Source organism: Hibiscus syriacus, unplaced genomic scaffold (genome assembly GCF_006381635.1).
Source record: "Hibiscus syriacus cultivar Baekdansim isolate YM2019G1 unplaced genomic scaffold, ASM638163v2 tig00110584_pilon, whole genome shotgun sequence".
Lineage (NCBI taxonomy): Eukaryota > Viridiplantae > Streptophyta > Magnoliopsida > Malvales > Malvaceae > Hibiscus > Hibiscus syriacus.
Window position 1 is genome coordinate 257,162 of NW_024062792.1, and position 60,948 is coordinate 318,109.

At 34.2% G+C, this 60,948-nt stretch overlaps 2 protein-coding genes and 3 pseudogenes across 5 annotated transcripts in view; 2 read left to right on the plus strand and 3 right to left on the minus strand.

The window, feature by feature from the left end:
• LOC120133715 (putative lysine-specific demethylase JMJ16) overlaps positions 1–6,928 on the minus strand; it is a 14,372-nt gene extending 7,444 nt beyond the window's left edge. Inside the window, exons 1-3 of one of the 3 annotated variants that reach the window (XM_039150239.1) lie at positions 6,786–6,928; positions 4,757–5,088; positions 4,460–4,531 (exon numbers count right to left, since the gene is read on the minus strand). In XM_039150239.1, coding sequence (XP_039006170.1) covers positions 4,460–4,531; positions 4,757–5,080 — 396 coding nt within the window. In that variant the 5' untranslated portion in view covers positions 5,081–5,088; positions 6,786–6,928. Of the gene's footprint in view, positions 1–4,459; positions 4,532–4,756; positions 5,089–6,191; positions 6,357–6,423; positions 6,610–6,785 lie in introns of those variants that run through there. The other 2 variants (XM_039150238.1, XM_039150237.1) reach the window with 2 other exon arrangements.
• A 31,801-nt stretch (positions 6,929–38,729) lies between these two features.
• On the minus strand, positions 38,730–40,574 carry LOC120133655 (annotated as a pseudogene).
• Positions 40,575–50,691: 10,117 nt separating this feature from the next.
• LOC120133521 (RNA-binding protein 42-like) lies at positions 50,692–53,322 on the plus strand. 2 transcript variants are annotated; one of them, XM_039150089.1, is made up of 6 exons: positions 50,697–50,987; positions 51,431–51,608; positions 51,716–51,813; positions 52,710–52,806; positions 52,903–52,988; positions 53,094–53,322. In XM_039150089.1, the coding sequence occupies exons 1-6, from the start codon at positions 50,766–50,768 to the stop codon at positions 53,145–53,147; spliced, it is 735 nt and encodes a 244-aa protein (XP_039006020.1). In that variant the 5' UTR covers positions 50,697–50,765; the 3' UTR covers positions 53,148–53,322. The 2 variants fall into 2 exon arrangements, with proteins under 2 accessions (XP_039006021.1, XP_039006020.1); XM_039150090.1 differs by lacking the exons at positions 52,903–52,988; positions 53,094–53,322 and adding an exon at positions 51,900–51,944 and having other exon boundaries at positions 50,692–50,987; positions 52,710–52,732.
• A 1,171-nt stretch (positions 53,323–54,493) lies between these two features.
• LOC120133520 lies at positions 54,494–56,170 on the plus strand (annotated as a pseudogene).
• A 1,066-nt stretch (positions 56,171–57,236) lies between these two features.
• On the minus strand, positions 57,237–58,923 carry LOC120133656 (annotated as a pseudogene).
• Positions 58,924–60,948: the final 2,025 nt, after the last annotated feature.

Sequence of the window (60,948 nt, forward strand, 5' to 3'; positions counted from 1 at the left end):
TGCATTTTAAATCCTCAATACCTTGAACCCCTCTGCTTAGTAAAATTGTCTTGACAACCAACTTCTGGTGGATCACTTGCCAAAGAAAGACCTCCACTTTAGGAGGAACTAACCCCCTGCAAACAATCTCAGACCAAGAAACATCTGGCTCGGATAAGCTAGAAATTAATCTTATGCATGAATGAACTGAAAACACACCCTCCCCATTTCCTTTCCTAGCATAACAATCTTCACCCTTCAGCCCAAGACGAAAACTATCCAACATAAGCATTAGTTCCATCCATTGGTCAAATTCACTATCCATCAAATTCCTCCTCAGCTGAAAATCCCAAACCCACCTCCCATTACTAATACACCCAAAATCTGTAATAACCCCATCCTTATTAACCGACAAAGCAAATATCCTTGAAAATTTAGTCTTCAAAGGTTAGTTACAAATCCATCTATCATGCCAAAACCTAATTGAATCTCCCTTTCCCACCTGCAACAATAGATGATTTCGAAAACATAACCCAAATGTATCATTCAACCGATAATTATTTAGAACTCCTTTCCAAATCCAAGACGCACTAGGAGGCAAATTATTATCCAAAACAATAGATCTCCTATCAACATTATACTTGCAACAAATCATCTTCTTCCACCAAGAATCCTTCTCACTTCCAAACTTCCAAACCCATTTTCCCAAGAGAGCCATATTCCTCAGATTCAGGTCCGACATACCCAAACCCCCCAAATTCTTTATTTTTACAAACAGTCGACCAATTAACCCAGTGGATCCGACTCTTCTAAACCGAGGACCCCCACAAAAAGTTAGCCATTAAAGATTCCATCTTTTTCCGAACAACCACTGGCATTTTAAAAAGAGACATAGTAATTTGGAAGTGCATTCAAGACTGATTTTACTAAAACTGCCCTTCCCGCAAGGGATAAAGACCCTGTTTTCCACCCTGCAAGCTTCTAATAAAATTTATTCATAATTAGTTCCCACAGATGAATAGAATTTCGCCTTGCGCCCAAAAGTAACCCCAGATAGACATTCCTATCAATTACAATCAATACAATTTCCTTCACAATCGAAATAAACAAAAAGGAACAAGAGCCCGGGTTCCTAATCCAATCTAAAGCTTTGGAGCAATCACACTCCAATATCAATCTTCAGCTTGAAGCCCAATGTGACTCCAAGAACGATAAGGCTCTTTTTACTGCCAAAAATTCTGCCAAAATCGGAGGGCCAGAACCTATACTTTCTGAAAAGGTCCCAAGTACAACACCGTCTGAAATTCTTAAAATATCTCCAACTCCCCTTTTACTCTAGAATTTGTCCATTGCCCCATCAACATTCAACTTAAAAAAAACTCAGACGTGGAGGCTGCCATATCACAGAAGAAAATAAGTCTTTCTTACTAGTCGAACAAGACGCCTACCTGTAATGGATAGTAAACAAAATGATTGATCCAACTTACTTTTCTCGGAAATAATCTCATTCCTAAACTTCCAAACCGACCATAATATTACCCTAGGAACAAACATCCAAATCCTCGAACGAGACGCTAAATCCATCCAAACAAAAAAAAAGAGCAACAGTATCTTCCAGAGCCACACAGGACAAGTCCCACATCCAAGCGAAATTCATCCAAAGTCTCCAAACAACCGGGCAGGCCACAAACAAGTGGGAAACAGTTTCTGGGGCCGAACCACATAGAGGACAAAGGTTATCAACAATCCCCAGAACACCCAGTTTGATTAACTCTGTCTTTACTCCCAACTTCTTATGAAAGACTTGCCACACAAATGCTTCCACCCGAGGAGGAGCCACTCCAATCCAAACAAGCTTAGACGAAGGAAGAACGACTTCCTCTTTCTCATTTTTTTTATAAGAAAGGGAGACCTCTTTAAAATAAACCCTTCATAACCATCAAAACACTAAGGTATCTCGACAGATATTGGAAGGAGGAAAAGAGTGCCTCGAAATTTTATTACCAACCAAGAAAAAAATAGTACAAAATGTCCATTACAACAACATCTTACAGCAGAAATAAAACTCCTAGAAAAACCAAAAAACACAAGCTCATCCAATTCCTATCTTAGCTAATTCATCCGCCTCACAATTCACAACTCTATTGACATGCCTTACAATAACATTCCTATCTACTACCCAAGACTCAATTTCTTTCACTAACGAAATAAATAAAGCAGGACAAGAACCCGAAATCTTGATCCAATCTAAGGTTTTGCTGCAATCACTCTCCAAAATAAATCTTCCCCTTGAGCTCCAATTCAAATTCATGAAGAATAAAAAACCGGCTTTGATAGCCAACAGTTATGCCAAAATTGGAGGGCCCGAACCAACACTTTCAGAAAAGGTCCCCAACACCGTACCGTCTTCATCCCTTAGTAAACCACCTATTCCCCCTTTAGTCCAAGACTTATCCACTGCCCCATCAACATTTATCTTGAAGAAACCCTTAGAAGAGGGAACCAAGACAACGATATAGCGAGGAGTTTACTACAACACACTAATGAATCAGCTAGAGCAAGATTACCCACAAGACAGTCGAAAGGAATTGGGATAGCAGGAAATTTCGTAGAGAACCAAGAAACCAGTCTATACCTTGTTAAGAAAAACAACAGTGTGTTGTCTAACTTCCTTCCTTCAAAAATAATCTCATTTCTACACTTCCAGACCGACCATAAAATCACCCTTGGAATAAACAACCAAATTTTCGAGCGAGGCACCAACAACATTCAAACTGAACCTAGAGCAGCCGGACTTTCTGGAACAGCAAAAGGAACATCCCACATCTTCAAAAAAATGAACCATAATTTCCAAACTACCGAGCAAGACACAAACAAATGAGAAACCGTTTCCACAATCGAACCACACAGGGGAAGAGATTGTCTACGCAGGGACTCCACGTTTCACCAGCTCAACTTTAACTCCTACTTTCATGCGAAAAACCTACCAGACAAAAATTCCACCCGAGGAGGTGCCACCCCAAGCCAAACAAAGTTTAACCAAGCTAGATCCACATTCTCTTTCTCATTTAATAATTTTAAACAAGATCTAACGGAATAAGTGCCTTCTCCATTTTTTGTCCAAACAGAAGTATCCTCCAAAGAAACATCAACATAAAAATTGCAGAGAATAGGAGTCATCACCATTCCCACACCAAAGATAACCATCAGCTTCATTCGAACCATCAGAGACATTACAAAGAATAGAGTTTAATTCCACCCATTCCTCTAACTCCCAATCCGCGAGATTCCTCCTCATTTGAATATCCCAACACCAACCCGATTGACTAGAATTTCTGAAATCTGCTATTCTCCCCACTTTATTAACCGAAAACACATAGGACCCATCACCATTTCCGCACCAAAGATAACTATCAGTTTCATTCAAACCATTAGGAACATTACAAAGAATATAGTTTAATTCCACCCATTGCTCCAACTCCCAAGCCGCGAGATTCCTCCTTATTTTAATATCCCAACACCAACCCGATTGACTAGAATTCTTGAAATCTGCTATTCTCCCCCCTTTATTAACCAAAAGCGCATAAATCCTCTGGAAACGATCCTTTAAAGCAAATTACCTAACCAAGCATAATGCTAAAATAGGACAACCTCACGATTGCTCACTTTTAACCTTGTATTATTCCTAAAACAGTTTCCAAAATTATCATTAGCCATACCTTACCAATACACGCGTTCCTGGCATAGCCCCACCTTGCCACCTTTACATTAAACTCATCCTCGCATAAAGCTTATTGGATGAAATCAATGTCATACAATTTCTTCAGAATTCCGGTCAAGGACCTCTTAATCCACCCCCTTTCCTCCAAAGGAATGAAAATATTTAACTGACTCTTCGACTTCCTTTCATTTTTCATATTTCTCTTCTGAAAGGCCTCTGACAAACTACTATCATCAATCAAAGCATCCTTATACGATCTCCCATTGTAAAACCTATTTAACATCACCCTCTTATTTTCCTCACTCTTGGAAGAATCAGCGAACCTTCTCATCGTCCTTGCATTCTTTGCTTCAGCCTGACTCTCCTTATACTGAGGCTTCTAATACTTCGCCACCCTAACCGATATCCTTCTCCCATCAATCATCATATAATATTTGAAGACAATGGTTAGAAAGGGAGAATATTATAGCAATTATACAATCTGAATTGCATTGTCTAGCTCCTTCGTAGGAGCTTCAATTACCTGTTATTGTCACTTTAAGCTACATTACAATTAACCATCATTTAACCCAGCCAAAAAGCATAAGTACAAGGCATTTCCAAGTAATTCTTACATATATAATGTTGTTACTATAGAGGATATATATAATAACAGTATTGTAAAAATGACAATAGAGGAGCAGTGTTGCCTAAGGCAGATAATGAAATATTTAAAAAGTTTATGAAACTAGGAAAAACCAAAAGAAGTTGAAAAATAACCTTCAGGCAATCATTACACTCTGGACACCCACGGATAACGCCTTTAGGAAGATTATGCATCAATCTTTGATTCTGCAAACATAAATGGCATATATGAAACTACGAAGATGTAGAATTGTCATAAAGAGATGATAGCATGAGGTTTTGCTAAAATTTCCAATACCAGCATCCAAAACTATAAAACGATATAACTTTTTCAGAACACAAAGAAAAGAAAACAGAAGGTTCAACAAATATATTACAAGAAAAGAAAGCAGAAGTTTAAACAAATAAATTACAAGAAAAGAAGAAACTAACTTGGTCAAGCTTTCCACGATCAGGCTCATCATCTGGACTGCTATCATATATACCATAGTTTATCCAAGGTCTTCCCCTCATAGATCTGGTGATCTTTGAGCTTTCATTAATTCCCAATTCAGCTTCCTTAGAGGCAGAACTAGCATCAGAACTACTTGCAGTTGCATTGGCAGAACAATACTTTACATTATCACTCTCAAGTTTTACAGAATCTTGTGCCCCCCTTGTTAACGTAAAAGATGCATATGACTCAAAACCCGGCGGAACTGGGGGAAAATCATCGTTCTCTTCTTTAACACAAACCCTCATAAGTTCTGTCCCCATCTGTATTGCTACACAACAATGAATGACACGTCAAACACTGCATTCGTATCTGGAAAAGAAACAGTTGAATACAAAACAGGCCTAACTTAAAAATTAAAAAATCAATTCAGCAGCCCAATATCCAAACTAAAATTCTGAACTGCTAAAAAGAATTTTGATCTACACATAAATATAAAGCGGGTATTAAGAAAACAAATAGATGAAACATAATTCAAAAGCTTCATTCTATCAAACTATTCTATTGTCATGGACTCAGCATAAAATATGTCAACACTGCAATAGTCGTTACAATAAATTTTCAGGCTGTCCCCAGAAAATCACAATTCAGTAAGTTCAAGAAGACATGGCAGATGATAAGAATCCAGGATGACTATATTCCAGCATATTTGAGTATGATAATTGCATATGATCCTTGATAAGCCATTTCCTGACTATTCTCAGCTGATAGAGCAAGAGAGAGAGAGACCAAATAAGCTTTAGCCTTAATCCTGTATAAGTTTAAATCTCACTATGTTCTTAAGGATCAATGCTTAAAGTATGCTGCCAAGCCTAACACTTCAATGCACGAAAAATCATATTTCGTTTGACTCATGCATACAATGGTTCCACAAATCCTACAACGTGACATAGATGATAGAAAAAATCGAAACACAAATATAGTTTTGCATCTAAACACCTGGAGTTACCCAAAAACCAGTGATGCATTCAATAAAACTCCTGATCGTATTACTAATATAGCCCAATTAGATGAATCAACAAGACTAATGCCTTATCATTTTTTATATATTTGATTAAAACCAGGGAAGTGATGATGCAGTTGAAATCGAAGTGATTTGATTAATTGATTACTTTCAAAAACATGATCCCTCGAATGTGTAATGTTGCAATCAAACTTCTGAAAAATACTGCTTCTAGAAAGTTATATATAACACGAAAATAACAGATTGCAGGCCCTTCTTGGATCAGAAATTTTTTCTTCAACAAAAATCATCAATAACATCCAAAAATTCACATGCAATAAATAAGATTGAACATCAACTTCATCAACATATTTTTCAACTTCTTTTTTATATGGGATAAAATCAGGAGACTGGAACAAAATTTATGATACCTAAATGTCCAGCAAAATCCATGATCATCATGCGTTACTTTCTCAATTGATTAAAACATCTCAAACCCTAAAAGATCACAAACATTTGATTTGATAAAAAAATATAATAAAGCCCTTCAAATTCTGAGTTACTATTTTATAGTTATCATCACACACACAAAATGCAAGCAAAAAATCCCCAAAAATATATAGGAAAAAAACTAGATTAGTTAAAAAAAAAATTGGAGCTTACATGATCCAAAAGACATCTGTAATTTGGCATCACTTCAAAGCTCAAAAAACTCCTTTTGACTACACCAATTTTTTTCATAAAAAAAGCGAAAGAAAAAATCATGAATATATTTCTAAATTTGAAACCATAATAAAAATAAAAATTATAAAGTGGAAACAAAACACAAAGTTAAATCTGATTTTAAACAGATCTAAACCTAACTCTGACCCTAAAACATCACAGAGCAACAAACAGAAAAAAAAATCAAAATCAACAGAAAAAAAGAAGTTACTATTTTTATCATATAATACTATATTTTCTAGAATTCATTGTTTTACAAGGGAACCCCACAAATCCAAATATATGACCATCAAAACCCCTACCTTCAAAATAAAATCTGAAAAGAGAAGAATTCCATGAAAACGGAGTGAGATGATAAGGGTAAATACGGAAGATTAGTTAATTCACCAATCAATACAGGAAATAATAGATTTTAATAAAATCTCTTCTTACAATTAATTTGATTCAGGTTTTTGTTGGGTTTTTATGAAGCAATTGAAAGCATAAACGGTGTTTACTTTTTGAGAGGGGTAATTTGGGGAAATGGAAGGATAAGGTGGTTTATTTTCTTTTTTGGAAATAATATTAATTGATTGAATTTAACTGTGGGCTGCTTTTTAGGGTATATTACAATGTTTCTCAATGAACTTTACTCTCTCTTATTTTACTCACCCTACTTTTAATTTTTCTAATTTACTCATTTGAACTTCACAGATTGAATCATTTTGCTCACTTTGCTCTTAATTTTTTAACGGTGTTATGACATGGCATAAGCATCAAAACAACATGGTTCATCTCGACCCATTGAGTTAGAATCTGGTGGTTGTTTCACCAGAAAAAAATTTTAAAATCTGTGAATTTCGACTGAAATGTTTTGGCTCCCTCACTTTCAATCTCCAATTCGTAGACTTTTGAGCAATTTTCGACAAAATATATGTCGGGTTTGGACTCAAAGTGTCGAGGCAAAGCGACCCATGCCGAACGACTACTATCTATGATGGTCGAGGTGGTCGGTGGTGGCATTCGGTCACCTTCTGTTTTTATTTTATAGTTGAGTGAGCAAAATATGAGAGAGTAAAGTTTAGTGAGGAATAATATAATTTATCTTAATATTTTCATTTATTTTTATATTAAATAATAATAACAAAAATGACACGTGATCATAAAGTTAGAGAGATAACGGTAGAGCAAGCAAAATGATTCAATCTGTAAAGTATAATGAGCAAATTAGAAATTTTGAAAATACGATGAATAAAATAAGAAAAAAATAAAGCTTAATGAACAACGTCTAATTAAACCTCTTTTTTCTGTGTTCGCCGTATGGAATGAATAATAAAGGTTTCACGCAGTCTGGAATCAACTAATGTATGGACCGACCATTTCTATACGCTTCATTTATTTATTTATTAAATTTTAATTTTTAAAATATATTAAATGATTTCAATTTGTTATTTCTTTAAAGATTTTGAATTTGAGTAATTAGATGGCATATGTGTTCATCATGTTTTATTAAGTTAAAATAATTATAAAATAGTATTTATTTTAAATATTTTTAATTATTTAACAATAAATGTTTAACCACTCTTATTGTAGTTATTGGTATTTGAATCAAGACATCTGAGAATAATAAATATTTTTTTAATCACCGAAATTATTTGATTCGTGCGTGTGTATATTATTAATAGATAAAAAATATTAAATAAATATTATCTTATAATCAATTTAAAGTATTAAAAAATTAAAATTAAAATAATTAAACCTAATTTCATTAAATTAAGCAATGAGTCGCCTTTATTTGGTAAAGATAATTTTAACAAAATCTTTGACCCATAATACAATAAATCCAATAAGATATGACCGTGAAATGAAAAGTTGAAGCGACTAGATATGATTATAATTTTAACAAGGGTAAACTACTTGGATGATCATCCAACTATGGGGTTCATATTGAAATGATCATCATTTTAAAATTTGTGTCAATATGACCATTAAACTATATAAATGAGTTCAACATTGTCACTAGCAGTTAAAATCTATCGGAAGAGTGACATGACAGTTAATAAAATTTATAAATTACATATTTTTTTCTTCAATATTGTATATTTTATCAATTTAGTCCTAATTTTAATTTAATTTAAAAAATTAATCATTGGATGTGTCAATCAATATTGAGACTCATTTTAATAGTTAATTAAATTAAAAATATGACTAAATTGATATAATATATAAGTATTGAGGATTAAATATATAATTATACAAATTTATGTTAACTGCTACATCATCCCTCTGTTAAATTTTAACAGTTAGTAGTTCAGTGGTCATATTGATGTAAATTTTAAAATGGTGGTCATTTTAATACCAACCCAATAGTTGTGTGGTCATCCAAGTAGTTGACCCGTTTAACAATACTTTGACCCATAATCCATTAAATCACGGGTTGTGTAAAGTTAACACGGTATTGGTTGATTAGTTTAGGACTAAACACAGTCTTAATCCTAAAGTTTGTAAAAAAGAAAAAATAAATTATTTATACTTTTTCATCTTTTTTATTTTAAAATATTTATTATTTTAAGTTAAACAATTTAATAGAAAATTTGTCAGATTTGTTAAACTATTGTCAATTATTTATTTTTTGCTAATATTAATATCATATATTTAGTTATTCTATGTAAAAATATAAAAATATTAAATGAATATAAATATATAAATAGATATATTAAAATTTTAAAGAATATAAATATTGATTAAAAACAATTCATGTTAGCACAACAATTATTTACTTTTTTCATCATTTAATTTTACAATAAATAAATAAATCTTTTTAAGACCAAATTAATCATTAGTTTAAAACTGGGTGGGATATAGGTAGTAACATTTGACCCTAAAACTGAGTTTCAACTCGACTCAATTGAGTTGTTTTTTATTTTAAAAATTCATACTTCATGTCAGGTTTTAGAGTAAAATATTTAACGTGACCAAATTCATGATAATATTTTGGGATAATTAGAATAATATTTTTATATATATTATTTTTAATTATATTCTTATTTTATTTAATAAAAATAAAATTATATATATTTTGGTAAGGTTAGGTGTACGTGGATGAATTTAATTTTTGAATCATGTTTGAATGAGTCAAAGCTCATACTCAATCTGAAATAATATTATAATTATCACTTATATTTAAGAGATAATTACAATAATACACACACACACACATATATATATATATATATATATATATATATATATATATATATATATATATATATATTAATTTAAATTATATATTTGAGTCAAGTTGAGTGCATGTGGAGGAATTTAATTTTTGAATCAGGTTCGAGTAGACCAAAAACTGAACTTAATCCAACTCTCATGATCATCCCTAGTAATATCACGCTTCAAGATTGATATATTTTTTAAAGTATAACGTCATAATGTTAGATTGGATAATTATTTTAATTTTTGTTATTTTTTAAAACACTTTAATTCTTAAAGTTTCATTTTAATCAAAAATAAAATTTTGTTAAATGGAAACTATTAATTGATTAATTGTCAGTATTTTTGTTGACTACATAGATACATGTAGACTACAATATTGATGTGTCATATTCACATGTGAATAAGTGATGATATCATGTAAATAAAATTATATATTTTTTAAAATAATTATAAATTATTATTTTTATTAAATTAATTACAATTGATCATTTCCACAGTTGAATATAATTTTGTACACCAGGAGCTTGAATATTTTAAAAGGCAAATTATATTTTATTATAATACTGACACGAATTTGATCACAAGTTCGATCATGGATTTCTCAAATTCCATATTATTTATATTAGAATTTTTAAGTATATAAATATATCATTTAAACACATACTCATTAAATGGTTGAAGACAATATATGTATACGCTATTTCATTTTTCATTTTTAATGGCACAAGCATTTGATGTATCGCTAGAAACTCGTACAACATTAATGACCAATAAAATAGGTTTTATGAAAAACGTGACATACATAAAGATGACAAACGAGTCATTCGGATCGAGTTTGGGTCGGGTCATTTCATATCAGATTATTTCAGGTCTAGACTATATTCGGTTTAATTTTGTTTAGATCAGATCTTGTTTGGATCTAATTCTGGTGTACGATAAATCAGATCGGATCGGATATCAGGTCAGGTCAACTTTCAGGTCGGATAATTATCGGATCGATTGTTTTCAGATCGAATATTGGATTAGTTAGATTTCGGGTCGGGTCAATATCGGATCGGTTGATTTTCACTTCTCGTTTGCATGTATACTTTTTTAAAACACACTTGACTTCATTTTAAGCCTAGAATCGGTTAAACCATAACTTTGATACAATTAAATATAACACCTCAACCTGTATCCAACCCGGATACGAGTACAAGGTGTCACATTGACTTTTCAAATCGTTAATTTTTAAAAAGTAGTTGAAATTTAAACATTTATTTATATTAAAATGGTGGAATCCTTAAACGAAAACAGTTACAGAAATTCAAATTTAAATTGAAAATAAAAACTTAATAATTTACATAAATAAAATCAAGTATTTTTACAAAATCTGATCAGAGCATTTACGATTTAAACATCTAATTACATGCCAACAACATTTAGTACAACAAAATGACATACTGTTTAAATTGTTTCTGATCTGATCTTCAGTAGGGATATGATGTCTTCACTTGTCCTAACTTTGTTCTTCCGGCTTCTTTGAACTTACGTATGAAACACTCACACGCTAAGTCTTTGACTTAGTGTAACACCCCCAACCCGTATCTGACCCGAATACGAATCTAATGTGTCACATTGACTTTTTAAAGTACACAAATTTATAAAACCATAGTAAATTTAAAACTTTTATTAATACGAAACTATATTTACATACTAAATTCAAAACATTACACCTCGATCAGAGCGTACATGCTATATGACTCTCTTTACATGCCAACATATATATATTACATAAGCAGACATACTATATAAAGTGCTTCTGATCTAATCTTCAAATGATGATATGATGCCCTGCCGCTCCTAAGACCAAATTTCTTGCTTTTATGTACCTACGTGTAAATCACTTACACGCTAAGTCATAGACTTAGTGAGGCATAAATCTATAATAATGCATTTCCTACGTATATGAACATTTGAAATATTATTCATATAAAATCATCACTATCATTCACAATTTCATTTCATTCATATGATTCGCTATGAACAATATTAATACGATAACTTATAATACAATACACACATTTTTCATATTATTTATAGACCCATGTATATACTGAGAACTTAAGTTATTCTAGTGCTTAGAGATTGTGCACATCTGTTGTCACCACAGCTCGTATAAGTTCCACTGAGTGGCATATGAGATTTATCCCGAAGGACCTGTGAATATGTCCTGAAGGACCTATGTGTTGTCCCGAAGGACCTATGAAACCCACGACTCTTGGCATGGCAACTATATCTACAGCTCTCACATTACATAACATGGGCATTAATATTATGTTTCATATAACCATATACTTGTATCATTTCCCTTGTAATCACATATATCATTTCTTTCATCACATTTCCCATGTGCATATAACCATTAATCTCATATTATATAACATAAGTATTTAAGTACATTCACATGAATCATATAATGTAACATCCCAAAATACGGGATAGTGACCAAAATTGTAAAATTTTAGAATATGGAGATGAAAGTGTAATAGTTTAATAGTTTAATGATTTGTTCAGAAATATTTCCTAAAAGTTTATTGTAATTATCTAAAGAGTTAAAGGGCAAATTGGTCATTAGACTTGAAAATATAATTAAATGATATATATATATGGATAAGGATGGAGAGTTTCCAGAAAAATCTATTCTCTCTTTTCCTTCTTCATTTTCTCTTCACGTGTGAAGCCAAGCAAAAGGTAAGTTTTCTCTTGAGTTGATTATGTGCTGAAATTTAAGTTTAGTTTTGATTATTAGATGCTAAGTAAGATTAAGGAAGGATTAATTTGCTTTAAAACAACAAAATGAAGAGTTTATGAGGATTTAAAGATTAGGAGTTTTGGAATGAAATATTGAAATAAAGTGTGTATTGAGAATTAAAAGGTGAATTTGACTTGTAATCAAGTTAATTAAGGATAGGAAGTGTTAGAATAGGAATTTGAACATGTTGCAAAACTAGTAGAATTTTGTAATCATAGGAATGACTATATTTGAAGTTAAAGAAGTGATTATGGATAGAAATAAGTTTAAGTATGTGTATTAAAGTTAGGAGTATTAAGGGAGGTAAAATAGGAAGGTTAGAATTGAAAATTGATGATTTTCGAGCTTAGAATGCAATTCTGGGTAGAGGGAACCGATACCCTATGAATGGGAATCGATTCCCCTTCTTGAACGAAAAATTTCCAGAGTGTAAGGGGGTACCGATTCCCCTGGGGGGGGTATCGATTCCCCCCTAAATGAAAATTCAGAATTCGATTTATTAAACCGGTTTAAGTTAAACATCAAGTTAAAGTTTAGGCTTCTGATAGTTGTTTTGAAATGATATATTATTTAGATATTGAGCCTAAACAAGTTCCGGAATAATCAAAGGATTATAATCGAATCAAAGCAAGGCTAAGGTGAGTGCAATTAATTGTACTTATGTGATGATCAAACATTGGCTTGCGATGAGTCAATGATAGAGTTACTATGGTAAGAAGTAACTTATATAATGTTATGTGATTACTCTGTATGCATTACATAGAAATGGATGTTATGTTTATATGTTACATGATTTACATGCTTACATGAAAATGCAACATATGATATTAGATATGTGTTTACACATACATTTGGTATGTGATAAGAAGAGAATGAACATGTGATTATGAGATCAAGGATACACGTATATGTAATACGTGACTGAAAAGAAACGATATGTGTTTATAAGAGTAAGAATATGATAAGTAATGTGATCGGTCATAATGATAATGCCCTGTTATGTGATATGAGCTAGGGGTATAGTTGGCATGCCAAGGTCGAGGGTTACTATGTTCTTCGGGACATACGGATGTTACTATGTTCTTCGGGACATATGGACTGTTTACCTATGTTCTTCGGGACATATGACTGTTTACCTATGTTCTTCGGAACATATGGACTGTTTACCTAGGTTCTTCGGAATCTATGGACTGGTCCTTCGGGACATTGATCGAGCTGTTGTGACAGCATAGTGGTGCACACCTCAATGTACTCACATACCTTGTTTACTATGTACTGGGCATATGATTACCTATGTTGATTGTAACATATGGAAAATGTTTACCTAGGTTATTGGAATGATATGATGGTATTGGGATTTATTATATGTTGTGACAGCATAGTGGTGCACAACCTCAATGTACTCACATACCTTGAGTTCTCACTAGTGTCATGGGCTAATAAAGTGATTAAACAAGCATACTGAATGTGATATGTACGATGGTTTATAAGTGGTTTAAAATGTGTTACGTGACCTATGTGTTATGTGTGTTTCTTAATGATAATGATGGTATATGTTTATGTATGATTATAGTTATATGAATATTATATGTAATGTCAGATCAGAAAATATAGGTATTGTATATAGAGTGTAGTTGGCATGTAGTCTAAAGATAAAAATTGTATGAACTCTGATATATTTTGTAAACGTTTGAAATAATTTAAATGTTATCAAAGTTTTTAAATTACTCACTATTTTATACGAATAAATGTTTGAAAAGTCAATGTGACACTTCTCGTATCTGGGTCGGATACGGGTTGGGGGTGTTACATTTAATGGTATCAGAGCTACGGTTTAGCCGATTCTAGGCTAAAAATGAAGTCAAAAGTGCTTTAAAAAGTCTACATGCCAACATAAAGTGAAAAATTTTCTGATCTGATAGTGTAAGGAGTATACTGTCTTGTAAATAGAGTTAAATTGTTATGTTATATAAGATAAGTGAATACATGATGATGATTTATGAGATATATGTTTATGTGATAGATGATATGTGAACATATGCAAATGACATATGTTAAATTATATGAATTGGATGATCATATGCACATGTTATATGTGATAGAAGAAATGATATTAGTACATGAATATATGAGAGCTTCTAAAGTGAAGCACAAGGCAATAGACTGCAGGTAATAGCATTCACCTGCCCTGGCCAGGCAGGGAGAAGAGCAAAAAACCTCAGGGCGTGCCTGTACAAGATTAGAGAATGTTTCATGATATGGAATGATATTATGATATATTTTAATTTTATACTTCAATAATTCATAGAATGAATGTATTGAAAAGAGTTGAGAACACCCGAGTTCAAGGGTGAATATGAGAAATGTTCCATTGTTGCGGAAAATTGATCAAATGGTAGGAAGATAATGTTAGAAGATTGTCATTTCTCCAAAGTGGAGAAGTTAAATTGAGTAGTTTCGTTACTATGTGGTCAAGCTAAAGTATGGTGAACAAATGTCACCATAAGAATGTTAAAAGATCAAGTGATGTGGTTATTTTGTAGAAGAGTTCAAGAATAAGTACATGATGATTAGTTCATAAAACAAATAAGCTCGAATATATGAGCTTGAAGCAAGGGAATTATACGTGCATGTGTATGAGTATAAGTTTAATAAGTTAAACAGATTTATTGTTGAGTTGATTTTGATTAGAAAGGATAAGTAAGAACATGTGATTGGTTGTTTAGGGCTTGCGCCTTAAATTAAAAGAGTGTTACTGGTTTCGAAATTTTTCTTATTTAAAGAAATTATTAATCGCGTTAAAGTTTTATAAAGAGCTCAGAATGAAGAGATTGGAGAACAAAATCTCATATGATTAAGAGAATTAGTGCTTTATATAGTTAAGCACCATTAAAGAAAGATAGAGATTCGATTTTCAACTTTAAACCCGATATGAATTAGTTGTATTCTCTGTCAGAGAATCGAATTAGATGAGAGTCAGTCAGACTAAAGCAGTAGGGTATGATATTGGAAGATTAATCAATGAGTTAATTGATAATAAGTCAAGGTTAAGACAACCTTTGTGAATTGGGTTAAAAGCCCTGTTAGAAGTTATGTAAATCGAAGCAGAAAAAGTATTTGAAATGGATTAGATGAGTATTGAAATCTGGTGATTGTGAAACAAGTGGAGAAAACATAAGTATAAGAATGATAAAGAATAAGGTTTTGTGCAAGTAAAGTTGACTATCAAAGTCATGAAAATGTGATAAGGAGTGATAGTTAAGGATAAATATGTGATATAAAATAGCATGAGAGTATGAAGGACATATGGTTTAGTTATGTATAAGACAAAGGTAAATGGAATGGTTGAATTCGAACCAAAGGAATTATTATGGACAAATGAGAATTAAGGTTTGATAAGTGAAGGAAATAGAGAATGAATTATTTTGATTGAGAATAAGATATGGATAGTTTGATGAAGGTTTATGTTTTGATTGAAAGAAATTAGTTGAATAATAAAGTAGTGTGATAGTGAGCGTATTAAGTTAAAGGATTTGTATGTTTGACGGAAACTAAGGATTGATAGAAAAGTTGAAAAGGATAAAGAAGGAAAGTATAAATGATATGAAAGGAATGTAAAAGCATAAGGAAAAATGTAATGAAAGAATTAAAGTAATGAAGTGAAGTTTATGATAGCACGAAAGATTATTGAAGAGATGATATGTAAAAAGGAATAATAGACGTGTAAATAGTATTGTGTATAAGAAAGAGTAATAGAAAAGTTTAAGAATGAATATGGATTTGACAAGTTAAGTAAACTATTATTGAGGTAATTATGGTTGGGAAAAAAAATATATATGATTAATTAGGGCTCGTGCCCTAGATTGAACAGTTGATATTTACTAACTGTGATAGTAAAGGTGATAGAGTTATAAGATTGGAAGAAAAGATAAAGTGAGTTAATCAAGTATGATCTGGATTTGAATATGGTTAGATATTTGGATCATATTGATATGATGAAGACAAAGAGAAGAGTATTTACAAGTTTTAAAGGGAGCTTTGAGGAAAAAGAATACAAAGTACAAGAGATGGTAAAGAATGAGGTTCTGTATAAGTGAAACTGCTTAACAAAGATATATTCTTATCAGTGTGTGCAATGAAAATTCGAGGACGAATTTTTATTAAAAGGAGGGGAGATTTGTAACATCCCAAAATACGGGATAGTGACCAAAATTGTAAAATTTTAGAATATGGAGATGAAAGTGTAATAGTTTAATAGTTTAATGATTTGTTCAGAAATATTTCCTAAAAGTTTATTGTAATTATCTAAAGAGTTAAAGGGCAAATTGGTCATTAGACTTGAAAATATAATTAAATGATATATATATATGGATAAGGATGGAGAGTTTCCAGAAAAATCTATTCTCTCTTTTCCTTCTTCATTTTCTCTTCACGTGTGAAGCCAAGCAAAAGGTAAGTTTTCTCTTGAGTTGATTATGTGCTGAAATTTAAGTTTAGTTTTGATTATTAGATGCTAAGTAAGATTAAGGAAGGATTAATTTGCTTTAAAACAACAAAATGAAGAGTTTATGAGGATTTAAAGATTAGGAGTTTTGGAATGAAATATTGAAATAAAGTGTGTATTGAGAATTAAAAGGTGAATTTGACTTGTAATCAAGTTAATTAAGGGATAGGAAGTGTTAGAATAGGAATTTGAACATGTTGCAAAACTAGTAGAATTTTTGTAATTACATAGGAATGACTATATTTGAAGTTAAAGAAGTGATTATGGAATAGAAATAAGTTTAAGTATGTGTATTAAAGTTAGGAGTATTAAGGGAGGTAAAATAGGAAGGTTAGAATTGAAAATTGATGATTTTCGAGCTTAGAATGCAATTTCTGGGTATAGGGAACCGATACCCTATGAATGGGAATCGATTCCCCTTCTTGAACGAAAAATTTCCAGAATGTTAAGGGTACCGATTCCCCTGGGGGGGGTATCGATTCCCCCTAATGAAAATTCAGAATTCGATTTATTAAACCGGTTTAAGTTATTAACATCAAGTTTAAAGTTTAGGCTTCTGATAGTTGTTTTGAAATGATATATTTATGTAGATATTGAGCCTAAACAAGTTCCGGAATAATCAAAGGATTATAATCGAATCAAAGCAAGGCTAAGGTGAGTGCAATTTAAATTGTACTTATGATTGATCAAACATTGGCTTGCGATGAGTCAATGATAGAGTTACTATGGTAAGTAACTTATATAATGTTATGTGATTACTCTGTATGCATTAGTACATAGAAATGGATGTTATTTTATGTTACATGATTTACATGCTTACATGAAAATGCAACATATGATATTAGATATGTGTTTACACATACATTTGGTATGTGATAAGAAGAGAATGAACATGTGATTATGAGATCAAGGATTACACGTATATGTAATATGTGACTGAAAAGAAACGATATGTGTTTATAAGAGTAAGAATATGAATAAGTAATGTGATCGGTCATAAATGATAATGCCCATGTTATGTGATATGAGAGCTAGGGGTATAGTTGGCATGCCAAGGGTCGAGGGTTACCTATGTTCTTCGGGACATACGGACTGTTTACCTATGTTCTTCGGGACATACGGACTGTTTACCTATGTTCTTCGGGACATATGGACTGTTTACCTATGTTCTTCGGAACATATGGACTGTTTACCTAGGTTCTTCGGAATCTATGGACTGGTCCTTCGGGACATTGATCGAGCTGTTGTGACAGCATAGTGGTGCACAACCTCAATGTACTCACATACCTTGAGTTCTCACTAGTGTACATGGGCTAATAAAGTGATTAAACAAGCATACTGAATGTGATATGTATACGATGGGTTTATAAGTGGTTTGAAATGTGTTACGTGAACCATATGATGTTATGTGTGTTTCTTAATGATAATGATGGTATATGTTTTATGTATGATTTATGTTATATGAAATATTATATGTTTTATATGCCTCACTAAGTCATCGACTTAGCGTGTGATTGTTTCACACGTAGGTATGGAAAGCGAAAAGAGAAATAAAGAGGGAGCAAGACAGGTCAGTTCTTCTTACCAAATGTCAGATCAGAAAATATAGGTATTGTATATAGAGTGTAGTTGGCATGTAGTCTAAAGATAAAAATTGTATGAACTCTGATATATTTTGTAAACGTTTTGAAATAATTTAAATGTTATCAAAGTTTTTAAATTACTCACTATTTTATACGAATAAATGTTTGAAAAGTCAATGTGACACTTCGGACTCGTATCCGGGTCGGATACGGGTTGGGGGTGTTACATATAACATGTATCGAATCATATGTCACCATATATGACTTATGCATGTTTAATAAAGGCTATAATGTATGCATGTTCATAATGGCTATGCTATACTTTTAATCATAGTAATAGACTTATCACAAGTCAAAATTCTTTTGAACTACATCTCTAGTATGCACTCACCTTAACCTTGTTGCTTTGAATTGATCCTAATCTTTCAATTGTTCCGAAACTTGTTTAGGCTCTGTATCTATATAAATAAAATTTTCAAGATGATTATCAGATGCCTAAACCTTGAAATTTGATTCTAATAACTTAAACAAATTTAAGGAATCAATATTCTATTTTTCCTTTACGGGGGTATCGATACACCCCTTGAGGTATCGGTACCCTTACCGCATTCTGTTAGTTTTTCGTTCAAGAGGGTATCGATATCTAACTGGGGTATCAGTACCCTCATTACATTCTGTGACTCTTTTCGTTTGAGAGTGTATAGGTACCTGTTGAATGGGTACCGATACCCCTAGCCCATAAATCACATTTTTATGTAGGATAATTCTTTATTCCCAACTCAACACTTCCTATATTCTTCCTTTACATATTCTTAGTTCATCTACTCATGCTAAAACTCAATCCTAATCAATAATAACTTCTTTAACCTCAAAATCTTATCCGTCATATGTAATTCAAGAATCACACCACTTTGCAACATGTTCTAAATTTAATTCTAACACTTCATATTTCTTAATTAGCTTGATGACAAGTCAAATCCCACTTCCAATTCTTATTATGAACTCTATTCCAAGATTTCACTTTTTTACTTCCTTTCTTTAATTCTTCACATACTCCTCATCTTGTGGTTTTAAAACAAATTAAACTTCCCTTAAGCTTAACTATTGTCTAATGGTCATAAATCAACCATAAATTCATCAAGAAATTCACTAACAAGAAATCTTACCTTAGGTCTCACGTATTAAGAAGATAAAGAAGAGGAGAACTCTGGAAACTTGTTTTTGGTTTCCTATATTTCCACGTGGGTTAATATAATGCTAACCCAAATAATTATCTTGCTATAAAAATACAATTTTGTCCATCTAATCCTCATTCTTTATAAATTGATCCTACACAATATAGCTCAAATAAGTCATTGAACTTTTCAATTATTCTACTTTAATCACCAAATTCTGAAGCTTTTCAATTTAGTCATTAACCCAGTATTGAGGATGTTACAAATCTCTCCTCCTTAAGAAAATTCGTCCTCGAATCTTTAATAAGTAAAGAGATGGGGGTATTGATTCCTTATATCCTCTTCACACTATCATGTTGCTTCCTCTACCTTGTGATTCCTCCACAAGGCTTTAACCAATGGAATAGTCTTGTTCCTCAATTGCTTAACCTCATGAGCTAAAATTTGAACCGGTTCTTCCTCATAAGTCAAATCCAGTTGTACATTGATCTCTTCTGGTGTTACGATATGGGAGGGATCCGATCGATACTTCTGAAGCATTGAGACATGAAATACATTGTGAATCTTTTCCATTTCCGGTGGCAAAGCCAATTGTTGTGCTACTAGTCCCACTCTTTTTACAATTTCATATGGTCTAATAAACCGAGGACTTAACTTTTTCTTTCCAGCCAAACCTCAACACCTTCTTCCACGGAGATACTTTTAAAAACACTTTATCACCAACTTAAAATTCAATTTATTTCCTTTTTAGATCTGCATATGATTTCTTTCTATCTGCGGCAGCTTTGAGATTATTCTAGATTACAAAAACTTTTTCTTTCACCTCCTGAATTAATTCAGGACCAAGAACTTCTCGATCCTTAAACTCATACTAGTTCAAAGGTGTACGACACTTCCTCCCATATAGAGCTTTATAGGGAGCCATTTTAATGCTCGATTGATAGCTATTGTTGTACACAAATTCAGCAAGTGGCAAATATCTTTCCCACAATCCCTTGAATTCAATTACACAAGCTCTTAACATGTCTTCTAAGATTTGGATCGTTTGCTCAGATTGTCCATCAGTCTGAGGATGAAACATTATACTAAACTTTAATCGAGTCCCTAATGCTCCATACAACAACTTCTAAAATCTCGAAGTAAATCGAGGGTCTCGATCAGAAACAATGGAAACAGGTTCACCATGCAACCGTATAAACTCCCTAATATACAACTCGACATACTTGTCCATGGAGAAATCGGCTCGTACTGGAATAAAATGGATTGACTTAGTCAATCTATCTACAATCACCCAGATTGAATCTTTTTTGTTCGGAGTTAGAGGTAACACCGTCACAAAGTTCATCGTTGCATTCTCTCATTTTCACTGAGGAATCGACGGACGGAACTTGAATTTCAGCTTTGACTTGTTGACAAGTTTAACACTTGGATACGAATTCTGTAACGTCTCTCTTCATTTCAGGCCACCAATATCGACTCTTGAGATCCATATACATTTTATTTCCTCTTGGATGCATAGTTAATGGACTACAATGGGCTTCTACTAACAATTCATTTTTCAGCTCCTTATCATCTAGAATTACTAGTCTTCCTCGATAGTACAAATTTCCATCAGTTTTGATCTCATAATCAGTAAGTTCTCCATCTTTCACTTGTTGTAATTTCTTTAAACACTCTTCATCTTTAGCTTGCAATTCTTTGATTCTATCCATCCATAATGGTCGAAGGATTAATTCTGCACATAAAACACCATCATCATTCAATGCTAACCTAGCATCCAGGGCTCGTAAGGCTGCAAACGTCTTTCGGCTTAGAGCATCCGCTACCACATTTGTTTTTTCTAGGATGGAAATCTATCACAACATCATAATCTTTTGACTAACGTTACCCTCATTAATCTCCAATCAACATTTGCATGATAACGATATAACCAATCCATTCCCAAGATTACTTCAAATTCGTCAAAAGGTAATTCCATCAGATTAACAGGGAATTCAATTCCCTGAATCCGTATGGGACACCCTCGACACCTTCTATTAGCTCGAACACTATGCCCTAACGGATTCGTAACTATAACTTCATTACTAGTGTCTTCTAGTGAAATGTTTAATTCTTTTACTAACTTACTATTAATATATGAATAGGTAGATCCCAGATCAATCAATACCATAACACATCTATCCAACAGTAAAAAGGTACATGTTATAATTTCTGGATCATATAGTCTTCATTGGTTTTAAGGTTATACACTCGAGCAGTGGATCGAACCTCCTGTTGAGTAACAGGTTCCGTCGGATTTCTTCTTCTACCTCTACCTCTACCTCTACCTCATCCTCTTTGAGACATTGAAGCATATCTTTCCGATTGAGCAGACTCTTCGGCCCTCAAAGGAAAATCTCTCATAAAATGCCCTGTTTCCCCACATTGAAAACAAGCTCCAGTTTTAACTCTGCATATGCCACTATAATTTTCTCCCACAAATCTGACACTGTCTAACTTGACTCTGTTGTGCTCGCCTTTCACCAGACCCTACAGATTGAGTCTGCCTAACTCTCATCTGATTTGATCCTCTAGTAGAGGATGCCATCGATTCCGACCTTGCTTGAGATCGAAAGCCCGAATCTCTACCTCTCTTGGGCGGTACAGAACTCGATGAAGCTCCAGTAATTTTTTACGGCTGAGATCTTTGCTCCTAAAATGCTCATTCTAAGCTCTCTCTAAAGTTTTGGCACGGTTTACTACTTCTTGGAATGAGGACAAGTTCAGCACAATCAACATCTCTTTCAACCTCGGGTTCAAGCCCTTCACAAACCATTCACATGCATCATTCTCTATAGGCACTAGTTCCACTACAAAGTGACTTAGTTTGTTGAACTCACACTCATATTCATACATCGTGCGGTTCATTTTCTTTAAGTTCAGAAATTCTTGCTTCATTTGCTTGATGAACTGGTCCTCTATATACTTGTGCCGAAATTCTTCTAGAAATAGAGACCATGTCACACTATCACTTGCCATCCTCAATGTGACATTTATCCACCATATTCTCACTTTCCCATGAAGCAAGGAGACTACTCCGTCAAGCTTCTCCACATCATAATAGTGGAGTCCTTCTAACATAATCTTCATGTCATTGAGCCAAAAGTTCGCAGCAACGGGACCTTCGGCTCCACCACGAAACTCTGGAGCTCCTAAACCTTTCAACTCCTTCACAATATTCATCCTCGGAGATGAAGTAGCAGGAGGTTGGAAACGCGCAAATACCGTGTCCAACATCCTGAAAACGTATCTTGATCAGCTATAGGCATTCCAGAAGGTGCTTGTTCTTCACCTTGCCTGGCCAGGGCAAGTGAATTACTGCTCTCAGCTAATCTCTCATCTCCCGCTTCACTTCGGGAGCTATTTTGTCTGGACATCTAACAAAACATAACCAAATATCTCTATTAGCTAAGCAACATACTCATTACTCTTATTAGATCAGAAATATTTACTATTAAGTTGACATGTACACTTTTTAAGACAGTTTGGACTCCGGTTTATGTCGAGAATCGACTAAAATGTGGCTCTGATACCATTAATTGTAACACCCTAACCTGTATCTGACCCGAATACGAATCCGAGGTGTCACATTGACTTTTCAAAGTACATAAATTTGTAAAACCATAGTAAATTTAAAACTTTTATTAATACAAAACTATATTTATATACTAAATTCAAAACATTACATGGATCAGAGCGCACATACTATATGGCAATCTTTACATGCCAACATATATATTACATAAGCATACATACTATATAAAGTGCTTCTGATCTAATCTTCAAATGATGATATGATGTTTTGCTGCTCCTAAGACCGGTCTTCTTGGTTTTATGTACCTACGTGTAAATAACTTACATGCTAAGTCATACATTTAGTGAGGCATAAATATATAATAATGCATTTCCTATATATATGAACATGTGACATGTTATTCATATAAAATCATCACTATCATTAACAATTTCATTTCACTCATATGATTCGTTATGACCAATATTAATACGATAACTTATAATGTAATATACACATTTTTCATATTATTTATAAGCCCATGTATATACTGAAAACTTAAGGTATTCAAGTTCTTAGAGGTTGTGCACATCTGCTGTCACTACAGCTTGTATAAGTTCCACTGAGTGGCATATGAGATTTATCCTGAAGGACTTGTGAATATGTCTCGAAGGACCTATGAGTTGTCCCAAAGGACCTATGAAACCCTCGACTCTTGGCATACCAACTATACATATAGCTCTCACATTACATAACATGGGCATTAATATTATGTTTCATATAACCATATACTTGTATCATTTCCCTTGTAATCACATATATCATTTCTTCTATCACATTTATCATGTGCATATAACCATTAATCTCATAACATGTAACATAAGTATTTAAGTACATTCACATGAATCATATAACATGTATCGAATCATATATCACCATATATGACTTATGCATGTTTAATAAAGACTATAATGTATGCATGTTCATAATGACTATGCTATAATTTTAATCATAGTAATAGACATATCACAAGTCAAAATTCCTTTGAACTACATCTCTAGCATGCACTCACTTTAACCTTGTTGCTTTGAATTGATCTTAATCTTTCGATTGTTCCGGAACTTGTTTAGGATGTGTATCTACATAAATAGAATTTTCAAGATGATTAGAAGATGCCTAAACCTTGAAATTTGATTCTGATAACTTAAACAAATTTAAGGAATCTATATTCTATTTTTCCTTTAGGGGATATCGATACACCCCTTGAGGTTGTCGAAACGATTTTTTCTTAAAGGTGAAAAAGTGAAATTTTGAAAACCACATTAATTTTTAATTTACCTATTTCATTTGATTTTTAATTTAAAAACAAATACGATTTAAAAACCTCTCGTTTCTAAAAATTTTGGATTTCCTTTACGATAAAAAAAATACGGTTCAAAGAGTCGCCACCAATTTTTGATTAGGGTGTGATTGAACACCCAAAAATGTTTGTTATTTTAAATTAAAAATTAATTTTAATTAAAACAACAAATTAAGGTCTGCGTTACCAAAATCTGAGTTCGGGAGTCGATTACGTGCGGGGAGGATACACCCACACGCCCTAAAACGGTACCTAGTCGATTAATTAATGTCTTTGCAATGAACTTTACAAATTCAAACTTAATTTGATTTTTGATCCCATAAAACAAAGATGTGAATTTAATAATGTTCAAAAGCACTCAAATAAATTAAATTAAGATTACCAAGTCGTTTTAGAAAGATAAAGAATGTTCGGTTATTTACAAATATCGAGACCAGATCTTAAAAGCTATAACAACCTTTTCTCGATAAATTTAAATAGCCGAACATTTCTTTTTCTTCCATTCTCAAATTTTAAAGTGATGGATCAATTTCTAGGTGTCACTAATGGGATACACTTTATTTTAAAATCATTAAAAGAAGACCTCAAATGCGTTATGACATCCCACTTAAAACAATTTTAAATTAAAAGTGTATTACCCTTAATCCAATTATATAATATGTCGAGTTATACACCGAAGAAAACAATAATAATAAATGGCAAGGGACACTTGTACATTATAAGGCATATACATTTGGCATGAAGTAATTATACATAGATATATTTACTTGCGGTGCACCACACGTAATTTGGAAAGCAAAGAACTTAAAAATGCACATGAATGACATGAACATGTATTTACATGACATAAGAGCATGCCCCATTACAATTAAATAAAAAAGAGGTAAAATAATAATAATGGCTGATTAAAAGAGGAAATTAGGGACACGGATGAATTCAAGCATAGTACATGGAGAGCATCAGAAAAAATAAAAATAACAAACGCATATCAAAGAGGAGTAAAATGGAATTTAACAAAACTACAAGCATTAGAATTAGAGTAAACCCAAAACATTCGTAGGACTAGAATAAAAATCAGAAAAAAAAAATATTCCAAATGTAAAACAACACAAAATTAGTAATAACCTAACACTGGACTAAAGAGAGAGCGTGTGAAATATAAAGATAAAATTGTAAATTCGAAAAACTGGATTTAAGGACTAAAATGAATTAAAGTGGGAACTGACATGACCCCTGAGGTAATAAACCCTATCACACACAGATGGGCTACCCTAATTATCATTTCCTTTCCAGCTACTCTCACGCAGCTTTCTCTTTCTTCTTCCCTGTATCTTCTTTTTTCTTTTCTTCATCTTTAAAAACAAATCTAAGAATCAATGGCAACAAATCTCACCCCTTTTCCAAATGCTTAATCTTTTTTTCTAAATGAACTGAACTAAAGCCTAAAATCTTCACCCCGACCTTGGATCGACAACTCTACTACGCTTCGACCGCTCGACCCCTCTAGACTAGACTTCAATAACAGGTAACCTAAATACTCTCTTTTTACTATTTTTTTATTCTTGTTTTGCTTTATTTTGAAATCTATTAAAACAAATGAAAAAAATACAACTATAAGTAATCATGAAGAGAAAATCTTACACGAATTGGACTTGATTTGTATTGCTTTGAAAGAGAAAGAGCCCTTGTGTTTATATTAATCTTCGAATTGGAGGAAAAAACCTCTTTTACACACTGTTTTTTTGTTTCGAATAGGATAACAGAACCCTCTACACACTATTTTTCTCTTGTTACTCTATTGTGTAAAAAAACAAATGAATGAGCAAACTCTTTCGTGCTTTTCTTATTTTTTTTAAATGGTCTCTGGTTCTTCGTCCCTCTCGTGATCTCTCTGATGGTTCCTAACTCCCCCGTTCTCTCGGTTAATTTTTTATTGTTGTTGTGTCATCCCCGTTTCCAGTTTTAATCAAAAATTAAAAACCCCCTACTCTCTACAAATTGTTCCCTCTCTTTTCCTGCTCAAAACTGTTTGTCTTAGTGGCTTAATCCAACTGAGCATAGGTTGGGTTAAATATCATATTGGGCTCGATTCGACTTGTCTAATATGCTATAAGCCCGGAAAAAATGAGCATCTACAGCTTCCCCTCTTTACTCATTGCGTGCAACGAGAATAGTGCAAAGATCAATAAATGATCAAGTTTGTCCGACCATTAGAACTTCAAAAGATTAATCCGCCTCTCTGCTACTTCAGGATAAGCGAGACTTGAAAAATCTTCAAATGACGGGTCTGCTCCCTATTCTTTCAGGGAGTATAAGACTCGAATAATCTTCAGCAAATGTGTCTGCTCCCTATTCATTCAGGGAGTATAAGACTCGAACAATCTTCAATAAATGTGTCCGTTGTCTATCCGTTCAGGGAGTATAGAACTCGAACAATCTTCATAAAACGGGTCTGCTATCTATTTCTTCGGAGAGTATAGAACTCGAACAATCTTCGACAAACGAGTCCGCTCTCTATTCCTTCAAAGAGTATAGAACTCGAACAATCTTCATAAAACGGGTCCGCTCTCTATTCCTTCAGAGAGTATAGAACTCGAACAATCTTCATAAAACGGGTCCGCTCTCTATTCCTTCAGAGAGTATAGAACTCGAACAATCTTCATAAAACGGGTCCGCTCTCTATTCCTTCAGAGAATATAGAACTCGAACAATCTTCATAAAATGAGTCCGCTCTCTATTCCTCCAGAGAGTATAAAACTCAAACAATCTTTATAAAATAGGACTGCTCTCTATTCCTTCAGAGAGTATAGAACTCGAACAATCTTCATAAAACAGGTCCGCTCTCTATTCCTTCAGAGAGTATAGAACTCGAACAATCTTCAAAAAACGTGTCTGCTCCATATTCTATCAGAGAGTATATGACTCAAACTTCATAAAATGAGTTTGCTTCACTATTCTTCCGTGAAGGCTTATAGATGATTTGCTTCACTACTCTTCCAAGAAGGCTTAAGATTGACTTGTTTCGAAGGTCAAACCTGAAAATCAAACAATATCCATCATGAACATATGTTTGAAAATATTAAATTCAAAAATTTAGAATTTGAGAAAATTTCTAAAAATCCATCTCCATCGTGAAAACTTTTCTGGAAGCCATTGGATACGTGAATCTGCTTTGGCTCAGTTTTCGTATAAACATCATTCTTGTCAAGATCTCAAAACCAGTTATCTTCATCTCGATACTTCAATATCTTCAATCTTCAACTATCCCTGTGAAACCTGTAGATATTTAAGTCATCGTGCAATTATGGATGTCATGATCCTATTCATGCCTAAAATGCATGCAATTATACAATTTAATGCATTTTCTTCTTCGAAGGAACACCATCTCTCTTGATCTCAATGGAACTCGGTTTCATCTTGGGCACAAAACATTTGACCAGCTCACCCCAACTAACAATCTCAATTCCATATCTCTCGACTTAACAGAACCTTGACTCATTTCTTTCTTGAAACCCACCAGTACTCATGACCAACTTTTTGATCAATGACAATTTCTTTGGATCATCTTCTAATGGCTGAGATTTTCTCAGAATTTCAAGATTTTAGTTTGCTGTAGCCACACAAGCTTACATGTTTAAACCATTGTCAGCTTTAGAATACCTGCATTTTCCAAAACCTTTTGCACAATAATACAAAATGATCTTATGTACTTCAAGTTAATCTATATGTTTTAACTTTTCAAAATAAGATGTGTGCAAAAGGGAAATTAACAAGAAAACACATCTCTTTATTTATATAATACAGAGAATTTTTAGGTAACTATATGGCAAACTTTTAACTGGGAAAAGCAAAAGAACAAAAGAGTAGGCCTCTTAAAATATCAATAATGCAAATGCTTTTGAACTGGCACGCCGTTAGAATGACTCGAGTGTAACTTCTGTCGAAAGGATCTTCAAAAGTGTGATGATGCTTAAGAGTGTGAAGCTACTTCTAAACTCCCAAATCTCCATCATTGGATGCCCTAAACCAGTATTAAATCTCATGTGCATTCAATTTCTCTCTTGGTTGTTTCAATCGAGACTCATTAATCTTTAGTCTCAACCCTGATCACCAACTGTCATTGTTACTATCCGTATCAGGAGCTCTTTCCACTTCCAAAATCAATTCAGAACCTCCACCATGCACAAATTCTGAATTTAAACAAAACTCAAGTCGTCCTTTGCGGGTTTTCAACTTGAGACCTCTTTTGGTTTCAAGACTCGTTTTTCGGGTTTTCATCTTGAACCCCCTTTTATTTTTCTCTATTTTTTTAATTTTTCATTTTTCCCTTTCTTCTTTCTTTTTTTTCATTTTTTCATTTTTTCATTTTTTATTTTTCATTTTTTATTTCTTCTTATTTTTTTATTTATTATTCAAGCGAAATATTTTTTAACAGAGTCAAAATTCACTGGATAGGGTAATTCCGATCCGTCCATTTCGGTTAAGACTAGAGCTCCCCCAGAAAAGGTTTTCTTGACAACATACGGTCCTTCCCAGTTGGGCATCCACTTTCCTCGGAAATCTTCTGAGTAGGAAACATCCTTTTAAGCACCAAATCTCCCTCATGGAATTCTCGAAGGCGAACTTTCTTACCATATGCCCGTATCATTCGTTTTTGGTACATCTGACTGTGACAAATAGCTTTCAATCTCTTTTCTTCAATCAAGTTTAACTGGTCATACCTAGCCTGTACCCATTCTGCCTCATTGAGCTTCACGTCTGACAAAATTTGAAGTAAGGGAATTTCCACCTCAATAGGTAAGACAGCTTCCATCTCATATACCAGAGAAAATGGAGTTGCCCCAGTTGACGTCCGTACTGCAATTCGATAGGCAAACATAGCAAATGGCAACTTCTCATGCCAATCCTTATGGGTCTCAGTCATCTTCTCTATGAGCCTTTTGATGTTCTTATTAGCCGCCTCTACTGCCCCATTCATCTTCGGGCGGTAAGTGGTGGAATTATGATGCTTTATTTTGAACTGCTTACAAACCGAGTCCAACATCTTATTGTTTAAATTCAACGCATTATCGGAGATAATCCTCTCTGGTAAGCCACATATACAAATGATCTCCTTCTTTAAAAATTTGCATACTGTCGACTGGGTAACATTTGCATAAGAAGCTGCTTCTACCCACTTGGTGAAGTAATCTATGGCTACTAGGATGAAGCGATGACCATTTGAAGCTTTGGACGAAATTTGTCCAATAACATCCATGCCCCACATTGAGAATGGCCACGACGATGTCATTACATGCAACGAATGAGGAGGAGTACGTATCTTATCTCTATAAATCTGACATTTGTGACATTTTCGGCCATAATTGATACAGTTTGTTTCCATAGTTGACCAATAATACCCAAATCTCATAATTTGCCTAGCCATAGCATGCCCATTAGCATGTGTACCACATATTCCCTCATGCACTTCTTTAAGAATCAACTTGGATTCTTTCGTGTCAACATCTTAAGAATACCTGATCTAGACTTTTCTTGTAAAGAGTCTCACCATCAAGCACATACCCTGATGCCATTCATCTAATGGTTCTTTTATCATTCTCAGTGGCTTGTTCCGGATAACTCTGATACCTTATATATTGCAAGATATCATAATACCAGGGGTTTCCATCTTCTTCCTCTTCAATATTAAAAACAATGGGCTGGATACTCATAAGCTTTCATTTTAATGGGCATCATATTTGAATGCTCGTTCATCTTAAATGCCGTTGCCAGTGTGGCCAAGACATCTGCCATTTGATTCTCTTCTCTGGGGAGATAATTGAAAGTTGCTTCTTCAAATTCTTCAACAATTTCCATAACCAACTTACGGTATTCTACAAGCTTAGGATTTTTTGTCTCTCATTCTCCCCTGAGTTGGTATATTACCAAAGCTGAATCCCCATACACCTTGAGCATTTTTACTTTGCGTTCAACGACAGCTCTAAGACCCAGAACACAACTTCATACTCGGCCATATTGTTTGTATACTCAAAATTAAGCCGACTGGTGAAAGGATAATGTTCTTCCTCTGGTGAGACCAAAATTGCCCCGATTCCATGTCCCATGGCATTTGAAGCACCATCGAAGTTCAACTTCCAATATTTACTAGTGGATGTAACTGCTTCTTCCACTGAAATAGACATTAAATCCTCATCTGGGAAATCAAAGCTCAACGGCTCATATTCTTCCGAAGCCCTGCTTGTAATGAATTCTGCTATAGCACTTCCTTTAATTGCTGTCTGGTTTACATACTGGATGTCAAATTCGGACAATAGGATATGCCAAAGAGCTAATCTTTCAGATAATGCAGGCACACCCATTAGATATTTCAAGGGATCAAGCTTGGATATAAGCCAAGTAGTATGATACAACATATATTGCCTTAGCTTTCAGGTAGCCCATACTAAAGTGCAACACAACTTTTTCAATGGGTGAGTATCTAGTCTCACATTCAGTGAACTTCTTGCTGAGATAATAGATAGCCCTTTTCTTTTTTCTCAGTTTGGTTACATTGCCCCAGCAGACACCCCATTGAATTTTCATAAACCGACAAATATAGAATCAATGGTTTGCCTGAGATTGGTGGCGCCAAGATTGGAGTGCTCGACAAATATCTTTTCACTACTTCAAAAGCTCTTTAACAATCCTCACTCCATTCCCTGAGTTATTCTTGCGAAGAAGGCGGAATATGGGATCACACTTTTCCGTCAGTTGTGAAATAAACCGAGCTATATAATCCAATCTCCCCAAAAATCCTCTGACTTCTTTTTGTGTTAGTGGGGATGGCAAGTCTTGAATAGCTTTTACTTTATCTGGGTCTATTCAATTCCTTTTGGCTTACTACGAATCCCAACAGCTTCCAGATCACCCCAAAAGTACATTTATTTGGGTTGAGTTTTAGCTGGCATCTTCTTAGTCTTTTAAAGAGTTTTCTTAAATTCCCAATATGTTCTTCCTCTGTCTTAGCTTTGACAATCATATCATCGACATAAACTTCTATTTATTTATGCATCATATCCTGAAATAACGTCAACATGGCCCTTTGATATGTTGCCCCTGCGTTCTTCAATCCAAACGACATTACTTTATAACAAAACGTTCCCTACATAGTAACGAATGCCATTTTTTTTCACATATTCAAGGTTCATCTTAATTTGATTGTAGCCATAGAAACCATCCATAAAAGAGAACAAAGAATTTCCAGCAGTATTATCCACTAAAGTGTCTATATGTGGCAAAGGAAAATTATCTTTTGGACTAGCTCGATTAAGATCTCTGTAGTCGACACACATTCGAACTTTCCCATCCTTCTTCGGTACTGGGATGATATTCGCCACCCATTCAGGATATTTAGCCACTTTAAGAAACCCGACATCAAATTGTTTATTCACTTCCTCTTTAATATTGAGCAGCATCTCGGGTCTCATTCTTCTCAGTTTTTGTTGTACCGGCTTACATTCAGGCTTTATTGGCAGTTTATGGACAACCAACTGTATATCTAAACCTGGTATATCTTTGTATGACCAAGCAAACACATCCTTGTATTCTCGACGCAATTCTATCAAATCTTGTCGACCTCCAACTGACAGAGTGGTACCAATCTTTACTTCTTTCTTATTCTCATCTGTCCCTAAATTCAAAATCTCAGTAGGCTCTTTATGAGGCAGAATCTGTGTAACTTAATTCTCCACCATTTTCAGTAATTCAGAAGGTAGTTCACATCCCTCATCATCATCACAATCCTCGATTTCCCCTTTACATATAGACTTCTCGAAATCAATATCCGGGTCAGAGTCATTAGCATTCATATTATTGATATCTGAGTTCCTAAAGAAACGAAAGAGAAGATATATATACATATATACATATGGGAGGATCTTTTCCCATATAAATAAATATAAAGGAATAAATACATGCATATATACAACAAAGAATGAATGAAAAAAATGCATGGGAGAATGTTTGCCATTTGGAAATAACAGAATGCATCTTTTATTGAAAGCGAGCAAAAACAAACAGCTTAACCCTTTACATAAAATCACCTATTGCCCTAGGGTATGAACAACAGGGAGAAAGTTCTGGTGCATTACTCTGTAAAAGATTTGTAAACTACAAGCAGTTCTTCCATGGTCCAATTGTTCAACACGAAGCCCGGCGGTGCAGGATAAATACCCATAGCTCTCATTTCCTCAAACTCACCATCAATTATAACATTAATGCCTAAATCTTCTAAGGCATTCTCAACCATCACTTCATTATTCCTTGAATTCCCTTGAAACATATGCCCCACATATATGAAAATGATGCTCAACGGTGGGAAGGTCATGGGTTCCCAGCTAAGGTATTCACCAGCCAATATGGCCTTTCTCATTTCCTGACCCTTCTTAATTCCCCTTAGTTTATCCCTTGAAGTTGGCTGATACCCCAAACCAAATCGATCTCTTTTAGTAATAGGGCATATTGGATTCACCGGTCCTTGCAACTGTCGACCTAACCCCTTTTCAACTTTCGCTCCTCTTACAAGAGTCGATTTAAGCCCCATCTTGGTACAGTTTGGCAATCGAGGATTTGGTATCTTCCTTCCTTCGACCACAAATGTGGCATTGACAAACTCTAACGATCTGAAAGAACACTCGACTGCTTGCTCAACAACTTCAATATACGGAGTAGTAGTAGAAATAGAAGCAATAATATCCTCTTCAGCGTGAATACATATCAACCTTCCATCAATCACAAATTCCAGTCTCTGGTGCAATGTGGACGGAACTACACCGACCTGATGAATCCAAGGCCTTCCCAACAAACAATTGTACGTAAGCATAATGTCCATTACGAGAAATTCCACTTCATAAGTTACTGGACCAATAGTCAGAGGAACATCAATCTTGCCCAACACTTCTCTTTTAGTCCCATCGAAAGCTCGAACCACACTTTGACAGGTTCTCATAAGTGTACTATCTTATGGAAGCTTCTTCAGAGTCACTAAGGGCATCACATTCAAAGCCGAACCATTATCAACCAAAACCTGGGACAACACATGCCCTTTACACTTAACTGTGATATGCAAAGCCTTCTGACTACCAATCATCCCAGAAGGGATCTCATCCTCAGAAAAAGATAAAAAATTATTAGCTTATATATTGGAAACTAACCGGTCCAACTTTTTAATGAGCAACTCTTTCGGAACAAAAGTCTGGTTCAAAACCTTTAACAGAGCATTCCTATGGGCCTCTGAACTCAAAAGTAATGATAAAACAGAAATACGGGCAGGCAACTTGTGTAACTATTCAACAACATTGTACTCACTGTGCTTCAGAAACTTCAAAAATTCCATTGCTTCACTCTCAGTTACAGGTTCGTTGATAACATGCTTATCTTCTTCTATCTGCACATCAACATTTTTCCCCTTATCAACCGCAACCTTCTTTTTAGACTCTTTAGGTGGATTAAGAGAATAACACCTACCACTTCTGGTAAAGTGTCCCACCTCATCTACTTCCTCATTCTCTTTTGTTACATTTCCCATATGGCAATCATATTTCCAAGGCACTTGTTTATTATCCCGATATGGGAATGGAGATGGATGTATAATAACCACTTTCGGAGCTACCTTTTCAGGCAATCGATTCTTGGGAGTAATGATTAGGGGACAACTAGCATTGTATACCCCTTTAGACGATCATTCTGAAGCGCAAACTTCTGCTTCCTCTTCTTCAGCAATCTCTTTAAAGAACTCAATTTCTTTACTGTCCATCATGTCTTATACCAAAGATAGGAAGTCAGGACATTGCTGAATACTGTGTCCTTCACTGTTATGATACTGGCATACCTCTCCACTGTTAAACTGTTCACCCATCAAACTGGGCTTCAACAATCCCACCTTAACCATCTGACACCACAGCCAACTCATGGGTCATACCATCTCACTAACCTTCCTTATAATTCTCTTTTTTTTTCTTCAGTAATTGCGTTAACTCCTGCCCCTGTATGGCTTGGCAACGGATTCTGAGCTATATTCGATTGTTCACTGTCACCAAAGTTGATGACATTCCTCGTTTTCAAAGCTTGGACAACCTTCTTAAACGCAATATAATTCTCATGGAATGCCCGAGATTCCCCGTATGGTACTCACACTGAGCACTAGCATCATACCATTGGGAAAAGGAGGTTGTATTGGTGTCATGTGATACGGCGAATTAACTCCTGCCCCTGTATGGCTTGGCAACGGATTCTGAGCTATATTCGATTGTTCACTGTCACCAAAGTTGATGACATTCCTCGTTTTCAAAGCTTGGACAACCTTCTTAAACGCAATATAATTCTCAATGGAATGCCCGAGATTCCCCGTATGGTACTCACACTGAGCACTAGCATCATACCATTTGGGAAAAGGAGGTTGTATTGGTGTCATGTGATACGGCGAAACCACATACTGGTTATACAAAATCTGAAACAATTCCTTATAAGTCATCGGGGCCTCTCTCTCCTCTGGTTGTCTATTATCATTTTGTGTTGATGATGCTACTCCTTGAGGACGGGAAATAGTGATATTATTAGAATCATATTGCCTCACGTTATTGACTTCATTTTCCTTTTTCCTCGTTGGTGGCCTCTTACTAGACTCTCCCCCTCAAGCTTTCCACTCTTAACCGCCATTTCAATCATTTATCCCACCGTAACTACATCAACAAAACTTCGATAAGGATTACCGATAAGATGCGAGAAAAAAGGAGCCCTTAAGGTATTGACAAAAAGCATATTTGTTTCCTCATCTTCCAATGGTGGATAGACTTGCACCGCAACATCTCTCCATCTTTGAGCATATTGTCTAAAACTCTCGTTAGACTTCTTTTCCATTCCTTGCCACATCATTATGTTGGGCCTAACATCTTTTACATGTTTGTATTGCTCAAGAAAGGACTTAGCCAAGTCTTTCCACGATTTAATATTAGCTCTACTCAGCTGGTTTTACCACCGGATTGCCGAACCAATTAAGCTTTCCTGAAAGCAGTGTATCAATAATTGATTATCCCCTATGTATCCGATCATCTTCCTACAAAACATCGTGATATGCGCAGAGGGACACCTGGTACCATCAAACTTCTCAAAGTCAGGAACCTTAAACTTTATAGGCAAAACCAAATCAAGAACTAGACTTAATTCCTTTGCGTTGAATCCATAGACACTGGTATCTTACTTCATGGCTCTGACTTCTCTTTCTAACTGTTTCCATTTCTCTTCCAGCGGATTGTTTTGGTCCTTCTTGCCTTCTTCATCAAGGTCTGAAACTTGATGATAATGATATTTTTCCTGATACGAACTAGATCCAGACTGTACGTTAACAGAAGCACCGACTGGATTAATGTGCACCTTCCCGACATGAATAGGAGTCACTCACTACAACAAATTTTCTTATTAGTGGCATCTAGGTTATTGTCACTAAAACTTCAATTTATGTCACTAGATGTATTTTGTGACGTAAAAGTCAATGTCACGATGATCGTCACCCTAGGTATGTCACTAAATGTCAAAAGTGACGATGTATGTGTTATCGTCAGGTATTGTTAAATATATAGTGACGCTAATGGATAACGCCACAGTTTAATTTACATTCAGTGACAATTACTTTTGTCACTAAATGATGTACATTTTCGTCATTAATAAATCATATCGTCACCAATAACACAATAATTTCATTGTATACGTGACGAAAAGAAAATTGCCACATTGTTAGTAACGTAGTATATCGTCACCTAATAGTAGCATGAATAACATTTATATATAATGTCACTATATAATTAATATTCAATGACAACTAATTATGTCACTAAATTATGTAAAATTTCATTATTGATGATTTATATCGTCACAAATAATGCATTAAAATCAACTTATATGTGACAAAAGAGATATTGTCACATTTTTAGTGACATAATATATCGTTACTTAATAATATTTTGAATGATGATTATGCATATAACATCACCACATATAAGGTCATATTGGCAAAACTAAAAATTGTCACATTTTTAATGACAATATATATTAAAAAGTTATTTATACAAATCTAAATAAAAAATAATTCACTTATTGAAAAATAGTTCACTTATTGAAAAATAATAAGATTTAAACAAATATTTCACTAAAAACATAATAATTTCATTTCTATAAATATAAAAATGTTTAAATGTTTACATAAAATAAAAATAATATGATAATAATATGACTTGTGGAATATTTCGTTGTAGCAATCTCAATCCAAATCTTGAGTCGGTTGTGATTCTATTGATGTTGAATTCGTAGTATCATTTAAAGCTACAAATTAAAATAATCAACATTAGTTACTACAATTAATATTATATAATAATTTTTATTTGATTAACCATATTGTTTACCTGAAAATTGAAGTGATGGCACTTGAATTGCAACAGCTAACAAAGCAGATCTCATAGCTTCCATTTGAGTTTGAAACAATTCAAAATTTGACTTATAGTTATTAAGTTCATCTTCTTTATTCTTCAAACTCTTTTTTAACTTGATTGTATCTGCATTTGAATTTGATTTCTTAGGGTTTGGCCCATATCCAAGCCTCGAAATGTATCCTGGTATAGTACCAAGTACCTCATCCATTATATCATCAATATTCTTAGGTTCTGCTCCTTCTTCAGCTGGAGTTGATTGCAACTCCACCATTTTCTCTTAAAAAAGTTAATCATAAATAAAATAATCCTTAGATGAAAATTATAATTTAATACTTAACTTTGTGAGGTCTTACATATTTTGCTTGTGCCTCAGATGTTGTCCATCCTTTGTCATTTGAATAATGAGTTGCCTTGAAGAAATCCATCCTATTTGGTTTTTCATCATCCTTGCGCTCTATGATTTCAAAAATAAAAATTAGACTTTAAAATAAAAATAAACTTTATAAATATCAAAAGTGTCAAACTTACCATAGGATTTTTCTTAAACAATAATAGCATTAATGTTGCCAAGGTATTTACAGAGATGAAAGTGAAAATGAACAATATACATTTCAATTCCCAATACCAATGGAGTTACTAATATTGATATGGTTTATGGAATATTTGTTTCTATCTTATGTAAACGCACAGCACAGGACTCGCCTCTAAAAATGCTCAAACTATATTTATTTGACCTAGGAAATTATTTACATCGAGATAAAACGTAGAGAAACTTGATTGGAAAATTCCTCAACAGTTTTTTGAACAAAAGAACACTCCTCTTCCTTCTCTAATGCTTTTCCTGAATTTCTACACCTATCTTAATGTACTGTTCACACCAAATATGCACATGCAATCAATCCAAGACTGCCGTCCTTTCTTCTCTTAATTCACTCCTAAATCTTATCTCTTGTATATACTATTCACAAGCTTTATTTCTTCACGTTTCCTAATTTGTTTTTCCCTATAATTGGTCGGCCAAGTCAACCCAAAACTTACATGATCTAGAAGGTACCGAGAAATTACTACAATCTCAAACCCAATTTTCGTGCACCAGTTTGTGATCAAATCTATAGTCTACACGAAACTAAACTCAAAATCATTCTACCACAACTACAACCTAAAACTCCCTAAGGCAAATTTATCTCAAATTTGTCATACATTAGCCAAATCCCCACCAAAGGGTTTATTATGTTTCAACAACAGCTAAAAAGCACAACGTTTATCCATTCAAAGTGCTATTACATTAGGAAGTGCTCCCTTAAAATTTTCTCTAATGTCATAGTTACGTATCCAAGATTCCTTAAGAATCTCATTTTTGGGTATTTATTTATAGCAAAATTTGGAATGGAAAGTTAGAAACTACCTTTGACATAAAGATGACAGATCGGTTCAACTGAGTCATGCAGATGATCACCACAGATCAGACTCGTTCTAGATTTAAAGATCGATTTCCACACAGTTTATCAATATGCCCACATGCAAGAGATTCAAATAGGTTTACAGCGTTTATGAGTATATAATCAACTTGAGGTGGATGTTTACACCATAAGGGAGGCCTAGGTTCATTTACTTTTCAAGGAGAAAGGAATCTGACCTTGAATGATTCGATTGTTCTTTCAGACCGAACTATGCTAGAAACCCTTTACTATCTAGATCTTCGTTCTTTATTGGCACAATGAACCTAAAATAAAGAAATGAGCAAGAGATTTGTAAAATTTCGTTGATCAGGTTTAGCGTCAAGGAATAGTTCATGTAATGTACTTGGCATCCAGCAGTTTAGCTAACTGCACTGCATCTTCTTGTCCAGAAACCATAGTAAATTTCGGAAGAAGCTGCTTGATAACTGGGGTGATAACGATGTCGGCACGCTCCTTCTCGAGAAAATCTTTTTTGTATACGCAATCAGGTTCATAATAGAGAGTTAATTGGCCCTGTGGAGAAATGACTAAATACCTGAAACACATAATTCCAAGACCATCGTGGCAAAAACCATACATGTAAGTTCAGTCATAAGAAAATAATATAGCACACCATACGGTACCAATGATTAGTGACGGAGAGTGCAAGCGTTATACTTAAAGTCACATTCGCAAGTTGAAGCTCGGAGAGTCTTACCCATTCTCAGGCCGTTGCCATGGAGGACCGAGAATTGTCCCAGGAGTAGCTTGAATTCTGACTTTGGAACCATTGCTTGATTCAACTTCAGACTCCTGACCAGGTTCTAGATATGTGACCTGAAAGATTCTAATGCAACAGTGAACGGAAGTAAAGCCATATGCATGGATACATCGAACAGTAGCAGATTCGGTTGAAAATTAGTTTACAACCAGATGCTCTACAACAACTAAATAGATTAATAAAATGACAAGTTGTCCTGAATTGTTTACATTTAACACTATCATCATTTTTTTACATTTAACACTATCATCAATTTATGATGGTATATTCAATGAACCAAACCACAAAAATGCAGTGGAGCGTGAACCATAAACAATAATAGATGCCTAGTAGAACCCCTGACAATAATAGATGCCTAGTAGAACCCCTGAAAACTATATTAACGATTTAACTCACATTTCTGAAAAGAGGATCCAGCAAAGGCTTGGCATTTGGAGAGTGGTTTTAAGGTCCTTAAATGGCAGTGATCATCAAGGTTTTGTGTAATCAGTAGGCAATCAAGTTGAGGAAGATCAGAAAGCTGCACAAAGGAAGTTACACCCCAATTACAACAAACACACTTATTAAACAACAAAGCAAATTATATATATATATAACATGGATACAAAAAGAAACCTTGAAATTCTTAATAAATTTCTTGGCAGCATCATAGAGCAATGGAATGCCGAAGTCCAAGTTACCAACCAGAATTGGATCAGCCAAAAGTTTAACCCCACTTACATCCCACAACCAACTATTCCCCTAAAAACCAAAAACTAAACCATGCCAACAACAAAAAAAAGGGTGAAAATTAACTGAAATTACTAAATCAAAAAGAAAAAGAAACCCACCTCTAGGTAAGTGAGGTTGAATACATCAGTCCCAGAAGAGTTGGACCCAACAACACTCTCTTCATAAACAACAGCAGAAACCCCCTTATCCCACCTGTGAAACCAACCCAAAACGAAAACATATACATATAAAGACTAAAACATACAGAAAGAATCGTAGGTTTTGGTTTAAAAGTTAATGAATACATGCAGGTTGAGAGCTTTCATCTATCTAAATGGGTTCGAGGAATTGAGGATAGACGAGCGGGTAAGAGAGCGGATACGGGTCTGGGGCCTCTGTTTCTCAATGGTTTGCAACACAGAGGAGCGGAATTGCAATGGACCGCCATTCGTCATTCCTTGATGAGTAAATTTAACGTTTTAGGGTTTCCAAAGACCTTCGTAAATTGTAAAGCGATTGAAAGAGTAGGACTGGGGAAAGCAGAATATGAATAAATAAGACTTGTGTTCTTGTAGAGTGACGAATTTAAACGAGTAAATTTAATGATTTATTATTTTATGTTTTATTCTAAAAAAAATTGAACATGAGGTAATCTAATATAAAATAATGTCAATAATATAAATAAATCTATAAATTGTATAATTTAATAAGGTTGTTAGATTATCTTATTTTTTAACATTAACTGACATAACTTCATGACGTCTTTTAAAATCGTTATATAAAAAAGAGAGATAAAAACAAGTGAAAAATAATTGATTTCGTCGTGCTAAAATTATTTTTTTGTGACAATAATAAAATGTCACTTTTAGTGTCTTATAAAATATGACAAATTAAATTGTCACAAATAAAACTTATTAGTGACAAATATGCAACGCCACTATTTCAAATTCAATCGTCATTATAATAAATCGTCACTAATATATTTTTTTCATTGGAGATGATTTTATACGTCATTATTTTATCTAAATGTCATTAAAAGGTTTCCAACCAAAGAATTTGGTGGGAAGATTTTGGCGCCAAACATATAGTGACAAAAATTAATGATCATTCTTAAAATTGTCATAAAAGATATACCATTAATCAATAAATATGACGAAAATAAAAAAAGTCACATTATAGTATATTTTGTGACGATATAAGTAACGTCATATAGAAATTTTGTCATAAATTGACAAATTTGTTGTAGTAACTTGAACGTTCTGAGATTGTTCTGGGGTGAACCCTGGAGGATAAAGTGGGTCCTCAGTTACAGCTCCTGGCACAGAGCTTTTCCCATGTTCCAGATTTCTTCCTTCCAACAGACTCGCAAACTTGGCAAACATCTCATTCTAGGCATTCATCATATCTTCTTGCATTTTCTTCATATTCTCTTGTAACTCCAGCTGAGTTTTCTCAAGTTGAGCAATTTTATCATCCATGACCTTCTTCCGGGTATTATAGGGATGCTTGGAAGTTCCCAGTATTACTCTATCACACAGTCCTTTTATTAATGTTTATGTTTATTAATGAATATGAAATATATGATTATAAATGAATAAAAGGCGATGAAAAATTTAAATGCATTAAAAATGTATATGCAAAATGCAGGGTGTTGATCCTGGAAGACTCCTTAAAAGAACTCTTTCTATTAGAACGACGTTCAATTACAAAGTTGGAACATATCACAAATAAATCTGCACCATCTCTCCTATTTGTTGTATATGTGCTAGCAACTCCACAATCTTCTAGTTTTCTTCAGCCTCGGGATCCAGTTCTTCAGTCACATCAGCAGCTTCCTCAGATAGAATGACCAAATATTGAGTTATTCCCCGCGCGTGTCCTAGGTAACAAGCAATAAGGTCCTCTCTTTGTTTAACTCTCGCCTGAGCTCGCTCCCATCGAAAACGCCACTGTACATCCCCTCATAAGGAATTATCGATAGCTCACTTGCTCACCTCTGAAAATCTTGAACCATGGCTTCAAGCTCACTCACTTGTTTTTTCAAACTCTCAACCTCCCCATGGCTTGAGCTACCTTCCTTGCTTCGGTATCGTCGTAATGCAGTCTCTAAACTATAAATCATCCCCTTCAACTTCTTATTTTGGGTCTGACTCTCTTGTAACCGCTGCTCTAAAGAATCCTTTTCTTTCGATAAAATCTTCACTTGGTACTTGCTTTGTTTGAGCTCTTCTTGACTATCTCCGGCTACTCTCTTGAGGCTCGCCACTTCTCGCCTCCATTCGACAGATGACTTACTCGATCTAGAACCTGTCTGAGCTTTTACCATTCATTGACAAGTTGACCGAAGATCGTCAAAGTCTAGCCGAAGTTACTTCTCTACTTTTTCAATTCGATCTGCTCTACTCTTCTAAATGTCAATCTAAAATCCCTTTTGATACACTTCATCTTCTAGCTTCTGCAAAGTCATTCTCCATTATCTCCGTTCTGCTTCGAAATCGCGCTTAACTAACTCTAATGGAGATGGCACCATTCTCAATTGTTCTTCCACAGGCTGAATGTTTTTAGGATTCACCATCGGGATGTTATCATTTACTCGACCGCTTCTCTACTGCTCGTACTCTTGAGATAACTCGAGATCATAAGTGAACAGATTCACACGATGAGTTTGCTTCCAGGCCTCAGTAACCCCTTTAACTTTACCCTTATACTGATCTCCTTTGAATGCAAAATCTGACCCTACTAAGTCACATGTGGCTGGAATGAACTGTCTTGACCCATACTGTCTAGAAACTAGTAGCGGTGCATACCCCGACAGAACCCCATATACCTGGCAAAGGAACCTAATCTCGCTCTCCACACCTGTAAAGTATATCCGAAGAGACATTCCACGAAGCTCGCCACAAAATATCACCATCCTTGATATCCTTAAAGATTACCATCCATTTTTTTCGGTGAAACCCCCAGGTCATTCTTTAGAAAGAAAATCCTTCAAAGGCGAAAACCCATCTAGAAACACTCGTCCTGGTGCCCTTTCAACATGTTTGAAATGACTTAGAATCCACACTGGCAACAATGGCGCACACCCTATAAAGCATCATTCTCCCTCGCGCCTACAAGAACTCAAAGACCGAAACATCTCAACTAGAATGGCTGGAACAGGATCCACGCGCTTGTCTAATATTTCAAACAGGTCAACGACTGATACGTCTACATATCCTAGCACATTTGGAAAAATAACGAGCCCATAAATCCCTAAAGAAAACAAGTCAAGCTTCTTTCTCTTATCAGGGTGATGAGCAATTACTTCTTTCAAAGCAACCCAAGAGATGCACTCACTGTCTCCCTTCTTCTTAATGTTTCTAACTACCCAATCTTCACTCATTCCAGTCATCAATAGTAATTTCTTCTTAAATGAAGAAGTGATTGGCAGCTTAGAATATACTCTATCCATTTGGGACCTCGAACAACGGACCAAAGCTTGATATTCCTCTATTATTAGTATCAGATCCACTCTACCAAATGTGAAACAACTATATAAGCCGGGTTCTAGAACTGCGTCAATGCTCTAAACAGATTTCGGTCAATAGGAACATCCAGAAGATAAGGAATATCGCCATACAACTGATAAAACATCTCCTTGTCGACTGCTTCCCATCTTCCCCATACTTCTTTTAGCTCACTCAGATCATTCTGACGTACATTGATGTGAGTGTAACCAAAAAACTCCGACACGTATCCAGGCATCACACTGTCCCCATTGGTCAATTGGGACTGTTCTGACCACCTCAGAACAACTCATTGTCCTCAACCTCTTTTTGAACCATTCGTTCCATATTACTGGCCTTCTATATGGACATCGATCCCAAATTAACACCATATAATGGATATTGCAATGCAAAACAAAAAGAAATAAAGCAAAGACAATAAAAGATCGATTAGTCAATATAAAGCAATTAAGTCAGGATAATAATTTGTTAAAGAATCCTACCCACAAGTTGGCTACCCAATCATGCTTTATCAGATCCTAACCAATATGATATCTATCCCCATGCTTTGTTATTCACAAAAAATTCTAACCGCATGATATCTAATTCGCATGCTTGTTTGAAAAATAAACCTAACCGCATGATATCTAGTTCGTATGCATTTATTCGAAAACGAAAATAAATGACTCAAAAAAGTTTTTTCTTGTGTACCCTCCTTACGGGATTCTTAAGGTTCGGGTTTGGCTCAACCTAAGTTCAGACTCTATGTTCACTATATGATGGGTTCGGTTCTAAAGTAATAGGTTCTCGAATTGTCCTTGTCGGTGCCCCATTGGGTTGTCGAACCCTTAATCTTGACCCATCACAAGCTTTAGGGGATCAAGTTTATTTTCGAGGGAACACACCTTCTTTTGTCCATGCGGAGGTGATTACCATCACGAGGACCATAACGCGTGAGCTCCAGGAGCGATCCACTATCCCATGCGGAGGTAAAAATCACACGAGGGCATAGTCTCTCACTCCTACTTAAATAGGACGGAGCGGGGTTTTAGCTCATGTCATGAAAATGCAGTTGTGCAGTGTGTGAGGAAAAGCGAAAAAAACACACAATAAAAACACTCAAAATTTCCTAAATTCACACAATTAATCTGAAATCATTAGCAAACAAATCAGTACAACTGTTTAATTGTTAATCGAATTAAATCAAAATACAAACAAAACTTATTAAAAACCAAACAATGGATCAAAAATCAAATTAAAACGAATTTATAACTTTCAATTGCAAAGACAATTAATTAATTGACTATTGGCCTGACTCTCTAAAAAAATGTCCCCAGCGGAGTCGCCAAACTGTCGAAACGATTTTTTCTTAAAGGTGAAAATGTGAGATTTTGAAAATCACATTAATTTTTAATTTTTCTCTTTCAATTGATTTTTAATTTAAAAACAAATACGATTTAAAAACCTCTCGTTTCGAAAAATTTTGGATTTCCTTTACGATACGAAAAAATACGGTTCAAAGAGTCGCCACCAATCTTTGATTAGGGTGTGATTGGGTACCCAAAAATGTTTGTTATTTTAAATAAAAATTAATTTTAATTAAAACAACAAATTAAGGGCTGCGTTACCAAAATCTGAGTTCGAGAGTCAGTTACGTGCAGGGAAGGATTAGCACCCCCACAACGCCCTAAAACGGTACCTAGTAGTCGATTAATTAATGTCTTTGCAATGAACTTTACAAATTCGAACTTAATTTGATTTTTGATCCCATAAAACAAAGATGTGAATTTAATAATGTTCAAAAGCACTTAAATAAATTAAATTAAGATTACCAAGTCGTTTTAGAAAGATAAAGAATGTTCGGTTATTTACAAATATCGAGACTAGATCTTAAAAGCTATAACAACCTTTTATCGATAAGTTTAAATAGCCGAACATTTCTTTTTCGTTCATTCCCAAATTTTAAAGTGATGGATCAATATTTAGGTGTCACTAATGGGATACACTTTATATTAAAATCATTAAAAGCGGACCTCAAATGCGTTATGACAACCCACTTAAAACAATTTTAAATTAAAAGTGTATTACCCTTAATCCAATTATATAATATGTCGAGTTATGCACATGAGGATATCATACAAATTGTGCAAAAATGACGTCTATATACATTTGTGCCATATGGAAAACAATAATAATAAATGGCAAGGGACACTTGTACATTATAAGGCATATACATTTGGCATGAAGTAATTATACATAGATATATTTACTTGCGATGCACCACACGTAATTTGGAAAGCAAAGAACTTAAAAATGCACATGAATGACATGAACATGTATTTACAGGACATATGAGCATGCCCCATTACAATTAAATAAAAAAGAGGTAAAATAATAATAATGGCTAATTAAAAGAGGAGATTAGGGACATGGATGAATTCAAGCATGATACATGGAGAGCATCAAAAAAAATAAAAATAACAAACGCATATCAAAGAGGAGTAAAATGGAATTTAACAAAACTACAAGCATTAGAATTAGCTTAAACCCAAAACATTCGTATGACTAGAATAAAAATCAGAAAAAAATATTCCAAATGTAAAACAACACAAAATTAGTAATAACCTAGCACTGGACTAAAAGGAGAGTGTGTGAAATATAAAGATAAAATTGTAAATTCAGAAAACTGGATTTAAGGACTAAAATGAATTAAAGTGGGAACTAACATGGCCCCTGAAGGCAATAAACCCTCTCACACACAGATGGGCTACCCTAATTATCATTTCCTTTCCAGCTACTCTCATGCAGCTTTCTCTTTTTTCTTCCCTGTATCTTCTTTTTCCTTTCTTCATCTTTAAAAACAAATCTAAGAATCAATGGCAACCCATCTCACCCCTTTTCCAAATGCTTAATCTTTTTTTTTCTAAATGAACATAACTAAAGCCTAAAATTTTCACCCTGACCTTGGATCGACGACTCTACTACCCTCCGACCGCTCGACCTCTCTAGACTAGACTTCAACAACAGGTAACCTAAACACTCTCTTTTTACTATTTTTTATTCTTGTTTTGCTTTATTTTGAAATATATTAAAACAAATGAAAAAAAATGCAACTATAAGTAATCATGAAGAGAAAATCTTACACGAATTAGACTTGATTTGTATTGATTTGAAAGAGAAAGAGCCCCTGTGTTTATATTAATCTTCGAATTGGAGGAAAAAACCTCTTTTACACACTGTTTTTTTGTTTCAAATAGGATAACTGAACCCTCTATACACTATTTTTCTTTTGTTACTCTATTGTGTAAAAAACAAATGAAGGAGCAAACTCTTTCGTGCTTTTCTTACTTTTTTTTAAAAAAAAAGTTGGTCTCTGGTTCTTCGTCCCTCTCGTGATCTCTCTGATGGTTCTTCGTCCCTCTCTTTTCCTGCTCAAAACTGTTTGTCTTAGTGGCTTAATCCAACTGAGCACGGGTTGGGTTAAATATCATATTGGGCTCAATTCAACTTGTCTAATATGCTATAAGCCCGGACAAAACAAGCATCTACAGAGGTATCGGTACCCTTACCGTATTCTGTTAGTTTTTCGTTCAAGAGGGTATCGGTACCTAACTGGGGTATCGATACCCTCATTACATTATGTGATTCTTTTCATTTGAAAGGGTATCGATACCTGTTGAATGGGTACTAATACTCCTGGCCCAGAAATCACATTTTTATGCATGATAATTCTTCATTCCCAACTCAAAACTTCCTATATCCTTCCTTTATATATTCTTAGTTCATCTACTCATGCTAAAACTTATTTCTACTCAATAATAACTTCTTTAACCTCAAAATCTTATCCTTCATATGTAATTCAATAATCACACCACTTTGCAACATGTTCTAAATTTAATTCTAACACTTAATACTTCTTAATTAGCTTGATGACAAGTCAAATCTCATTTCCAATTCTTATTATAAACTCTATTCCAATATTTCACTTTTTTACTTCCTTTCTTTAATTCTTCATATACTCCTCATCTTGTCGTTTTAAAACAAATTAAACTTCCCTTAAGCTTAACTATTGTCTAATGGTCATAAATCAACTATAAATGCATCAAGAAATTCACTAAAAGAAATCTTACCTTGGGTCTCACGTATGAAGAAGATGAAGAAGAGGAGAACTCTGGAAACTTGTTTTTGGTTTCCTATACTTCCACGTGGGTTAATATAATACTAACCCAAATAATTATATTGCTATAAAAAGACAATTTTGTCCTTCTAATCCTCCTTCTTTATAAATTGATCCTACACAATATAGCTCAAATAAGTCATTGAACTTTTCAATTATTCTACTTTAATCACAAAATTCTGAAACTTTTCAATTTAGTCACTAACCCAGTATTAAGGATGTTACACTTAGTGAGACAAAAAAGTGCGTAATAAAACAATAAAACATCTAATCTTATACTTAACTTTTATAAAACATCATAAGATAAATAAACCATAATACATTTCACAGAACAAAACCATATAACATCATGCACTGTTCAATCATGTTATTTCTTTTAATAGCCCATGGTACATTCTTAAGAACTTAAGGTATGTGAGTGCATTGAGTTTGTGCACTGGGTTGCAGTTGAAATTGTCACATAGAATTACACCGAAGTTCCGCGTAGAATATGCACCGAAGTGCCAAGTAGAAATTGTCCCGAAAGACCATATAGTATTATCCCGAAGGACCGTGTAGAAATGTCCTGAAGGACCACGTAGAATTGTCTCGAAAGACCGTGTAGAACCCTCGACTCTTGGCATACCAATTATACCTTTAGCTCTCATAGCACATACTTTTGGGCTTTACCATTTATACATTTCACATAGCTTATATCACATATTCATATAATCACGTAATTCAATATCACATAGTATGAAATGTAAACTGTGCATATTCACGTAGTAATGGAATCAAAATCATATTATGTACTCATGTAAACATGTATTCAAAACATTTAATAAACTTTCAAAACATTGTTTCAATCAAAGCATTGGAAATAGACTCATCACAAGTCTTCTTTCCATAAAACAATATATATGGTAGTATGCACCCATCTTGGCCTCACTTAGTCAAAGCAAAACACTTATTACTCTTGGTTGATCTTATAACTTCAAATCTTTTGGAACTTGCCTTCATTCGATATCTACACAATAATACGATCGAAATTTGTCTTTAAAAAATGGTACCGATACGTATCCATTAGTATCGACACCCTTGGTATCGATGTTACTCATTCGGTATCGGTACTGTTTTAAGGATTCATACAATTTTACCTTATGATATCGATACTGTTCTTCCTCGGTACTGTTTTAAGGATTCATACAATTTTACCTTATGATATCGATACTGTTCTTCCAATATCAATACCCAAACCCAGATTTCACCCATTTTTTCTTTGAAGTATCGATATTGTTCATCCAATATCGATACCCTTGCCCAGAAATTACTCATTTCAACTCAAAAATTTACCAAAACTTACCTAAATCCCATACTTTTAACTCCTTTCAGGTCTTTAAACTCAACTACCCTTTGTAAAACCAACTTAAATCACTTTAACACATCTAAACATCCAAAATCCCACTAAATTACTTGAAACTAAAAATCATACCAAATAATCATCATGTCCCAAATCTTTTTCCAACACCTTAGATTTCTTATTCCAGCTTATGACAAATCAAATTTCACTTCAAAATCCATTTACTAACCCTTTCTCATCAATTCACTCAAAAACCTTTTTTATTCAATCACCCATAACTTATAAATCTTTTATTTTCTACTTCTCTTTAAGTTTTATCAAGTTTTCCTAATACCCCAATAATCAAAACCAATCAAAATTTACAAGAAATAACTAAGTTAAGGATTCCTTACCATGGTGGAGAGGAGGAAGAAAGGATGAAGAAGATAGAGAATTCTAGATTTTTTTCTCTTCACTTCCTTTTCCACGTGTTTATAATACACCATTAAGAAATTTTTAATTCATTTATTATCTAATCAACATTATGTCCGTCCATCTTTCAATCATGGCTAATCCATCGTACACAAAGAAATTTCAATTAAATCCCTAAACTTTTTAATTTATCTACTTTACTCACGAAATTTTAAAATCTTACACTTTGGTCACTAGCCTAGTTTTTGGGATGTTACAATTATGTAATAACATAAGCAAACTTTCTATTATTTTTTATCATAAACCTAATATTTTTAATAAATTATCAATTTTATTTAAATTAATTTATTATTCGGTTCAAATTAATTTCTATTCGGGTTGTTTTCGGGTTGGGTTAAGTTCGGTTCGGGTTACTTTCGGATCGGGTTAAAATTCAGTTTGAGTTTCTTTCAGTTCTGGTTAATTTCGGTTTCGGTTCGGGTTAATTTTGGTTTCGCTAAATTTTGGTCGAGTATGATTCAGATCGAGTATGGCTTGGGTATCAGATCAAATTTGATTATCATATCCTAGTTAATATCAGGTATTAAGTTGGATAAATTGGTTTGGATAATCGAGCTCGGGTCAAATTTGTCAGGTCTAGACATACATGATGTGTCTTTATAAATAATGATACTATTTTGTAAATAATCTTTTAGATGCTAATTAAATAAATAACTTTTAAATAAATATTATTCTCATAATAATGTTTTTTTACATTGAGTTTAACCCTTGAATTGATAAGTTTTATATGCTGAGTTATTTGATCGATAATGGTCTTTGTTGATTTTATTGCGATGAGGTAACGGTTAATCTTACAACATGACATATCATATGTATGACATTAAAAAGATATTTAGTTGATTTTTTTTAAGTTTAAGATATTTAATCTTTAAGAATAAACTATACAAATTAAAATTATTTTAAAAATAAAATATAAATTTTAAAAATAATTAAATTGAAATATATAATAATTAAAAATAATAAAAAAATTATATTTGTTAGCTTACTATTATTGTTTAAAATCTTAAATTTTCGACTTAAAACAAATAATTCAACCCTTCAACCAATCCAAATTAGATAAAATTTAGCATTTCCTCCTTCACGGCCACACGACAGCGTTTCAAGGACAGGCTGGCCTCCTAAAACTGAAAGGCAAAAGCATTATTAAATACGTACGCTTATATCTTGTATCCCTAATCGTTCCCTCTTCTAAATCAACAATTCTCCCCCAATTTTTTCTTCTAGAACCCTAAATCCCCAATTTCAGCCATGTCGATCCCATCTTCCTCCGCCACAGCTCCGGCTTCCTCATCCTCTTCTCAATTCACTTACCAAACGACGGCTAATCCTCCGTATTTTCCTTTGCCGTTTCATCTCCAGCAACAGGCTCAACCTTATGCCACCGCAGCCCAGCCCGTTCCGGCCGCCCCAGCCTATCCTGCCCCCGTATCTGCTGTCCCCGGCGTCTATTCTCTCCCTCAATACCAACAGGTACGTAGAACAAGAAACTATAAATATTATTTCAATTTTTATTTGTAAATTTGAAATTCATGGGATTTATGAGTTATGTGGGGTTTAGATTTTTTTACCAACTTTTTTGCTAACTTGGAAATTTTCTGGGTTATGTTATTGAGAATTGAATCCAAAATTCTAACGGGAACAATAAGTTGCAATAGATTGGTGGAAGAGATAGTTGAAATTTTAACGAAGAGTTTGATTTTTTGTTTAAATTTTCGATCATTATATTCTAGTTAGTGTTGTTTTTAGAAATTTACTTAGTTTTTAGCTGAGAAAGTTTTGCCTTTTCTTTATTGCTAGTTTATTGTTCTTTATATTAATGTTGGAGAAAGTACCCAAAAACCCTGTTTTTATTCTAAAACTGTGAGTTCGAGTACCCATTCACCTCTGTAATAAGTTATAGTATATTTGGACAGGCCCAACAGTTATTTCAAAGGGATGCTCAAATAGTTACCCCCGAAGCATTAGAGAGCGTAAAGGCTGCTCTTGCAAGCAGTGAAATTGAGCACAAAGCAGAAACTAAAAAGAAAGCAATCCCTCGGAAAGCTGCCGGTCAGTCATGGGAGGATCCAACGCTTGCAGAGTGGCCAGAAAGTATGAACTATCAGCTTTCATATTCATTTATCTTGTGATTTCTCTTTGTTTGTTTACAAGTTCTTTTTCCCCCTCCCTCATGTTCTATTTCTGTTGGTAATATGCAGATGACTTTCGCTTATTTTGTGGTGATCTTGGTAATGAGGTGAATGATGATGTTCTTTCAAAAGCTTTTGCACGGTTCCCATCATTTAACATGGCTAAAGTAAGTTTTCCAATGACATGATTTTTTCTTCTTTTTATTAGCATATTTTGCCCTGTGTCCATCAACTCTTTGTATTTCTTGTTCAGATTTTTGTATGAAGTGCACAAAGCAGTTATATGTTTGTGTTTAAGGTAGGTTTTGCCTTGAACCCCCATGTCTGCAAATTAATGGAATAATCCAATTCATTTCATTAGTGTTCATTGGTGCTGTTAAAATTGTAGACATTGATGTCAGATGCTGACTGCTGGAACATGACTTTTAGGGCCTGAGTATGGTATATTTGACCTGACTTATGGAGTAGTTTGAGTCATAGCAAGCTGAATTGATTTTTGAACTAGTCTGGATAAGGTCAGTCAACCAATTAAACTGTTTAAGTTGGATACCACCTCCTGAAGTCCTGCGAAGCCTTAAATGGGAGAAACGGAAAGTTCATTCTTTATCTGTTAATTTTTGTCGTATGGCATTGAACTTGCGAGAACCGTATTCCTCTGTGAATTACTATTCCACATCCCAACAATGTTTGAAACCACTTATGCTTTCTCTGGTTTTCTGACTGGAATATTGTTGCACATTTGAGAAATCTCGGTGGTGCCTATGCATTGTGATTATAATCATGCTAAGAGGAATGATAGGATACAGATTTGTGAGCGTGCTCATTATGAGTTGTCGAGTTTTTGGCACACGAACACTCTGCTATGATGATTTTAACTTCTTTTTTGGGTTCATTTAGTTTGATAATCTACTGTTAACATTACCTTGCATTATCTTGTTTCTTGTGTCTCTATCATATTTGTGGTTGACTCGGTTCTTAAGAAAATCAGTGAGGGATACATGATTTCTTAAGAATGATTTGATAATTGATATCTAAGACATTTGTATGAAATGTTATCCTCCAGGTTGTTAGAGACAAAAGGACGGGCAAAACAAAGGGCTATGGGTTTGTTAGCTTTGCTAACCCTTCAGACCTTGCAGCTGCACTTAAAGAGATGAATGGTGGGTACTTAGTCATAGTCAAATCTGGGCTACCTTTTTCGAGTTCATTTATGTTTGTACCCTAAGAGTGTACACTTTTCGGATAATGTGTTGCAGGTAAATATGTTGGAAATCGACCAATCAAGCTTCGGAAGAGTAACTGGAAGGAGAGGATAGATCAGGAAGCCCTTGTGAGACAAAAGGTACAAATACACTTACATTTGTTTCTTTCAAGCTTTTTATCCCTAACCTTTTGTCTCATTTCTGATTCAAACATTGGATGTCTGTTATGGTAAATTCATTGGCAGAACCATTATCAGAAAAAGCCGAAGCCGCAAAAGAAAGGGATATTACACAAGTGAGCAGCCCTGATGAAAGCTTTTCGCCTTCCCTTTATCGGATCAGAATGACCCATTAGTCAAGTCTTGGCAATTCTAAGGTTAAAATCTGGTGTTTGTAGAGTACTGAGACACTTTATTTTAATAGAATCCAGGCATTAATGTTTTATTAATAACATTGTTATAATTTTTTTGGAGATTCATATCAATTTAAAAAGATTTTTTTTAATTTTTTTGAGTTAATTGAAATGAATTATTTGATTTGTTGAATCAAATTTATTATAAATTTGATTTTTTTTTAAAGTTTGAATGGTGAAATTTAATCACTTAATTTTAAAAATCCAATTAATAAAGTAGTGTAAACACTCTTTGAATATGTTAATCTCAAAAAGTGAATAAATTGATGAATAAAATATTGTACTTATAAATTTAGAAGAATTTTTTAATATTTAGATGAAGAATTTAGTCAATATAATACAAATATTTTAAGAATTTAATAGTACTAGAATATTCTAAAATTTAATATTAGCCCTTTAAAATAATCATTCTGTCCAAATTGGACCTGTCCATAAGTCTGATGATCCGAGAATTCTGAAAAAGTCCTGAATAATAAATGGGATGACAAAACGAAGTACTTAATTGTAATTATACCACTAATAGAAACCTATCAATTAACGTCACTCGTTAAACCTCATAGCCAGAACTCATTAGTGAAAAATGAAAGCTCTGCCTTTCCTGTGTCCAGAGGATTACAAATTTCATTTTCTTCGATTTAGAGCCTTGACCAAGCATCCAGGTAATCTTTTATTTCTGGGTATTTTTTGGTGGGAATATTAAAGGTCTTTTGAATTCAATGAGGGTGAAATAATCAATGGCTTGGATTATAGGAAAAAAAATCCTGAAATCATGAATTTAGAGATTATTGCACTTTCTGCTAGGAATTAATCTTAGTTTCAGTTTGATTGAAGTAAAGAAGGAAAGCCAAAAAAATGTGTTTTTTTTCAAGCATATTAACACTTAATTAAGTGATTAAATTATATATCATTGGATATAGAGACGATGATGGGGCATGCCATTGCTCAGAAATCATGAATTTAGAGAATTTATTTGCACTTTCTGCTAGGAATTAATCTTAGTTTCAGTTTGATTGAAGTAAAGAAGGAAAGCCAAAAAAATGTGTTTTTTTTCAAGCATATTAACACTTAATTAAGTGATTAAATTATATATATTCATTGGATATAGAAGACGATGATGGGGCATGCCATTGCTCAGAAATCTCCGGTTGAGATTTTCCATTTTCATGGTTTGCAATGGGTTCGAAACAAGCTGGTCCAGATTGTAGCTCTCCGAAGCACTCGACGCGGACGGTAAACGTGTCTACTTCTCATTTGACTTGTTTAATCGAGTATTGTCGTTGAAGCAACTCTTACTTGCCATGGAAGGTAGCTAATGGTTCAAAAAGAGCGGCGGTTTCTTTACAGTGTAGAGGATTCCAGGGAAGTGTTTGTATTGACGTAGGTGGATTTGATCAGGATGAATGGAGGAGTTCAGAAGATCATAAGATGTGTATTAATGGACAATCGAAAGAGAGAATGGTTTCGGAAAAGCTTCCGGGTTCTTTGATGTTGGCTTTAGATGGATCTTTTGTTAGAAACAATGAGGAAACCAACAATGATATTCTTCAAAAGTTCTGCAGCAAAGGGAGACTGAAGAGTGCGTTGCGGTTGATTGGAGTTATGTCACGTGCGAATCAAATTCCTCATTTCCCTTCTTGCATAAACTTGATTAGGGGATTGCTTAAGATGGATGAACTTGATAAAGCTGCAAGAATTCTTCGAGTTATGACAATGTCTGGTGGGATTCCAGATAATACCACGTATAACATGATGGTTCGTGGGCTTTGTAAGAGGAGATGGATAAGATCTGCTATCGATCTTTTGGAAGACATGAGCTTGAGCAGTTGCCCTCCGTATGTGATCACGTACAATACGATAATCCGCTGCATGTTTGATAATGGGCTGTTTGATCAGGCCGTTGTGTTCTAGAAGAATCAACTGAGAAAGGGATGTCCTCCGTATCTAATCACCTATACGATTCTCGTTGAGCTCGTCTGCAAGCATTGTGGAACTGTGCAGGCAATGAAGTATTACATGATATGGCCATTGAAGGCTGTTATCCGGACATCGTCACCTACAATTCGTTGGTTAATCTTGCTTGTAAACAGGAGAAATTCGATGAAGCTGCTTTGGTCATATATAATCTTATATCTCATGGCATGGAGCGAAATGTTATAACTTACAATACCCTTATCCATTCCCTCTGCAATCACGGGCGTTGGGATGAAGTCGACGAGATACCTGCAATCATGAAGGAAACCTGTCATCCTCCAACCGTGGTTACATACAATTTGTTGCTCAAGGGTTTGTGTAAATATGGATGTCTGGACCGAGCGATCAACTTATTTGATCAAATGTTCTCTGAAAACTGCTCTCCTAACATCATTACGTATAATATTCTTCTCGATGATCTTTCGAAAGAAGGAATGTTGAAAGAGGCTTTTCAATTGCTTCAATCTTTACGTAGGAGCAGCTGCTCCTCTGGTTTGATTACTTATAACACTGTGATAGATGGATAGATGGATTGGCTAGAAGAGGTGATATTGAGAAAGCAATGGGATTATACAATCAGATGTCGGGATATGGGATCGACCCCGATGATATAACTCACCGCTGTTTAGTTTGGGGATTTTTCCGTGCAGGTCAAGTCAAGGGAGCTGTAGGGATACTAAAGGTGATGGCGGAGAGGAAACACATGGTCGGAGTAGTGGGTATAAAATGGTGATCCATAGGTTATGTAGAAATGGGAAGATAGACTTGGCAATACAAGTTCTAGAAATGATGGTCTCGAGTTGGAATACACCGGAAGAGACAGCGTATTCGACTATAATAGGACATGTAGCTGATGCCGGAATGAAACAAGAAGCTAGAAAGTTGTATCAGAAGTCGATAGAATGGAGGGTTCTCAGAGAAAGTACACTTTTGGATTAAAGACTTTGGTCATTGTGGCAGGCTGTTTACCCCAATGAATTAGTACAATTACAATCATTTCTCTACACATGGTTTTGATCTTTTGATTCATTTATTTTTAAGCTTCTGTCCTCTTTAAGTAGACTGTTACCTCAGTGCTTAGATATGTCTCACCTAAGAGCTTGAAATGGAATTATCTTTTCTTTTACTTCCATATGATTTTTTTTCTCACATTTGTTCCTTTTCATTGAAGTTAATCTAAAAAGTGTATGGCTGGAATAGAGAATTCATGATCCTAAGAATATTGTCAAAGCTGTTTTTAGATGGTTTGAAAATAGTTATTGAATAGGTCTATAAATGAACCGAACGTTTCGCTAAACCGTTCGTGGGAAGTTCGTTTTGTTTATTAAATGAATGGACATGAACAAGATTTTCTGTTTGTTTAATCAAATGAACGAACACGAACAAAGGAATCTTTTGTTCATTTATGTTCGTGAACGTTCAATTATTCATTTGTTTATGTTCCTTTAAATTTATTCACATGTGTATTTCCTCTCATTTCACTATAGATTGAAAAAATACCTTAAATCGTTTAATTTTATGTTCATTTATGTTCGTTTACGTTTATTTATGTTCGTTTGCGTTTATTTATGTCTGTTTGTGTTCGTTTACCAGTTTAATGAACAAGAACGAACACGAATAAGCTACATTCCTCATTGAATGAACACCAACAATAAATTATGTTCATTTAGTTGTTCGTATTTGTTCATTTGTTCGGTTAAAGTTAAACGAATTAATATGATCATACACTCGTTCATATTTGTTCGGTTTATTTACATGCCTATTTTTGAAAGATGGTGTATGTTAAAAAATGGAATCGACATCAGTTGTTTTGGACTGAGTATGAACGAATACTCATAATTAAAAGGTTATAGTTAAAATTTTATTAGGAAACTATATTAGGACCAAATAGAAGTCAACAACAAATCCTAAGGCCACAATTTTTTTTAACTACTTCTCTAGCACTAAAGTGACAAATATTACGAGTGCAAGTCCTAAACATATTGTCTAAGCTTGAATTAAGGACCTAATCAAAAGACGTTTCGTTCGGCCGGCACCCCTTCTCCACCACAGCTGCCAGCACTTCGATGGCATCGTCGATTCGATGTACTTTGCATAAACCGAGAAGAACGATGTTGTAACTGACAACCGTTGGTTGAATCCTACTTCTTCCCATGTCTACCAGCAACTCGATAGCTTCGTCTACCATCCCGTCTCTGCATAAACACGAGATGAGCGAATTGTACGTAATCTCGTCCGGACCGATTCTTTTACTTAGCATCTCCAATATCATTTACAAGGCCTTGAATTTGTCCCATATGCTCCAAAGTGCAGTGAACATTGTGTTGTAAGAACTCACATCTGGAGGACATCCCACTTCACTTAGCTTCTAGAAGATTTCCAAAGACTGATCGGCTTTTCCGTTCTTACAAAGAGTCGATAAGATCGTGTTGTAGTTGACGATATCCGGCAAGCAACCATCAGAGGTCATATAATCGAGAAACTTGATCGCCAAATCTAGTCTCCCTTCTTTGCAGAATGCAGATATCAATGGATCATAACTGTAAGCATCAGGTGTCAAACCCCTTTCTTTCATCGTCTTCAATACATTTACTGCTTCCTCGACCTTTCCTTCACGACAAGGACAGCTGATCAAGATGCTATAAGTGACTACATTCGGTTCGCAACCTTTGGAAACCATTTCCAACACGAGTTTCTCGCCTTCAACACACTTCCCCTGGTTCAAAAGAGTTCTTAGCAAAATGTTGTATGAAGTAACATCTGGTTTACAACCCCTAGCATTTAAACTCCTAACAAACTCAAAAGCTCCGTCCACCATCCCATATTTGCACATCCCTCTTATAATGGCATTGTAAGTGAATATATCAGGCCTAAGTCCAGTGGTTAACATTTCATCCAAGAGTTTCATAGCTTTCTCGATTCCGCCTTGAAAGATCGTCGCCTCGATCAAAATCGTGTAGGTGATAACAGAAGGCTTACAATTATCCTTCAACAACTTGTTCAAGACCTTATAAGCCGAATCGAGTTTCCTTCGACTACATAAGCTAATCATGATATTATACGTAACGACGTCGGGCGAAAACCCTCTAGTCCTCGTTCGATCGAGCACTTTGTTAGCAAAATCGAGACGGTTCATCTTGCAGAACCCACTGATCAATGCATTGTAGGCAAAAACATCAGGCTCCCCATATTTCTCCAGGATCTCCATCACCCTGGTGGCTCTCTCAATGTTCCTTCCATTGAAGAACCCTTTGATCATCTTTGTACAAAGAACAACATCAGGCTTGTAGCCTTTACCGACCATGCATTCGATAAAGTAAAATGCTTCATTGTACTTGCCTGCCTTGCTGGACCTATTGAGCAGTTCCATCAAATGGGAGTCTTTAAAATCAAAAGATAAGAGATGGGTTGGTTTTGTTTCAGCAGAGACCCAGATTTTGTGATTGTTTCTGGACCTTCTAATGCCATCTTTGGAACTTTCATGGCTCAAGCAACTCACCAATGGATTATGGCGTGAAGACGAATTTGAAACTGGCTTTAGTTGTTATATGGGTTAAAGGGTAGGCCATGAGGAATCAACACAAATGAAAGAAGTACTGTCATTTGATGAATTCTGGTGTTTAATGTTCAAGAAAGATCATTTTGGTACAAAAAGAAATGAATTGATAGATAGAGAGGCTTACCTCTGAGAGTGAAGGGGGAAAAAGGTGATAAAACTGAACTGTTTTGGGTGTTGAAATTTGGTTTAAGGGTGTTCAGAGCTTGTACATTGTGATAAGGAATCTGGCTTGGATTCGGGTACTGTTTGACCCGGAAAGCCCACTGTTCTTATTGGTATATGTTAGCCGATTAAGTCAGCCCGAATTTTAATTTGAAATTTTAAGCAAATGTTACAGTGTAGGATAAACTCATCACGTTCACATGAAGAGTTTGTCTAAATACTAAATTTTTATTTAAACTCATCAAATCGACGTGATGAATTCTAATAATATAACTTTTTATTAGAATTTGTTACGTCAGAATGATAAATTTTAATAAAAAATGTTTTATTATAACTCATCACGTCGATATAATTTATTAAGTCATTATAACAAATGCCGTTGATCTTAAATTAATTTTATAAATCATCTAATAAGTTAATTCTTTTACTCACTTCATCTGTTGGGTCAATTTTGTCATATGTTTTGTCCCTGAATATCCTGGGCTGAAATCTGCTTCAATCCCCAACTGAAGGACAGTCTCGGCATTTTATCAGTTGAAACGAAAACCTGAACTGATTCGACTCGAACTCAAGCGGTTCGATAATTATTGAGTTGAAACTCGAAGAACTTGTGAACACATATCTCATTTATACCTGCAAAATAGAATATTATCAAATTGATCTTAAAGAAAAATTAAGATTAGTGTGTAATATTTTAATTTTAAAAGTAAAAGTTAATAATACTTATAATTAAATTGACTGAATTAAAATTACATTGGTTAAGATCAATTTTAATTATCCCATTTTTAAACTGAAAAAAGAAGCTGTTGAGTTCTATATAAATTTTAAAAATTAAAATTATTTTTTGATTTTCTTGAATCTTCTTGATCTAATGACATTTTTGGCTCTTGAACTTTAAAAATCATGTCTTTAATTTTTTTTCCTTTTAACCCTCAAACTTTTATCTTTTTTATCAAATTAATCCGACCAAAAATATATCAGATGTTTTGTAAACTGATGTCAGCTATTGTCATTTTATATAAAAAAATTTATCTATCTACCATCGTCTTAATATTTTATCGTTTTATCTATTGGTTCAATTTGATAAAAAAAACTTAATGCAAAAATAATTGTCCAAACTATAAATTTTTTATTTAAGATTTCTAAATTATTTTTTCAATATAGATGTTTGACGTTACAAACGTTATAATATTAAGTATCTTAACTGTAACAACCATTAAAAAACCCGTTAAATAATACCTGTCGCGCTCAAGCAATTTTAAAAAAACTTAAAAATATTATTATATTAAACAAATACTATTTTCTTTAAAATAAAAAAAATTCAAATCCCTACGCATCTCTAAAAGCAACCCTAAAATTCCTAACCCTAACCTTACTATCTCTATTAACGGCGACAGTCGCCTCCACCATCCTTGATATCTCCCTTGTCATCCATCATTACTCCTTCCACTATGCGCGTTGTCAGATAGCCTCGGTGTCGCGATTTTAGGAGTTCAAGTTCACAATTTTCTTCGTCGGGGGTATTGAGTTTCTAGGTTCTGAGTCGTTTGTTTGAACTTATCATTGTGTGGAGGTTTGGTTGACGACAGCGACGACGATAGGCATGGACATAGAGATTGAAATTAGAGTCTCAAAGTTTTGATTTTTTTTAGATTTGAAAAACTTGGTCGTTTTTAAATAAATAAATGTGACACATCTCATTTAATGAAAAATTTTAACAACGGTTACATTCGAGACACTTAAATGAAAACATTTCTAACGTTAGACACCTGAATTGACCGGAAAATATTTAAGCGCCTTAATGGGAAAGTTGTATAATTTAAACACTTATTTTTATATTAAGCAAAAAAATTAAAAATAAAAATTGAGGGTTTAAGAAAAGAAGAAAAATGTTTAAGGACTAAAATGAAAGTTGAAGGGCCGGAAATGTCATTGAACCAATATCTTTTTGGTAAGATCTAGTTCCTCCATGTTTCATTCCGGTAACTTACAATTT

Coding starts and splice junctions, on each gene's coding strand:
- LOC120133521 (XM_039150089.1), top strand. CDS start 50,766: ATGTCGATCCCATCTTCCTCCGCCACAGCTCCGGCTTCCTCATCCTCT. Junction 50,988..51,430: donor CTCTCCCTCAATACCAACAG/GTACGTAGAACA, acceptor ATATTTGGACAG/GCCCAACAGTTATTTCAAAG. Junction 52,989..53,093: donor AAGCCCTTGTGAGACAAAAG/GTACAAATACAC, acceptor ATTCATTGGCAG/AACCATTATCAGAAAAAGCC.